Genomic DNA, 70386 nt, shown 5'->3' with positions numbered 1-70386 from the left:
CGCCCTGAGCACTTGCACCTGTGCCCCGACTACCGGCACCTTGAGCACCCCCACCTGAACCTAAGCCCAGCTGCCCTGGACCTCCCAGGACCCAGACCCAGCACAGCCCTGCTCCCCCACTTCCCCTTGGCCCGGATGCCCCTCCTCTGACCCCCACCCAACCACGCATGCGCTCCTCCCTCGGCGCCCTGGCCTCGCCGCTCCCATCACTGCCCCTGCTCAGAGGCTCAGCCGCCCATCCTGGGTGGTGGTGGTGCCACTTTTGTGGCCTCCCTGCCTGGAGTCGCCTTCTGACCCTGTCCCCGTCCTGCAAACTCCACACTCTTCCCATCACCCCCTGCTCCGCTCTCTCCGGGGATACCCCCTAAACTGCGTGGCTCTTCGTGGCGCAGCCCCAGCCTCACGGCACATCCACCCGCACTCCAGAAAGATGCTGCGGGTTCCCGGGCCACACCACGCCCCTCCACAGAGCGTCTTCTGTCCCCTCCTCGGCGCGCTGGCCCCGGGCCGGACCTCGCTCCCGCCGCTGAGCGCGGCTCCGTGTGTGCGGCTCGTGTGCTCTCTATCCATTCCTACTTCTCTCCCGGAGCTGCGCCGCGTGTCTGCACCCAAGCGAGGAGTGAGGGTGGACAGCTCGGGCTTGCGGTCAGCCAGGCGCACGGGCCAGGGGGGACGGCCACGGGGGCACGGCGCTGCCCGGCCAGGCACTCGGCTTCCTTCCGTGGCCGGACAGAGCCTGCATCTGTGAGCCCGAGACCCCGGGCCCCGTTTCCCGCGGCCTCGGTGCAGGCAGGTGTTCCCGGCACCCGACTCCCGGCCTGGGAAGCCACACGACCCCTCGTGAGCACGCCGTGCTAGGACCTCGCACTTGCAGCGGCGGAAGGCAGAGCAGACAGGAGCGCAGTCATGTTAGCTTATGCCCTGGACTAAGATACTGGAAGCTTCCTTCATTAAAACCGCGGTCCCACAAGCGCATCCTGGCGAACACGGGTAACGCGGCTCCTCCCCAGGGACACGCGGCCGTCCTGAGACGGAGGCGCTATCTGCCTTATCAGATCTGATGGTTTTTCCAGGGGCAGGGAAAGCCGCCACTCCTGTCCCGTCCTCCTGTTTTTCCCCCTCCTCCCCTCGCCCCTCCCTCCGTCACCGCGCCCCAGTCTGGCCGCGACTTCCCAAGCGACAGTGAAAGACGTGGCCTTACACGGAATCAGCCACTGCAATTCTGGGGCGAATACTCAATTAGCTCCAGGCCAAGGGCTCCGGATCAATACCGCCTCCTCCAGGCACCACAGCGTGACAGACCCTCTCATTAGGCGGCTCCAAGCCCCGGGTGCCAATGCCCTGCCCGACCGCTCACCTGTGCCATGATTAATACCTGCCCCTGGGTTCCGGAGCTGCAGCCTGTCCCGGGGAGCCTCCCCCTGTCCCCCCGCCACCCCCTCGCGAGGCTGGCAGGAGCGTGGCTGTCGCGTGAGGTTGCCGTGAAGCCGGAAGCCCAGCCTAACCTAGCCGTTTGGTGCCCAGCCCCGGGGCCTCAGCAGTAGAACAACAGGAACACAAGGGCCCGTGCGTCCGGGCACCGCCCCACCCCTGCCCACGTACACTCTCGAGCCACGTCCCTTCTATGTGACCGCTCACCATCCGCTTGCACACCTTCAGTGACGGGGAGCTCACCTCTTGGTGAAAGACCCGGTCTCCTCTCCGGCCGGCTGTGACTGTGAGTGGGCTCCTCCTGAGGTGGGTTCTGCCTGATGGGTCTTTCAGGCCCCGGCCTCCCCCACCCTCAAACACGCCCTGCCCCCCGTGCTTCCAGTGGGTCCCTCGACCGTAAAGCGACCCCACGGTGTTGGCGCTGGAAGGCCTCCGCGGCTACACCAGCAACGTCCACCGTCGTAATCTGCTGGGGGCGCACGACGGGCTGGCCCCGCGCTGGGCGCTGCGAATGTGTTATTTAAATCCTCGGAAGAGCGCCGCGAGGACGACGCTATTGTTATTCCCCGTTTTACGGCTGGGGAAACTGAGGCACTGCAGACTTAAGTGACTCGTACAGGGCCAGGTCACAGGTCTCACAGGGTTGGTCTAATCCTCTTTGAAGACCCAGGTGTTGCCGCCATCCCATCCTGTCCAAACAGAGAGTCCGCCCGCACCCTGGGCTCCGGCCACTCCTCACAGGTGCTCTGTCCCCGCCCTCACTCCCGGGTACTTACTTAACCCTTTGCCCGCCTGCTGCACCCACTCCTCTCCGGCAGGGGCCGGCTGAGCCCCACTGCCTTTGAGACACCCCAGCTCTGAGACTGTCCTTGCTTCTGTGGAAGGAACCAGTGACCCGAACTTCTATGGAGGCTGCTGTGGCCCAGACTGAAATGCCCCCAGCTGAGATATCGATCAAAGGAGAAGCTGAACGTCACAGAGGCTCTGCGAAGACAAGCGCAGGTGTACGTGTGGGAGAGAAGGCAAAGCAGAGGTGGCGGAAAAATCCCCAGACCAGGGGGAGTCGGGAGCCCTAGGTTCTTGTCCCAGCTCTGCCAGACTCCTTGTGCTGTGTGGGGACGAGTCCCTTCCTCTGCTGGGTGTCACTTTCCCATCCACACGCCTAGGCTCCTACGGGCGGCTTCTAGACCCTCGGTACTCCCAGCCCTGAGAACACTTGGTGGGTCCCTCCGAGTGGCGGTCGGGGGGTTCTGGTCAGCAGCCCCCCCAGCACAGCCTGCTTCTGAGCCCCACGATGTCCCCACCTCCTGGCCACAGGTGCCGAGGACAGAGGAGCTGCGGCCAGAACTGAGCCTCAGGGGGCACTGCTGAGCACCAGGGTTAAGAAGGACGAGCCTCTCCCAGTACATCCAGACCAGCACCCATAGGCGGCGCGGCTCAGGGTGGGATGTGAGGCCCGTCGGCCAGCAGGTCGGGCCGCGGGCTCGGGGGGGGGGGGGGGGGGGGGGGGGGTTGGAATACACGTCACAGTTAACTAACTGGAATTTAAATAAAAACTTAAAGAAAAAATGAAAAAAAAAAAAGAATACACGTCACAAACGGACTCAGAGAAGCAGAGTTTCACGGACTTTCTGACGAATCCAGGACCCTCCGTGAAGGACCGTGCGAGGTCTGACCCGACGGCGTCCCGGGGCCCCCGCCACACGGAGTTGTGGGGGGCAGCTTCCGGGAACAGGCCGCTTGGTGCTCCGGCTCCTGCATGCCCTCCCCCCCCCCCCGCCCCCCGCAAATCCCCCAGTCCTGGATCCCATGCAGGTCTCCGGCCACCTTCTGCCGAGAACGACATCGTTTTCAGGGGAAATTAATGCTTATGTTCCCGATTCATCTTACGTGGAAACTATCAAAACATCGCATCTGACGTAAAGTAACCTCCAGGAAAGGCTTTGGGCAGCTTCGCCAGGTTTCTATGTGTCTCTTGTTGGCATCGGGTTCTGGCCTCACAGCCCGCCAGAGTCTCACGGGTCGGTGCTGACACCACCTCCTCCAGGAAGTCCCCCGGCTGCCCCAGCCCCCTGGAGCTGCCTCTCCTCACAGCCCACAGGTCGCAATCCTCGAATCCTTGCCTGCAGACTCCGGCTGCCCCAGGACCCGGGCCAGACCCCCTCCCGCCACCCGGGCTCACCAGGTGCCTGTCGGGAGACCAGGCCCAGCAGAGGGGGCGGAGCTGGGGGGAGGCGAGGAGGGGGCCAGGGCAGGGCGGCGGCTCCCCAGACTCTCCTCTTCCTGGGTCGCACGCGCACAGATGACCCGGCGGCCACGCCCTGTGCCTCCCGCTAGAGGGAAGCAGGGGTGCGGCCCCCACCCCCACTCAGAGCGGGCGGACGCTGGCCAATCACTATGAGCTGACCTCGGTCTTGGATCAGGCCGCCTCCCCATCCGACACAGGCACACGGGGCCCGGCCACCACGTGACACCGAGCTGCATGACGACCCCGGGGGATGGTGTGACACGCCCCCACTCCTGTCCCCAAGTGCTGTGACCGGCCCCTGTTCTGCCAGATCGCACGGGTCACCCCTTCCACTCCGGGGCCACGGGGCAGAACTGCCACCTGACCGGGGACCGCAGCCGGCGGGCCAGAGCCGGGAGGTGGCCCGGGCCAGGGGGCCCCTCTCCCGCAACTCCTCCACATCTCCGGGGGCTTGGCCGGCCATGAGGCCCCTCCTTCCCGTTCTTCCTCTAAAGCAGATAAATGGAGTCACCTCCTTAGTGACAAGGGCCTGTGACAAGTGCCACACCACACCCCACCTCGCGTGTCTGCACAGGGCAACGCCCCTGGCTGGGCGTGGGTGCCTGTTCCCCTGAGCACGTGGGGCCAGCCTTCCATGCTGGAAGGACGGGGTCAGGAGGGTTATGTCCCGCAAGGGACAGTCCCCTCCCGATGTCCTCTCGGGGAACAGAGGCAGGCTGCTTCCACATGCCGCTGCCTGCAGGCGTTCTTGGGAGGAGCCCCAGGATGAGAGGTCAGGGAAAGAACATTCCGGAAGGAAGGCGCTTCCTTGGCCAGCGCCAGGACACGGGGAGGCGGCATCCTGTTTTGAAGACGAAGAAAGGGCCCTTCTGCAGAAAGTCTCGCACTCCCGCCATGAGTCTGGAAACCACGACCAGGGCCGGGACCCCTGGGAGAGTCACGCGGTCTCCTTCCTCCCGTGTGCCTGCGGGCGGGGCCTCAGAAGGAGACAGAGAAGAGCCGGGCCAGGGGCGTCTGTGCACCTGCGGGAGGGAGGCGGGCGGGTGCAGGGTCTCCTGTCCCACACGAGGGCCAGCCAGAGCCCCCTCCCCCCTTCCCCGGGCCCCAGCTGCCTCTCCAGGGGACGCCTGACCCATGGGAGGCCGGGCTGTGGCCTCGTCTGTTTCTCTGCCCTGTTCTCCGAGGGGTGGGGGGGGGGCGGCAGGGTCTGTCCAGGGGCACGGTCAGCTAGAGCAGGGGCTGAAGACCTATCCCTTGGGAGACCCCGCAGAGGCTCTGGAGGCTCTGAGGGCAGCACTGCAGGCAGCAATCCAGGAAGGATTCATGGAGGAGGTGGCACACCAGCCAGGTCTTTGGGGGGGAAGGTCTGGAGCCTGGAGGAAGGTTCGGGAGGAGGGTGTTTGGGGCTCAAACCGCAATTTTTTAATACAAATCTAGATTCGTGTAAGTTCCAGTAGCTTAGCTTGTCTGATTTTTAGGCGGCACACCACCGCACAGGGGCGTGTGCACCCACACCCCACGCCTCCCCCCTGCCTCCGGCTCAGCCTCTGACTCGCTGGCCCGGGGCCCCCGGGGCCCCCGCTCCCCCCGGCCTGGCCTGGAACCGCTCTCTTCCGAGTCATTCTTGTCTCCGTGGCGCCAGGGGCCAGCGTTGTTGGGAACGTCTGTTCTGGGCTCTAACGAGAGCCCCTGCCAAGCCCTCACCCCTCCTTTTGTACTTCACGGTCCTCAAGGGGGGAAATTTATCACGAGCATCATTTGACACAAACCTCCCGGACGTGCTGGGATTCCACGATTCACGAGGCCACAGGCTCGGTTTCGGCTCACCACCCACGAGTCACGAGAGACAGAGACGGCCCCCCCCACACTGCCACCAAATACTGGTCAGCTACCTACCGACTCCCCGTGTGTCCCCCAGCCAGTCACTGCCCCCCTCCGGGCCGCCGGGTCATCATCTGAGCGACCCGCAAGTTGGAGACCGTCTCCGAGGGTCATTTCATCCCAACCGGCCACGATTCTCTGCTTCACGGGAACAACTGGGACCCCCCAGATGTGTGCACCAGGCGTCTCCACTTCCAGTCGTCCTTGCCCCCCACTTCGGGTCGTTCTCACCCCCCCACCACCTCTGGCTCAGGAGGGCAGGGGGCGGGGGATCCCCGTGAACGTGGCTGCAGATCCCAGATGCGCTCCCGCCCAAGTCCCGTCCTCTGATCTAACTCAGCCGAGCTGGAACAGGCCTCTAGCACGTTCTCGTCCAGAGGATGGTTTTGTGCTTGCGCACACGGCTCGTCGCCACGCCACGGGGAAGCGGTAAGGGTCACGCTTCAAGGAGGCAAGACCCAGGACACGCTGGGGCATTGCCTCCTCTGCGCCGACCCCCACGCACCCCCTCACTAGGCGGCACCCCCTTCGTTCAGCAGGCCCGGCTCCAGAGTCTCCCGGGGCCGACGCCTGTAAGGAAGGCCACCGGGACGGCGCACGCGACTCTCCGCGTTTCACCCCTCTGCCCCCCTCCACCTGCATTCACTGAGCGTGGCCAGCCACCGCCTTATTTCGTCTTGCTTGACCGTGAGGTCGGCACCGAGGGTCCTCAGCTTGGGGACGGGGACACGTGGGCTCAGCCCGGATACGGGGCGAGCGGCCGGCAGCCCCGCTGGGCTCCCTTCTCCAGCTTCCTCCCCAACCGCGTCCCGCTTTGGAGCCTGGTGAGTCTCCCTCCGTGATTTCCGAGCATCCTTTCTCCGGCAGAAGCCTCCGGCTCCGTGAGTGGCATCAGAACAGGCACCGCTGGGCTGGAGTCCACGTCTCAAAACGGAGTGACAAGATTGTTCACGCGACAAGTTCTCATCCGCTGGGGAGCCTGCCCGCGTGCAGGAGCGGGAGGCAGAGAAGTGCTCCTGTCCGGGTGCGTCTCACGAGGCTCGTTCGGGTGCTCGGCTCTCCCTCAACTCGCTGTCGGCCTTGCCGATGCCTTCGTTGGCGGGGTTCTGTCACCCGCTCCATCGCTGACCTGCTCCTATCATCGCCTTCGTTGTTTCCTTCCTTCCTGTTTCTCTCGTGCTTCTCGGGGCCTGGAGTCCACGGGTACAGCAGACAAGCGTGGGCAGGTGGCATTCCCCTTATTTGTCGACTCAAAACGCTTGCCAGTGTCTGTTTTGATCGACTTTTCTAACCCAAGGACGATGTCAAAGCGTGTTTTTGGTTTCCAGACACACGCCTGGACGGGGCTCGGCTATTGGCTACCACTTTCGTGTGGGGCGGGAACCCGCTGGTGATTCCTGGGGGAGGCACGGAGACCCCCTGCGGCGGACGGGAGGCAGGCTCGTCTCCCACGCGCGTTCTCTGTGCGCAGCTCAGACATACGTTCACACACACGCACTACCCGCTGTGCCTGCCCACTCGTCACCTTTCCCTGTAACGTGTTCAGGCTTTGTTTTCCCTGTTCTGGGGCTCAGGAGCCCTGAAAGGACCCCTGAGAGTCCCCGCGGACTCCTGAGGGCATGAGTCCCGCCTGCCGAACATGGCCCCGAGCCCCCAGGGACAAGCCCTCTGGACCCATCTGGACCCATCTCCGACCCTCTCAAGGGGGACACCTCGTGGTTCCTGGAAGCGGGGCCTCCCCTCTGTCGTAAGAAGCGAGCGAAGGGGACCTGGTCAAGTGACGCATCTGTTTCCCGTGGTCTCTGGTGGACATTAGCAGGGGCTTAGGATGTGACCCTCGTCTGACTGCAGTGGGAGAGCGAGAATTGTCAGATGCCGACTGCCTGGACGTGAATTCACAAAACGGGCCCTTGGACCGCCTGGCGGAGGCAAAGATGTGATAGGGACCCCTGGGGACCCCACGCCCTCCCAGGCCCGCCCCTGAAGGGCTCCTTACTGGCCGGGAGGGGAGGCCTCGCCAGCCACGGCCGGCGTCCAAAAGGTGAGGCTGGCCCGAGAGCCGCATGGGGCTCCGGCAGGAGACGTGGCCGCCGTGAGCCTCTCAGGCAGGGTCGCCTCCTCCCAGCCCCGAAGGGGGCCGACGGGGCCCCAGGCGAGGACGCAGAACAGTGCGGTCAGCTCGGAGGTGATGGCCTGCCAGCGACTCCCTCCGGCCCTCTCCCGCCTTCCTCGAACACAGGGCGGCTCTCCGTGAGGTGTGTGTGAGTCCAGGGCTCTGGGGCCTGAGCCGCCAGCCACGGGGACGAGCCCTGATGATCCCCGTGACCGTCAGAAACCACCCAGCGCGTGCTGGGCAGAGTGTCCGCCGGCCTGGGAGACGTCAGATTAACTGAGCCCAGAAATACCCATCTGGCTTGTGTCAGAAGATGCATAGCAGGTGTGCTCTGTGGTCGCGCACACACTCTCACAGGCGGGACACATGCACAGACGCGTGCACACGCTCAGTCCTTGCCGGGCGCCTCCTGCCCTCACGGATTGCAGAAGCGCGGTCAGACGCTGGCTTCTTCCCAGAACTGACATGTCTCAGGGCCACGGCCACCCTCCGTTTTTGGGAAACTGCCTGATTTCTCGAGCACGGTTAGTATGATTCGGTCTCAGAGACCCTGAGGGCACGTCGCTGAGCCAGACCAGGCGGTTCCCAGACCCCCAGCCAGGGGACGAGGGAGGAAGGAGGATGCATGGGACATGGAGCCTTGTTCTCTGAGACCAGGTGCCCCGACCCTCCAGGGGGGGTGTCCCGTCTCTGTGGGGGTGCCCTGTCCCTCCCAGGGGTGCGCTGTCCCACCCAGGGGGCATCCCGTCCCTCCCGGAAGTGTCCTGTCCTTCCCAGAGGTGTCCCGTCCCTCCAGGGAGGTGACCTGTCTCTCTGAAGGGTGCTCCGTCCCTCCGGGGGGTGGCCACAGGGTGCCGTCAGCCGGAAGGCCCTGACAAAGCCCGGGGAGGCTCCCACGTCCCAAGTTAAACCAGTGAAAGTCCCTTCCAGGACACTGAATGGTCACTAAGGGACTTGGGGTGGAAAGTGGCCGAGTGGTGATGCTAGGTCTGTCCGTTCTTCCCCGACTACGTCCTGGGAGCTCCTTGCCTGTCGGAGCTCTTCCAAGGCCTGGTGCTGGGGGTCACCCTCAGATTCCACCAGGTCCCCCAGACCCTTCCCACAGACCCCCTGAGCCAGCGAGAGCTCCTTTCTGCCTCTGTCTACCCCTGCGTCCACACACCTACGTGTTCACGTAGGTGAAACCCTCAGAGCACATAGCACACCGGCCAGTGCAAACTCTGTGTTTGCTGAACAGATGAACACGAGGTGACGGTGATCCTGGGGATGCGCACTGGGACTTCTGTGCCTCGATGTCCCCTGGGGAGCTCACTACTAGGAGGGCAATGATTGTGAAGACAGGACTAGGCAGTCCAAGCGGAAAGGGCTGAATCAGTATCCAGGGCAGGAGAACCCACGATCAGAGTCGTAACTGCCACGATTTTCTGATCATCACAGAAGAGGCTTCCATGGCACCGCCTTCCGTGGCCCTGCCCGCCACCCACGTGCTGCCTCCACCACGAGACCCCGTGTGCACCTGTGGCTCATTTGCACAACTCAGGACCAGCCCCCCCGGGAGGCCCTCCTGGGGCTCCGGTCCAGCAGGTCCCAGATGCCTTGTGTGTGTCCCACGGGCTGGGCCCGTCAGGCGGTGGCCCCGGGAACTGTGTGGCCCCGTGTCCCTGGGGTGACGACCAACCAGGACGAGCCCTGGCAGGCTCACTGCTCAGTGAGGGTTCCTGACTTTTTCCTCCAGTGCAGACACTCCTTTCTCTGGAATCCTCGGAAATCGGCACCCCGGCACCTGACGTACGTACAGCAGCGGGCCAGCAGGTGGCTTCACGGGCACTGGTAGCCGGGTGTCGGAGTGTGACTTTATGTTGTCATCAGGGGCAGGTGATGTCACAGCCACTGCAGGAAGTTCACTTTTACCTAAAGCGGGGACTCTGAGCCTCACGCGGATTTGCCGAGTCCACGGGGCCAGTGCCCGGTGGAGCCGGGACACGCATGTGTCACCCTCTCCCCCGTGTCCCACGGGCTGGCGAGGGCGGACCCAGGCAGCGTCCACGGGGGAAGGTGGGGGGGGGTGGAGGGCAGAGGCAGGGCCGCAGGGGCCCCCGGAGGAGGGTGTTAAGAGCCAGAAACAAACCTAAACCGTGTGGAATCCAGTCAGGCTGGGAGGTGGCTCTGGGGGGCAGGTCTTAGGAGAAATTGGGGAGGTCAGCATGGGGCCGGCTGCCGGGTCCTGGGGCGCGGAAGGCTGGTCCCGGGGACCCCCCGGGGCAGCCGGGTCCATGACTAGTTCCAAACCTCCCCAATGTACGGGATGAGGGGTCCTCACCACCCACCCACCCACCCTTCAGTCACCCCCAAGGAAGGATCTGGGGCCCCCGGTCAGCCGGATGCTCCTTCCCGAAGGTTGGGTTCGGGTCAGCGTATGCTGATGGGGTCACAGTGCATTCCAGGCCCTGCGCTCGGCTCTGAGGAAACGTGAACGGTGTGAGGTGTGAGGACAAGAAGGTGACCCGGGACGGTGTAGGTGGTGCACAGACGGCAGGCGGGGAGAGGGGTGCACATCGCCCCCTCCATGCACCTCAGCCCAGCCCACCGGTCACAGGGGACTGACTGTGGGTCGGTGCCCAGCACTGGGCCCTGAGCCGCCCTCTCTGGCCCCTGCCCATCCCTCAGCGTAGGAGTCGGTCTCGCACTGGGACCGGCGCCGGGGCAGGCCCGGCAGGCTCAGGAGCCGGATTCCATCCGGGCAGGGATCAGGATCCGGGGCACGGCGGAAGGCGGCGGAAGGCGGCGGAAGGCAGCGGAGGGCCGCGATCTCTGCCCGCACCCGAGGCCTCCGTGTGCCATCTTGCAGAGACCCCGCAGGACGGCCCCGCCCAAGTGTCCCCAGGCCCCCGGAGAGGAGGCCGTGGGGGGAGAGAGCCAATATAAACCCGTCAGAGCTAACCCGTGCTGATCACTGGCTCCCTAAATCAAGAAGCTGACAGATCTTCGGGGCGAGCATCAATCTTCCTGTCCCCGTGGTAAATACCATAATCCTTTTTCCAGTGTGGTTTAGAGAATGTAACTGTCACGCTCACGATTTATTCGAAAATATTCTGCCAGGTTATGTGAATAAATGGGGGCGTCCGCGTGCTTTTGAGCAGGTCAGAGCACTTTCCAGGGCGCGGGCCGCCTCGTCGCGGTAGCTCTCCCTCGGCCGCCGGCTTCCACGCCCGGCCCTGCCCAGACGGCACCTGCCCAGACGGGGCCTGCGAACGGAGGCGAGCTCGCGGGCACGGAAGGCCGGTTTCCCAGCCGGCAGCCCGGCGACAGGGCGGTTGCGGCCTTCTCTTTCCCGTCTGATCGTTTGTTTTGTCACCCCGTGAATGCAAAAGCACGCTCCTGTCACGCGGGACTCGGACCTTGTGGGGTTCCCACGGACCACGCCCACCTCGTCACCACCTTGGGGACCTCTGCCCCGGTGAACAGCCGCGTGCTATATGCAACGTGCTTCCGCACGTCTGTTATTTCCGCCGCTGTTTAAACCTTCACGTAGAAATGCCGCACAAACTTCCTCGTGGGTCAGGCGTGTCTCGTCGCGTGCGTGAGCCTTCTCTTACTGTGGATTCCGTTGGCGGTCAGAGCTTCCACAGTCCTGCCAAGTGCCCTCCAAACACACTTCACCAACAGGATGTGAGTGTCCCTTCTGCTCCATTGTGCTCGCGTTACTTGCTTTTCGGTTTCGCCAGGCCGATGGGTGGGGAGCCCTGCTCGTCGATTTCCCCGGAACCGGTTCTTGGGAACGTGGGCCACACTCACTGTGTTTGCTGGTCTCGCGTGCCTCCTGCCCTGGGTTCTCTCTGGCCGTGCCTCTGTCCATTTTCCACCAGCGTGTCTTTTTCCTTCTCGTGGAATTTGGGGCTCTTAATTTTTGTCTTTTGTGACTTGCACGGACAGGCTTTCTTTCCCCAGGACTACACTGTACATCTTTCCTGTTTCCCTCTGACGTTACTGTGTCTGTTTCTCGCTGAGTCCTTGCCTCTAGCAGCTGTGGTCCACAGCTTTGTCTTCGGACTCTACGCTCTCTCCGCACGCGATGGGGACGCCAGGCCCGAACTTCACCTTCCCTTCTTGTCCTGGTGGGGGAGGGAGGGTCACCCTTCTTGTCCTGGCCCAGGGGGAGAAGCAAATATTTCCCTCCTGGTGGATTTGCTGAGATTTAAGCCCACACGCTGTGGCTCCAGAAACAGGGTAAAGGAGATGGAAATGGCTGGGAAGGGGTCTCTGAGGAGGTGACAGCTGATCTGAGACGTGGAGCAGGGAAAAGCCCCGGGGCCCAGTCCGGGAGTCTCATGAGGCTGTGAGGCTGGGTCACGAGGAGGAGGAAGAACGCGGTCAACAGCGGACGGTCTGCAGTCCTAGAAGCTGCCCTGGGATGCCGAGGAAGCACGGGATGGAGTCTGTTCGATCCTTTTCAAAGTTCCTGCTAGAACAGCTCAGCCTTCACGCCATCTTCCTGGAAACCTCCGTGCCACGAGAGCCAAGCGGAGAAGAAGCGAGTGTGTGGGCTGAGCAAGAAAGAAGAAGATGAGGCAGAGGTCTAGGTGGACCGCCGTGCACCTGCGACAACACCAGGGCAGAAACAGGGAAAACAGAGGCCGGGCGCTGGCACAAGCCGGACGGCACACCTACCTTCTAGAACTCGCCTGGCGGGTCTAGGACATCCAGCACCCCCGATGGCAGCGGCCACCTCTGAGAGGCCCACCTGCCTCACACCCAAACTGTGCCCTTGGTCCTCTGCCCAGGACCTGTGACTCGTCTGTTCTCTGTCGTGGCCGGGAGTGGCGCACGCACCAGAAACCACGTCTCCCCTTGTCTCGGCTGAAGGCCAAGTTCATGCCGGAGCAGAGCCGGGCCCGGGGCAGGGGCAGCAAGAACGGAAGCAGAGGTGCCTTTTCAGAGGCTCCCATGCCAGCAAGCAGCGGTGGCATCGCCCACGGGGGGCGTCAGCGGGAGTCCTGCTGACAGGGAATGGCCAGGACGAGCCCCAGATGCCCCGCTCCTGCCAGGACGTCCCAGGGTGCAGGCGGCTCTGGCCGAGGAGCCCCCACCACCAGGAAGCCCCTTGGTCCGCGGGGGCCCGGCGCCACCAGCAGGGACCTACGCGAGCAACGGTGGCTCCAGATGAACCAAGCAGACCAAGTGACATCGTCCGAGCTCTTAAATCAGTTGTCACGGGAACGCAGTCCAAAAAGGAACAGGGTGATTGCCTGCCGTGGAGAAACCTCACATACGGCCTGGCGTCTCCTCACGTAAGAGAGGCCACGTCCGGCTCACGGTCAGAAACTGCTCGTCAGGCCAAGAACCAAGAACACGACGATTTTAAAGCGGTGCTCGGAGGAAATGTCACAGCACTAAACACACCAGAAATAAGGAAAGCCTCGTCTCCATCAGCTAAGTCCTTACCTCAAGAACCCGGAAAAGAAAAGCAAAATAAACCCAGAGAAGGAAGAAAACTAGAAAAATCAGAGCAGAAGTCAGTGACACTGAAAATAGAGAAATGGTAGAAAAAATCAGTGAAACAAACATCTGGTTCTTTGGATAAAAGTCGGTAAAATCTACAAACCTCTGGCAAAACTGACAAAAATGAAAAGAAACGCAGTTGTCCGATATCAGGAATTAAATGGGGAACGTGTACCTCATGCAGCCGTTAAGAGGATAACGAGGGACTGTTACAAACAACTCCTAATACAAACAGAAGAAATGGACCAATTTCCAGAAAACTTAACCAAGATTAAAGAAACGATCTAAATGGCCCCTAACCATTACAGAAGCCGAATTCATAATTAAAATCCCTCTTGAAAGAAATCACCAGGCCCAGAGGGTTTTATGGGAGAATTCTACCAAACGCTTAAAAAAAAAAAAAAAAAAAAAATTAACCCCTTTTCACAAAAAGACCCCCAGACGGTGAACAGACTCATAAGAAGGTGCTCGACATCACTGATCCTCAGGGAAATACGCAACCACACTGAGACACCACCTCGCACCCGCCAGAGTGGCTAAAATCAACAACACGACCAACAGCAGGTGCCGGCGAGGATGCGGAGAAAGGGGAACCCCCGTGCACTGTTGGTGGGAGTGCAAACCGGGGCAGCCGCTCTGGAACGGTGTGGAGGGTCCCCCAAAATTAGAAATAGAGCTATCCTATGACCCAGGAATCCCTCTACTGGGTATTTACCCAAAGGAATGAAAACCTGTATCTTGAAGATACCCGCACCCACACGTCCGCCAACAGACGAGTGGGCAACGGAAACGTGGCGCATACACAGGGTGGGACGGCACTCAGCCCCACAGCAGGAGCCCCTGACGTCCGGCACGACGTGGGTGACCCTGCAGGATGCCACGCTGGACGAAACGAGCCGGGCACAAGACTGATCTCACCGACGTGTGGATTCTGAAAGTCGAACCCACAGAGGCGGACAGCAGAGTGGCGGCTGCTAGGGACCAGGGGTAAACGGGCAGATGCCGGGTCAGGGGGACAAGGCTTTAGTTATGCGACACGGAGTTCTGGAAACCCCACGTGCAGCGTGACTGCAGCCCGTCCTAATACAGTGCCCACTGGGGATCTGCCCACAGAAAAATCGTAAATGTTTCAGCACACACAGAAACCACTCCGTCCGCCGGGGGACGTGAGCAGTTCACGGTGTGCGCACACGGGAAAACATCACGCTGCGCACGGCAAACAGAGACGCTCTTTGTCAATCACACGGCATCGGAGCTGGGGGAAAATTAACTCCAACTTTACACAATCTCTTTCAGAAAACACAAAAGGAGGAAGCATTTGCCAGCTCGTTTCATTAAAAAAATTTTTTAAAGTATTTATTTTTGAGGGAGAGACAGAGCATGCGTGGGGGAGGGGCAGAGAGAGAGGGAGACACAGAATCCGAAGCAGGCTCCGGGCTCCGAGCCGTCAGCACAGAGCCCGACGCGGGGCTCGAACCCACGAACCGTGAGATTGTGACCTCAGCCGCAGTCAGACGCTTCACCGACTGAGCCCCCCAAGGCACCCCTTGCCAGCTCATTTTATGAGGTCACTATTTCCCCGATACCAAAGCCAGACAGAGTCCACAGAAAGAAAGATACAGACTAATATCTCTCATGAATTAAGAGGCAAAGATTCTCAACAACGCATGATGGAGGTGAATGCTATTCTGTATCACGATCGAGTGGGATTTATTCCAGGTACCCAGGGTTGGCTGAACATTCAAAAGAATCGATGTAATCCACGGAACCAACAAGCTAAAGAAAATTCCTATGACTGTATCAGTTAATGCAGAAAAAGCACCCAACGAAATCCAATATTCACAATTTGTTTTTAAACCAGGAAGTCAGAGATAGAATGGAATTACCTCGCCGATAAAAAGCAGCTACCAAAGCAGCAACTGTTCACGTTATATTTAATGGTTAAAAACGGTGTTTTCTCCCAAGGACGAGGAACGAGGCACAGATGTCCCCACGTTCTTGTCTGACTCGGTGTTGGAAGTCCCAGCTGCGGCAGCAGGCAAGGGGAACAGACGTACGGTCCGGACAGGTAGGAGTAAACGGTCTCTGTTTGCAGGTGACGTGATTCACTGGGCACAACATCTCGAGAGATCAACAAAACACTCTGATATACGAGCTCAGCGCGTTCTCAGGCTACAAGACCAACTCCCCAAAACCCATTTCATTTCCCTACACTAACAACGAATGTGCCGGAACCGAAATTAAAAGCACAAGGCCGTTGACAACCACCTCGGAGGCGATGAAATCCTTAGGTGCACGTTTAACAAAAGGTGCACGGGGTCGGCATGCTGAAAGTTACGACACGCCGACGGAAGACGTCACGAAGACCCAAAGAAACGGACGGATGAGCCACATTCATCTAACAGAGCTAAACGAGCCCCACGTCGATCTCCGGGTTTAACGACGTTTCTGTCAAAACACCGGCAAGGTTTTCACGGACGTGGACAAACTTATTCTGAAACGCATACGGGGAGTCACAGACCCCAGCATAATTAAAGCGATCTTGGCCGAGAGGAAGAGAGGGGGATCACCGTTCGATAGCACTGTCACGGTAATTAAGGCAATGCCTGTGGCACCCACGGGGGAGACAGATCAGTGGGACGGAACCCAGAACCCAGCCCACAAAAGCACATCACTGACATTTTATGGAGGCACACAGTTCAGTGCAAGAAGGACATTCCCGGGCAGAAACTGTACCGCATCTAAGACCTCATGCCTCGTCCAAAAATTAACTCGGAATGCACCACGGGATTCAATTACAACGCAAAGCCATAACATTTTTTGGGGGGGGGGCGGAAATTGGGGAAAATTTTCGAGACCTGAAGCCAGGCAAAGAGCAGCAGGGCTCAGGGAAGGGAAATCGGGAGGCTGGATAGGCGGGAACACACCAGAATGTGGGAGACTCGTAAAACGGAAGAAAGGGCGAGCTTCGGACTGAGAGGAGGTGTTTGCAAGCCGTGTCTACAATAGAGAAAGAACCTTCCGAACTCAGCAGCAAAGAACAAACGAGCAACCCAGTTAGAAAATGAGCCACCTGGGCTGACGGCTCAGCGCCTGGAGCCTGCTTCCGATTCTGTGTCTCCCTCTCTCTGCCCCTCCCCCGCTCATGCTCTGTCTCTGTCTCAAAAATAAACGTTTAAAAAAAAAAAAAAGAAAAAATGAGCCAAAACACGTAATTTGACGTTTTACTAAAGACGACACATAAATGAGAAACAGCGCGTGAAACGAAGCTGGACGCCATGAGTCGTCGGGAAAACGCACTGAGCGCTCAGCGAGACCGCGCCGCACGCCCACCGGGACGGCCACAGCGGACGCCACCCATGAGACACGCCGGCTCGGGCACGGACTGCCGGCGGGGGTGCAAAGCGGGCCGTGACTCTACAAAACGGCTCGGCGGCTCCTGCTGTTAGGCTCCCCAGCGAGCACACGCTTAGACTTTCGTCCCAGAGAAATGAAAACGGTCCACAGAAACTCTGTGCACACCCGTTCACGGACGCTTGACTCACAGGAGCCACACACTGGGATCGAGCTGGATGTCCTCGGACGGACGCACGGTCAGGGGCACCCCCGGCGCGGGCGCCGCTCGGCCACAACCGGGAGCCGAGGACCGAGGCACGCGGCGCCTAGAGGGCTCCCCGGGGAAGGAGCCGGGCCCCGAGGGCGCGTGCTGTGCGGAACCACTCGTACAACACTCGCAAGTGACAAGACTTCAGAAATCAAGAGCCGGTGGGTGATGGCGCGGGGTCACGAACGGGGGCGAGGGCACGAGGGGGGCGTGTGGCCGGAGCAGCAGGGGGTCGTCTCTGGGACGGACACACCACATCCGGGCTGGCCACCGGGGTGCTGGACGGGCGAGTCTGCACGCGTGACACGCACACGCACAGATCGGTACGGGCAGCCGTGGGAGACCCGACACGCGGACCGAATCCGCGTCGGCGTCCTGACCGCGATGTCACAGTTCAGCTTTACAGAACGTCACCACGGGAGGAAAGTGGGTAAAAACACACAGGATCTCTCCGTTATTTCTTAAAACGGCGTGTGGGCCTATAATCACCTCAGTAAAAACTCCAATTACGAAGAACGTTAAACGTACACCTGCCATAAAATCCCGCCACTCCACTCCCCTCAGTCTGTACCCGAGAAAAATGCAAAACCGTGGCTTTACAATGACTCACAGGTGAATGTTCGCACCTGCTTTATTTGCCATCGCCCCGAACTAGAAACAACCTGAGCGTTCACCAACAGGTGAGTGGATAAACCAGTTGTGTCCACGGGATGGAGTACGATTCGGCCGAGCACGGAGACCGGAGGCCACGCAGGGGGTTCAAGCCAGAGGGAAGGAAGAGAGGGCACGGCAGGATTCCGCTTACAAAACCCCAGAAAACACGGACGATCCGCAAAGAAGGCAGGTCGGCGGTCAGCTGGAGGCGGGGACGAGGCAGCAGGGAGCTTCCCGGCGACCGCGTGTGTTCACTGTCCTAACTGCTGACGGCTTCGTGGGCGAGTGCGCGGCAGGCTGACCGAAACGTACGCCTGCAACGTGCCCCGTTTATCGAGCCCCAGTAGAGCGGGAACAAAAGGACCGAGTGGCTACGAATGAGAGAAGAGATTAGGTGCATGTGTTTAAACGCCCAGGTGAGGGGCGGGCAGGTGTGAGGCCAAGAAGAAGCAGAGGAAGGAAGGAGCAGCGAGCACAGTCTCCACACAGAGGACAGACCCCCACGTCCACTCCTGGCCCGAGTCCGAGTCCAGACGCAGCCGCTGTCCCGGGTTTCTGGGGTTCCTAAATGCCAGACTGGAGCTGGTCTGAATCCCAGACCTTCAAGTCCCCTTCCCTGGGCCCCGGGGTTACCTGGCACTTCTGCGAAATGCGGCCAGGATGCACGGACATATCCTCAGCCACCCACGTCTCCCGGCACAGGACACAGCTCCAGGGCGTGGTGGCCACCGCGTGTGACCGAGAACATCCCCAGGAAGGGCCGCCCCCCCCGCCATGCTACCTGTGTCAGAGGCAGGGGCCACCAGCCGGTGGGCCTGCTCAGGACTCAGGGCCGCGAGGCAGGACGGTCCCAGAACAAGAGAAGAACAGGGAGCGGGGTACCTGACCAGGAAGCAATGTGGGTGACACGTGAGGGCAGGAGCCGTGGGGACAGACTAACTGCAGAGCCCACGATGACCCCAGACACGGTGAGCGGGACACAGGGGCCCTTCCGCAGAGCCATGCAGGCGACAGGCGCCGTGTCACCAAGAAGCACCCGCCAGGCAGGAGGCGGTGTGGGGCTGGCCTGGAGGGGACGGCGGCCTGGCCGGCGGGGGGTAGGGAGCCTGACCCGCTGGAAGATTCTCCTGCCCCCTCGCCAGGCACCGCAGACCCGCGGGAGCCCCGTGAACGTGCAGCTCGCTCTGCGGGGATACCAAGCCTGGACCCCACGTCCCCGTCCCCGTCCTGCACGGGAGAAACACAGCTGCTTGGCGCCACGTGGCGGGCCAGGGTTTCCGCTCGGGACGAGACCCCCGGAGAGCCCCTCCCCGGTGAGGAGAGGCTGTCCCTCAGCCCGAGCGGACGAGGTCCACCCCAGGACACCCGCTCCCGCAGCACTGCCGGCAAAGCACACCCTGCGCACGCGGTCTCTCCCCGCGCGTCCCGCATCTTTGGGAGAACCTACAAAGATCGGGGCGCATTTGGCAGGTGGGGCTTTGCACGGGAAGCAGGGATGGTGTGTTTCCGGGTTAAGATCAGCTTGAGCGGAGACCGTCCCTCTGTGGGAGGGAAGCGCACAGACAAGTGTGTGCAGAGGCATGCCGCACACCGTGAAGCGCCGTCCGGCCGGCGGTGGTTCCTTTGTCTGCAGGACCCCTCCCCCGGGGCCCTCGGGCCCCGTGAACGGTCCTGCGGACGGAGGGACGCGGACAACGAGCTCAGTTAACGGTTGAGGCCCGAGGGCAGGCCCCACAGACGCCAGGACACGGGACACGACCAGGACTGCGTGCGGCACGAAGGGGGAAGGGTAAGAGGAACCCAGGTACACGTGTGCACGCACAAACACGCACATGCACACAAGCACACACGCGTATGCACATGCACACAAGTTGCACACATGTACACACGGGCACCCAAGCACGCAAGCGCACACACGTACGCACAGGCACCCAAGCACACGCATGTGTACACGTGCACAGGAGCACACACGGACACACACGCAAACACACATACACGCACACGTGCACACACGCAGCTCCCGGAATGCAGGAGTGAGGGGGTCTCAGAGCCCAGCCCGGAGCCCCCGGTGCCTGCAGGCATGGGGTAGCTGCTCTGAGGGCGGGGCCCCCCGCTCCTGGCTCCCTGCAGGGGCTCCGTGCACCCATCCCTGCCCGGGGTTTGGAGGGTCTGAGTCTGGCTCTGCGTGGGGCCCGGAGGCTCCTTGCCGACCCCGGGGGTTGAGGGCCCTGACCCCGTGGCTGAGCTGCCCCGGCCAGGTCACCTGGACAGAGCGGGTCGCTTGGGGAACCGCAGCGATAATTTTGTGGGGGGTGATGGCCAGGTTCTGCAGAGGCGGGGGGGCCTGCAGAGGCCTCCGGGGCTCCCGGGAAGCCGCTGGCCCGGCTGTGCACACCCGGGGTGTAGACGCACGCTTGCGTGCAGAAGGAAAGCGGAGCCCGGACCCGAGAACTGGGCGCCCGGGCCGACCCAGGGAGGGGCTGTGGGGGGGGAGGGGCCGCGACGTGGAGCCCACCGGTCTCGGAGGGCATCCGCCGGGGCTTCCGGTGCAAACAACGGTTACTTAGGAATAAACAGAGCATATGCCCGACCTTCGTGAAGAGAATTGCACCCTGTGGGGCGAGGGCAAGGTGAGAGACGAGGTCTTTCCCAAGACGAGCACACAAGCCGTGGGGAGAACGGGTCACTGGTTTAGTTTAGCTTGCAAACACAGCTGCCCTCGGGTCGGTCCCAACTGTATTTTTCTGGACGCAGTGGATTCTGGAGAAGCAAACAGATGACGGTTTCAGAGGACATTTGAGGGCTAAAAAGAGCGAGACAGAAGGCCTCACCTGTTCGACGTTAGAACGCTTTATAAAATAATAATTAAAAAATAATTAAACATGCATGATGTTGGGAAACTGGGTAGCACGGAAGAATTCTAATCTAGTCCCCCCGCCCCCAACGCCAAAGCAGATGCCTCAAAGAGCTAAATCTCTTTTACAAAAGATAGAAAAGTTAGCACCAAATGAAATATTTATCATCCTCGTGAAGAAAGACCGCTCCCAGCTTTGAAGCAAAGCAAGAAACCGCAGAGGGAAACACGGGCGGGTGGCAGCGAGAACAAAGAGAAAACTCCCGCACGACAGGAGGAGACGCGGGGGGTGGGGGTCGCTGCCAGCTGGGGCGGACGGAGGGTCGATGGCTGTGCCAAGCGAGGACTCGTTACCGTTGGTAAGAGGGGGATGCGACGACCCCGCGGACGGTAAGCACGGCGTCCAGGCAGGCTGTCCACGCGCGGGGCCCCCGCTGTGTCAGCGGCGCTGGGAAAACGCGTAGCCCCGCCGGTCATCAGGGCAGTGGACGTCGCGGGGCCGGGCGCCACCTGGGAAACTGGCGGGAAGCACCCTCCCGAGACGCACATGTACAGCAAGCCGCCGTGGCGAGGTCGGGATTGGGGTGTGGGACGTGGGGTGCGGGTGAGCTCGGTTCCTGGCGGGGGCCAAGCAAACATCGCCACGCCGGACGCAAACGGTGTGCGGCAAGGTCAGAAATACTCGTCCCGTTTCTGTTATCAATGGATGTTTTCATTGTATCTTCTAGCTATCGTTTGAACCCAGGAAGACCACTGAAGCTCACGCACAGCCCGCATGCTTCTTAAACCCTCGTTCGTGGATTTTTGCCGATTCCTTTGTCCACAATCTATACCAAGGTTCCCGCATCGTCTCCCTGCCCCCAGTTCATTTTATCTTGCCTGAATGAATTAACCAGAATGTCCAGACGAGATCGAGTTGAACTACCTTAAGTCTGCTTAGGAACCTGCTTGGGTGTTCGTTAATTACCGTTCGTTAATTGTCAGTGAGATGATAAGAGGAATTTATTTTTGTTCCTCGTTTTGAAGCTACTTTACCGGTGCTGATTCGTCTCTTACTTACGTGTCACCCTGTGGAAGAATCCTTCCATCAAGCTCTTCTCTGTTCTAAATGGTTGAATACTACCGCATTATTTTCCAGGTAGCTGTGAGCGTGCTTTCACACCCCTTACTTCATCCTGCCCGTTGAACGAATCACGAGAACTCCCCGCAGCGGCAGAGCAGGGGCCCCACCCCAGGCCTCCGGCCCCCGGCCCCCACGTTGTCTGATCGAGTCTTCACTCTGAGGAGATGCGTCCTGGTTCACAAAGGCTTCAGAGCTGCCCGCAGCTGTGTGATGACCAGTGCAGGGGAGCAAATTCTGCCACCCCAGGGTCTGCCTCTCTGGCATATTGATTATCTTAAGCTGCCGGTTTTTAAGAAAATGCAGACACAAGAGCAGCTCCGAGAGCCCGCACGAAGCTTCCCTTCTGTAAGAGCCATTTCCACGTATGAGGGAATCTCAGTTTGTAAGGGTGTCCCCCTGGCTGTGCTGGGAAGAAGGGGTGACTCCAAACCCCAGGAAACTCTAATCGGGGCAGGAGGCATGGACTCAGATCTGCATGACAGCCTCACCCTTGTTCACTGTGCTTCCCTGGCAACCTGCCATAACCGACTCCCTACCCCCAACCTCTGTCTTTAGCCGAAGATGGTATTTAAGGTGACGGCTTTGGCCATTTCCCGGAGTTACCGTTTTCCTCGGTCTCTCGGGTATAAGCAGGAGGCACACGTGTAATCAAACTTTTGTCCGACTCACTCCTGTCAGTCCGTCTCACGTTGCTCTGACGCTCAGACCAGCTGGAAGAAGCCTGAAGGGCAGAGGAAAATTCTTCCGCCACGACGCCAGCACACACGGGCAGTTGAAGGTGTTTTCGGATAGAACGCTTTCTGCCTCTGAGCATTTCAGGGCAGTGGTGGTTCAGCGGGTCTCAATGACGGTGGTGAAATAGTACCAAGCATCTGCAAGAGTGGCTCTTGATTTAAGAAACTGGCAAAGACCAGAGAATTAATTGCCAACGATCTCTCTTTGAAAGAAAAACAAGATGCGTTTGACTACGATTTCACTGAGGCCCAAGGACAAGTGGGGAAGGAGAACCCCACACTCTGCACCCGGACATTCTTCTTGTTCTCCCTCCTGCGGCCGCCCTGGTGACAGTCGGTGCCTCCCGGGCCTTCCGTGGGCTCCCCTGCAGACAGCCGCCAAGCCTCCTCTGGAACCTGCCCGCCCCCATCCGCTCCCTGGCTGCTCTCTGCCGCGCGGGGGGGGAGGACTTTTGTTCTGCTCCAATTAGCCAGAACAGTTACTCCTCCCTGGGATCCAAGCAGAGCACAGGACGGCTCCTGGGAAGCGCCATTCCCGCTGCCGAGGCAGCTCGGCGCGAGCCGAGTCACCACCTCGCCCCACCATCCCGAGGCCACAGATTTCCGAAACGTTCCCGCAGACACACTAGAATTCACGTCCGACCTGTGGGGCAGACGGACGGGCTACCGCTGATGCCCGCATTTGACAGACGGATGGACGGATACATTGCCTAACATGCTCGTGGCTAAGAAACGGCAGAGTAGAAATTTCCAAATGAGCTCCGATATGATCCCAGACCCGAAGTTCTCTTCACCACATCACACTGCTTTCCTGTAAGAAATCTCCTCTTCTTTCAAGCCCGAACTAGAGATTTCAAACACCTACAACCAAGGGAGTTACGTGTGCATTTGTTTTAAGTAACTTGAAGCTTCTGGGCATGGAGATCGTGGGGGGCTGCCAGGCTGGGTAGGGGACAGGGAATCCTGCGCTGCCCTCACTCCATTTTGGTCTAACTGTCACAAAGCAAGCCGAACCTCCTCATCCCTTCGGTGACCCAAATGCGGAGCGGAGCGGTGGGTGGGCGGGTGCCAGAGGAACGGGGACGGCCCGGACTCTAGCGGGGGGTCCGGCTGCCCTGCCCCCGGGAGCGTCTGCGGCTCTGACCGCTCGCGGGCCCCAGGCCCCGTGGGGCACGTGGAGACTGGTGGAGCCCTGCTCCGGGGGGCCCAGGGGCCCTGCCAGGTGAGGAGAGGCTGAAGAGGGGGAGAAGGCCAGCTGACCCCGTTCTGGATGGGGGGAGGCCCTGGGGGACAGGACCTACACGGGACCAGGAGGGAGGGACAGATGTGGGGGCCGGAGAAGAGTGGGAACACCTGCCCGGAAGGCGGGGCTGTGGGTGGAGTCGAGAGGCTAGTTCACAAACGGGGTGCAGAGACGCTCCGCCCTGGGGGGAAGCTGGTGTCCCCCGGAGCTAGAGAAGTGACCGGCCCAGGGTCCCACAGCCTGCGGTGCAGAAGTGGGGAGAACCCAGCGAGGACCACAGCTCTTCCGATGGGCTGTGGTCACCGGAGCAGCTGTGCCTGCGGGGCCCCCCCAGCAGGTGGGGCAGGTCCGGGGCTCCACAGGTAACCTCACCCCCGGGGGAGAGCCGCCGGCCAGGGCGGTGAGAGGCCCCGGGACCCTGAGAGCAGAAGAAATACACCTGGAAGTGGTCGCAATCGGTAGAAAGGAGCCCACACACGCCCCTGCTCACCAGGGCCCCACTATCTCTGCCGGCAGCGTAGACACGCTCCGTTGATTTCTGTTCTAAAACGGCCTGTCACTTCCCGATCCACCTCCCTCCAGCTACCACCCTGTCTCTGCCCCCAGGACCCTCAACAAGGCTGGTGAGTGCCATCTGCACTCGACACCCTCACCTCCAGGCTCCCGTCCCACCGCCCCTGGACCCAGGTTTGACCTTGACCCAGTGTCCCCTGCTCTCTGCTCTGCCCAGACCACTGCCGGGGCCCCGAACAAATAGCCCAAGATGGGCCAAGGCGGCGTGCAGATCATTTTGAGCTGAAAACAACCAAGGCCCAAAAAACTCGGGAAGAAACGCTGACCTCCCCCGAACTGCCTAAAAGTTTAGAAAAATTCAGGAAGAGCGCTATCTCTGTGGATGACGACGTCATACTCTGAACGAGGCGGGGGGACGGGAGGAGCCCAGCTGGCCCGTCTGATCAGGGTCCCCTGCGCCCCATCATTTCCGGACAGCCCAGCAAACACCTGCTACCAAACATTTGGTCTTTTTCATCTTCCTTTGAATGTCATCCCTTCCCTTTGACCTCCCGGAGCCCCGCCCCTTCTCCTCAGTTCCCACGGAGGTGCGCCTCATGGCACATTCACGCGACCCCGTGTCCTCACCCCAGTCCTTCCCAGGCTCCCTGAAGGCTCCCTCCTCCCTGCACAGATTGGCAGATGGGGACACAGAGAGGGGGGACTCCAGGGAAGAGCTTCCGAGGGACAAGCCCCACTCGTCCCTCCGCAACCCCCCCCGCCTTGCTTAATTCCGCATTTAGCCATTCTAATTAATGAGCAAACATTCTTTGCAAAACAATGTTTAAACACCTTAGGATTAATTTGATCAGATATTTAATTACCCTATAATTAATCATCTAAGCTTAATAAATTGAGCCCGGATCTCTGGGAGTTGGGTTTGTCCCAATGACTTCTAAAATAAATACGTGTTGGAGGCGCAGACTTCCTGCTCCCACTCAGAGCCCGGGGGGAGGAGGGACCGGTGGCCCAGGCGCCCTGCTGCCCCCGCCCCCAGCAAGCGCCCTGAGCTCAGCCTCTGTGGGGAGCGGCCAGTGGGCCGAGGGGCAGGGCCGGGAGCACAGCGCTTGAGGCCGGGGAGGCCGGATAAGCTGGCAGCTGCGAGACGGTCCCGCCGCCCTAACCGCGTGCGTCCGTGCACACCGAGTCTGCCCTGCAAGCCGCACCGGCTTCCCCGGTGGTGTGGGGAGGGCTCCCCCCGCCGGTCTCCCCGGGCCCTGAAACAGGCTCAACGGGGTCTCAAGGAGGGGCCAGGGAGCTTGTAGACTGTGAATCGGACACCAGCGAGGAGGGCCCTGTGCCCCCGGGCGCCTGGACCCTCTCTCCACTGGCCGTCAGGGTGCCCCCAGCACTGGGCTTAGCAGACACTTGACAGGTGACCCAATCTAGCAGCAAGGCGGGTGGGAGGGGGGGGGCCACCATCCGGGAGCATCTGAGGAGCTGAGGGCTGACACCTGCAAGGACCCGGAGAACCCCAGGTGGAGCCGCAGTCCTGACAGGCCTGAGTCCCGCCCCTGGGGTACTGGGTGGGAGGCCAGGGCACCATGGATGGGTGCTTCCCAAGCACGGGGACAGATGAGGTCCCCAAGGGCAGGACCACTTCCGACGGGCCAGGCCCCGGTCTAAGACTCACTCGTGCTCACGCCTGGAGCCCTTTGAAGAAGCCCCGTGGCTGGGCAGGGCCAGGCCCCCCAGCGATGTGGAAACTAAGAATCAGAGCCAGCGAGAGGCGGGGACAAGAGTCGACACAGGGGCGAAAGACAGGGGGCAAGAATTGACGCAGGGGTGAGAGACAGAGGTCAAGAGCTGCCGCAGGGGTGAGAGACGGGGGTCAAGAGCTGACACAGGGGTGAGAGAGGGGGGTCAAGAGTTGACACAGGGGTCAAGAGTTGACGCAGGGGTGAGAGACAGGGGGCAAGAGCTGCCACAGGGGTGAGAGACAGGGGTAAAGACTTGACGCAGGGATGAGAGACAGGGGGCAAGAGTTGACACAGGGGCAAGAGACGGGGGTCAAGAGTTGACACAGGGGCGAGAGACGGGGGTCAAGAGTTGATGCAGGAGTGAAAGACAGGGGTTAAGAGTTGACACAAGGGTGAGAGACGGGGCAAGAGTTGACACAGGGGTGAGAGACGGGGGCAAGAGTTGACGCAAGGGCGAGAGACAGGGACAACAACTGGCCGCAGGGGTGAGAGACGGGGGGCAAGCTGCTGGTGGGGACCCCCTCTCAGGCTGAGGGAGGGTGGCTGGGGTCCTGGAGGGAGGGTTGGGGCGGCCCCAGCTCACCCGGGGAGCCGGCTGAACTTCCGTCTCTCTCTGGGTCACAGGGGATATCAGGCCAGAGCCCTAACTTCCCGGGCCGCCTCCCTCTGACCAGAGGGCAGCAGGCTCTCTGCAGCGGCCTCTGCTCCGATGGCATTAGCCCCAAACGGACACAACCCCTGACCAGCGACGCGTCGGCCGAGGATTGATTAACTCCGGCCGGACTTGGGGGCTGCCCAGTGACTGCGTCGCCCGGAGTTATTTATGCTGCCCCATTAGCTCGGGAAAGGCAGGATTCATGGAGCATCATGGCCTGAGAACCCAGTGAAATTAATATCCCTGTGACTGAAATACACGCCAAGCCGGGGCCTCCGCCAGTGAATCGGGAAGGAAGGGGGTTCCAGGCTCCCTGGTTCGAGAAGAGAAGCTTTGGCCGGCGAGGAGAAGGCACATCCACAGCCCATCCCTCTGTCCATCCACACAGCTGGCATCTGTCCCGTTCGTGTCACCCCGTGAAGCCACGGCAGCAGCGCCCTGCTGGGGTCCCAGCCCCTGGGCTCCACACCCCCAGCTGCCCTCCATGCAGCTCCCGCACGTGGCCTGGGGCACAGAACCAGGAGCAGCGGAGGCTCCTGAAGGGTGGGGAGCCCCCCCCCCGCTTCTGGCTTCCGTCTGTTCCGGGAGGAGCTGAGACCCTTTCCCCCCAGGGTCTGCCAGAGCCGGGGCTGGAGAAGCAGGTGGCACTGCGCTGGGTCCCAGCGGAGGGGTACCACCTGCACAGCTGCTGCATGGTCTCCAGGCTAAAAGCTACAGGACAAGAAGGAGAGCGCGAGGCGTCAGGCTAAAGACGGTCACGGGGTGGGAAAAGTACAGTGGTTTACAGCAGGAAGAAGGTGAAAACACACAGCCGTTTGCTGGGATGAAGTGGAAACGGAGGGACAACTGAAGGAGTTCAGTCGGCCACCTTGAATACAGCCCGTCTGTTGTTTTCCCGTCGGAAGCACGCATTTTGCATAACCACAGAGAAAAATGGTAAAACCCGAGTCGGCCGCGTGCCCCGAGAGAACGCGGCCCCGTGACTCCGTGGCGGGGTTTGCCCACCGGCCGAGTCCGGCGGGATGTGCCCTGTGGACTGAGAAAAGCAGACACACAACAGGCACAAACAGCCCTGTTCCGTGATCACGGTGCCGGTGGCCTCGCTACCCGGAGCCTGCCGTGCGTGTGCGTCAGGATGAACGCGACGGGAACCTGTGCTCCGTGCTGGACACGCAGCCAAGGCCCCCTGCCGGTCCTCAATCGCGTGGTGCCCAGAACCCGGAGGGCACCTCTCCACACGCTCCGTCCTCCTGTGACTGGCTCCGGACGGGTCGGTCTACCTGCCGTTTCCTCCTGGCCGGGAGCCGGGGACGGGCGCCAGGTTTTCCCTTTTCCGAAGCGGTAACACGTGCGCGTGAGCAGCCACGGACCACGCCACGCAGCCGGGGACACCGGAAACAGGGCGCGGGAGGAAGGGGAGCCCCGTCTGGGCTCCGTGTCGGGGTGCAGGACCCCAGGGCTGTCGGAACAGCTCCGCGGACTGCACGGCTGCAGAGCGGTGGCATCTCCCTGTCTCGGGTTCCGGAGGCTGGAGGGGGCGGGTCTGCTCCAGGCCCCTCCCCCTGCCCCTCCCCCGGCTCCTCCCCCAGCTTGTAGGCACCGTCCCCATCCCCTCCCAGGAGCCTCTTCCCTCTGCACCTTCTGTCCCCGTTTCCTCTTTATTATTACTTTTTTTTTTTTTTTTTTTTTAAAGGAGGCTGGTCATATTGGATCAGGCTCCAGCCTGAAAGCCTCATTTTAACGCGATTATCTGTCAAGACCTCTTTCCAAATCGGGTCACGGGCTGAGAGACTGAGGTCAGGACCCCAGCACGTAGGTTATTGGGAGCAGGGACACGACTGGACCCACACAGGCTAAGATTCCCCTGCTACTTGTGTGCCTGCCTGTCCGGCTCCTTCTGGAGTGCTGGGATAGGAGGGGCGGGTGTGTCAGGCCAGGGTCCCTCTCCCGGTCCCTGGCCGATGTGTCCATATGGCACAGGGGCCTCCTCGTCCCTCCACAACCCGGGGAACAGGTGCTTTGGGCAAAGGCGTTTTCAGCAGCAGACCTGATGATTTTCCGTCCCCAGGTGTCACCTCTGCACGGCCCCCCCTCTTCCATCCAGAAGGTTGGCCCCTGGCTCCAGGCTCCTGACGCCCCAGCCAGGACTCACACATCTGGCCGTTCCCTCAACAGCCCCTTACTGAGCACGTTTGCGGCACAAGGCCCCACCTGGGTCACAGCAGCAACAGGGGAGGGCTGCCTTCCAGGGGCCCCAGCCCGGCACTGGGGACAAACGGGAAATGGGAGGCTCCCAGCCAGGGGGACAAGGTCTAAGAGGAGAGGCACAGGGGCCAGCGGGCTGCAGACACAGGAGCCCCATCCTGTTGCCCGCACCAACCTCCTTGTCGCCGGCCAGGCACACACACACGGAAAGCATGCCACGGAATAAAGGAACCGTCGAGGGGCACGGCCCGGCACTTTACAGATCGACTCTGGACCTCGTGGCAGAGCCCCCTCACCCCTGACTGGCCAGTCACCGTCCTGTCGGGGGCTTTTTGGCAAAAGGAGGGATTTTCAGATGCTCCACGGACAGCAGATGAGATCCTGGAAAAAACGTCACCTTTACACAAGGGGCAGGCAAACCGTGGCCTGCAGACCCAATCCGGCCCCCCCCCCCCACCTCCGCCCCGGCCTCCAGAAGTAAAGCTTTGTTGGAATAGCCACGCCCATCTACCTACATTTTGTCTGCGGACCGCAAGGGCGGAGGTGAGCGGCTGCGACCAGGATCTCACGGCCTGAAGAGCCTGGGGTACTCACTCCACCCCTTACAGAAAACCCGCGCCCGCCCTGCCTTCACCCGTGAGGACCGCAAAGCGGAAGTCACCCCAGGGGTGGTACACGACAGCCTACTAGCGATGAGTTGGGCGGTGCGTCCCGGGCGAGTGCCGGTCTGACCCCTGCCGCCCCTGCCGCCGCTGACTTTTCTCAAGCCGCTCCCTGCCCTGAGCCTTCCCCACGTGGGAAGGGAAACGACTGGGCCAGGCGACCCCACGCTGCTCACCAGGTCCGAGCCGCCGTGTTTGAGTTCAAGCAGCGCTTCAACCCGTTGGCGGCCCCGTGGCCCCTCGGGTGAGCTCTGCGGTCGCAGGGACGCCCTGTAATTACTCGTGAGAATTATTAGGGCACCCGAGGCCCCGGGCACGCTGAATTACGTCCGGAAGATGGTGCCCTTGGGTGTGGAATTTAGCTCCAGAAATGAAGCCGCGTGGAGCCAGCAGCAAAGCATCTGCGGGAAACGTGAAAAGCCAGCAGGTGCCTAACGCCCAGGGGTTTCCAAGCAAGCGGGCGCTATCGCCAGTTCGGGAGAGAGGCTCGCGGGGCAGGGAGGGCAGGCGGTGACCCCGGAGACCCGGCTCGGCGGCTCCGTCGGGGGCTTGGTCGCGCCTTAACCGCTCCGGGTCTCGGTTTTCTCGACTCGGGGGGACCTTCTGTCCTGCCCCGGGATCACCGGCAGGACTCCACGAGGGGCAACGAGACAGGTAGGACCGCGTGCACGTGCACAGCACAGAAAACTCTCTGGAGTATCACCACCAGCTCGCCCGGACCCTCCCCAGAGACTCAGCGTGTGCACGGTTTTCACAAGAGCGACTCGGTGGACAGAGCGGGAGCCCGCGGTGACCCACCCAGGGACACACGGATGCTGGGGGACCCCGCTGGGACCCCAACCCAGAGCTCGGCCCCCACAGCTTGCGGCCCTTCAGCTGCTGGTTCTGCGTGCCTGTCCCGCCCTCCTCAGCGACGGGACACAGCAGTGCTCACGGAGCCCACGCAGAGTCTCCCCGGTCCTCCGTGGGGAGGGTCCCCTCGGCCCGCCAGCCCCCTAGAGCCCGGCACCCTAATCTCGTCTCTACCTTCCAGGCCCTGTGACCCCCCCCAAGCTCCACCCTCCACCCCGAGGGCTGCCCTCTGGGGGCAGTGGGGGAGGGGCTCACAGGACGGTGTTCCTGCGGAGTCACCCCCAGACGCTCAGGTGACGGACACTCGGGCGTTACGACGTGGTGCAAAGACACGAGATCCCCGTGAGACGTGACCCCCTCCCTGCCAGCTGCGGCCCCCGCCTCGGTGTGCCCCCTCCACGCGGCCCAGACGGGGAGGCGGAGGCAGAGGAGGGTCACAGGACAGCCGCGGGCTGGGGACACGGCGCACAGAGCAGGCAGTGCTCACGCCGCAGAGCCCGGGGACGCCCCGTGGACAGGCCGCCGTCCCTGCGCTCAGAAACAGAGGGCCACCGCGGGGTCTGGAGCCACGTGCCGGTGTTCCGCTCCCCGTGTGCCCCGAGCCCGGAGATTCACAGGACAGGGGGGCCAAGCGCCGCCACCCGCGGGAGGCAGACACGAGACCAGAGCTCGCCATGGCACGGAGCGCGGAGCCGCTCCCACACGGGCCCCGCACACCTCCACCGCCCCGCGTCTCCTCTGAGAAAGCTTCCTGAGGAGGCACTTGGGCAAAATGAGGGAAGAACGAAGAAGAAAAGGGAAGACGCGGTGACGACAAACCCAGCGCTCACACGGGACAAAGAATCGCTCGCGAGCCTCCAGGGCTCCGTGGCTTTCCGTGGTCAGGCCAGACGCGCACGGAGGGCCGGCCGGCCGGTGTGGGCTCAGGGCACGGCTCCCTGAACCCGTGGCGGCCTCTCCACGGCGCGGGCCCCCCGGGGGGCAGCCCCGATGCTCAACGAGACCGCAGGTGTCCCTGCAGTGGCCCCCGCAGCCGGACGCCGGGCGCGGGGAAGCCGGGGTCGGCCCCGCCACGCACAGCAGGGCAAGCTTGGGCACAGGTGCCACGGCGCACGGCCAGCGACGAGCCCGTCGTCCCCACCGGCGCTTAGGTCCGCACACAGTCGAGCTGCTGAGCACCCGTCTAGCGGGTGAACGTATAAGCGGTGTACCGCCTTCCTGGTGATGGACACGCAGACCGGCTTCCAGCCCCACGGCGACAGCTCGCGCCTGCACGACCCCCACGTACGCGTCCCTCCTCGGACGCAGGCCCCAGCTCACTTCCGGCTGGAGGAGTCGGAAGGGGAGAGGGAGGCCGAGCGCGTGCTTCCCCTCGGGCTCCGGCCTGCAGGCGGCCCTGCCTCCCGGGTCCCTGCAGCCACTGCCCTGGGTCACCTCACCTTCCCGCTGCCGTCTCAGGGACTCGGGCTCCTTCCGTGCGGTGAGGCCCCAGGGAACATCCCTCCGGCACAGGTTCTGTGTTCCCGGCTGAGCCGTGATCACACCGCAGGCCGGGGCAGGGGCTCGGGCCTCCGTCTCAGCGCCCAGAGCAGAACACAGGGGAGGGTCAGTGTAGGGTCTGGCCTGAGACCCCCAAGTGGCCACCGTGCGGAGGTCGACTTGGAGGAGGCAGAGCTGGAAACGTGTGCCGCGTCAGGGCGCTGACCGCTGGCGGCCTGAGCCGCAGGGAGGGGGCGCCTCTGCCAAGCCCACAGGGCTGTTCCTACAGGGAGCGGGGAGCCCGGCGAGGGCACTTCTGCGGTGGCCCCCCCCTGCCCTGCCACTGCAGGGCCAGGACGCCTGACGCCAGCCGGCTCGGCGAACGAGCCATCGCAGGCGGCCCGGCGCGCACCCGTGCGTCGGCCCCACGGCGCACTCCCTCCCATCTTCTCAAGTGGGAACCAACAATCCCACGTGTTTCCAGAGCCGGGACCTGGGCACGCCCGCTCTGGCCTCACACGGCGCCGGACGTGCATTTCTGAAGGCCCACGCCACGTGGGACATCACACCATTCTGACAACACGAGTGACACCGCTGTGGGACGACACCGTTACGAGCGCCGTACCGCTTACTCGCTGGTGCGGCCGCCCGCTGAACGCGTGCGTGACAGACGGCCCCCCGCCTCCGCCCAGGGCCAGCCTGGCACCAACCCGGATCACAGGAAACGCCGCGCTGCGGGCCACGGGCCGGTCGCTGGCTGTGCCCGGGAGGTGGTGGAGCCCAGCCAGCCCCGCGGACACACATCCCCCGGCCTTGGGTCCCAGGGCCCCCGCCCCCGGTGCCCCGTGCAGAAGCCACTGACAGACGAGGGAAGGGACACCCACCCGCACGCCGAGTTCTCTGACCAGCTGTGACCTCGAGAAGCCACTTCTTCTCCCTGAGCCCCCGTTTCCTCGTGTGGAAAAGAGAATTAGAATTACTGAAGTTATGCCCAGACTGGGTGAGCCAACGCCCACGGAAGCACCTTGCATCAGTCGGGCCCCACTGCGTAACAACCTGCCAGAAACCTCTCGGGGGTCCTGTCCGCATATCTGCAGGTCAGCTGGGGCTGCCCGGGCCGGGCCGCTCTGCCCAGAACTGGGTCCTCGCCACCGAGCTGGGCTCTGGTCCATTCCTTCTGTGTTTATTTCCGAGCCCGGGGTGCAGGGGAAGCGTCTCGTGGCGAGAGAGCAGACCGAACGTGTTTCCAGAGTCCCTGCTCGTGCGCAGTCTGTCAACACCCCAGGAAGGCATGTGGCCAGCCCAGAGCTGAGGGGAGGTGGGAGGGGAGTGTCTTCACCACTTGTCTCACCTGCCACACGGGGCCGCCCAGGGGTCAGAAACCCCGTTTCTATCGCCGTTTCCTCGGCCTCACAAGGGCAGGGCCGCCAAAGCTTGTGTGTTTCACCTACGGCTTCGGCATCCCAGCAACCAGCCCGACCGACCGTGGACCCCGTGGATTAAGTGGCTGTGTGGCCGCGTCCAGTGGAGCCTATCTTCAGAGGGGCCCTGGGTGCCCAGAGGTGCCTTTGCGAAAGGCAGGTGCCGGGGGACGGCTTCTTTTCTCATTCCCGAGTCACCATAATTCTTCTTCCCGGGCTGGTCCGGCCCAGCCCCCTCAGGCGGGGGCTGGCCAACACCCACCTGCACCTTCGCAGGGAACCAAACGCTTCCATGGACACCACCCACGGGCCCGTTTCACACATGGGGAGACTGAGGCTGGGGGGCACAGGTGACACGCCCCGGGCCTCCCTGACAGGGAGCGGGAAAGCTGGAGATTGAGCGGTGACCTTCCTGATTCCAGAGCGGGGGCCCCCCGCCCCCCACGCGCGGCACCCTGGCTCCGCCTGACTCCGTGGCGCGGCCCTGACGCGTCATCGGCCCGGGTGACAGCCTGCCCAGCACGGGCACAGAGGTTTAATTTCGGCCGTTTGTGTGAACAGAAATTACTCACTAAAGTGTCATTTGGTAAATTCCGGTCTTTGCAAGCAGTTAATTTGATGAAGACACGGCCCGGCCAGGAAGCAGCCGCCCCGCCATCCCCTCGCGGCCAGCGCCCCCACATAACAGAGAACACTCCTTGAGTCCCAGGCTGCTTTAAATTCACAGCCCTTCACCATTATGTCAAGGACGGTCGTTATGTGACCGGAGAAAATGTTCCCCGTCTAGAAAAATAAAACACCACCTTGTGTGCTGGATTAGCGTTTTCTACCGCACGTTAAATGGAGAGTCTTTAAGGAGCGTGATCTCTGAATTATGTGGTTTGACGACTCTTTAGCCACGCTGGCCGGGGACAACTGTTTATCAGCCCAGAGAAGCGCAGCCCAGCAGACCCCACCTTATGTCTCCCGGGTCCCCTCAGAGGCTTCTGCCCAAGCCGGGGAACCCCACCCCGAGTGCCCCGGGGCCGGGCAGGGGCTGGTGTGGGGGAGCCGGTCTCAGGTCAGCACTGAGACCGGACCAGGCACCCACCTCCCTGGAAACTGTCGTGTGACAGAGAGTCAGGATTAGAGGTCCTTTTGTTTTCCCCCGTCAGCCTTCTCCACTGGCCTCTGGCTCTCTCCAAGTCATGGACCCTGCCAGCAAAGACTTGGCCACCGGACAAAAGCTCTCCTCTCGGGCGAGTGGCCCCAAGGTCTGGCCTGGGGCTGGGGCCTCACAAGCCCTCTCGAGACGCAGCTAAGCCAGGAGCCCCTCTGCTGGCCTCCGTCAGCCTCGTCCGACGGTCCTGCCCCACCCTGTCCCCTCCCTTCCGGGCCTGAGCTCGGCTGAGGGACAGAGGAGCCACGTACCAGACATGGTCTCAGAAACCCCAGCTCAGCCCCGTGTCCCAGGGATTTCTGGCGAGCGTCCCGGTGCCAGGACCGAGAAGTCGAGAATAGGACGTGACGGGTCCCCATCCTCCAGGACAGAGCAGAGCAGCAGGGATATGAAGCAGCGTGTCCTCACTCAGGACGAGCCCAGGCGGCGGACGCAGCCCCGCCTGGAGGAGGATCCTGGGGGACAATCAGGGGTCTCCCGTGCGCACGAGACTTAAGGCTGCCGACAGCGGTGCAGACGTGGGGCGGCACGCGCAGCACCTGGGACGCAGGGACGGGGCAGAGGTCAGCGGCGGGCGGCAGCGAGAGGTTGGTCCCAGAACAAAGGCGTCTCTGTTGCCGGGACTGGGGACCCAGAGCTTGCCCTGCATGTGGCGGGGACCAGGACGGCTCTGTGACTTAGGAGGACGCTGCCTTCTCGGGCCCTGACCCGGAGCCCCGGCAATGTCCCTGCGTGTCTGGGCTCCTCCTGCCACACCAGGGAGAGGAAAGCAGGGGGGTCGCGGGAGGCTGGAGGCCGTGGGCAGCCGTCCCGGGGACCGCGACGTTCTCCTAGGTCCCCCTCGGCTGCGGGATGACTCATCCTTCTGCAGCCGTGACACGGGGTCTCACGGAAGCACAGAGAGGCCACGTACGCCTCCTGGGCCACGGAGGTGCGCGCGATCTGGGGGGCGCAGCATAGATGTCCGAGGGAACACGGCCTCGCTGGCTCCAGGGCGCTGCCCCTCGGCCACTTCAGGGAAGCCACGGCCCCCACTGAAATGATCCAAAAGGCGCCCGGGTGCCCGGTGTGCGAGGATGCTGGCCTCAAAGCAGGGAGGGAGGAGAGGGGAAGAAGGCCTCCACCCCAGCACCCGGGAGCGCCCTGGAGCATGAACCGTCAGCCCCACGCAAAGGGAAGCTCCTCCCGGGATGTCAGGGCCCGGCCCTGGGGAACCAGGGACAGAGGGGGAAGACCAGGCTCTCCGTCCGGGTCCTGTCGGCCTGCCAGAGGAGAGAAGGGGCCGAAGACAGCGTCCTCGTCCCCGGGGACGCAGGGTCTCCGCAGCGAGAAAACAGAAAGGCAGACGTGCTACGGGAGCAGCCCAGCCCGTGGCACTGAAGCCACCGGACAACAGTGTCCCCCCCGTCCTCCTGCGCCGAGTGGGAAAGCCCGGGTCCTGCCCAGGAACCAGAGCCGGCGTCCCCCTCTGTGACACACCTGTCTGCGTGGCTCCCGCGGCCCGCCTTCTTTCTCCACGCGACGGCCTCCTTGAAGGCCGTGCCGGTGCCAAGCCCCAGGCCTGGCATACAGGAAGTGCTCAATACTGAGCACCGAGCCGTGGAACCGTGTGCGATCAGGCCCACGTGGGAGCTCACGCGGCAGTGCCCCAGCCCTTCCCCCTTGGCTCACCTTATGCCCAAGATCACCTTCTGCTCCGATTCCGGAGACGCCGCCTGGACGAGCCAGAGGACCACAGTCCCAAGAACGTCACCGGCAGGTCCTCGCCGCCACGGCCGCCTACCGGACGCGCTTTCCCCGGAGCGCACACTGAGCGCGGGTGACCGCAGCAGGCGGGAGGCCCAAGAGCCAGAGCGGGCCTCTGGGAGCCGGGACTCCGGCGCGGGGGGCACACGGGCGGTTAACGCAGAAGGGCCGCCCTCGGGTCCAGGCCGGGGCAGACCCCGAGAGCATTTCCCCCGGTGATCACGGAAATTCTGTCCAAGAGGGAAAGGGCCGCATCAGACCCGTCTGGACGACAGGCCAATGAGAGTTGTCAGGCGCCGGGGGACGCGGTTGTTTGTTTAATTTTCTTATCTGCTTCTCATTCCAAGAGACCGAATCTGGATACGCACGGTGGGAAGATATTTTTAAATAGTCAGACTGAACGGTGGCATTCGAATGAAAACTTTTGCTTGGAGATTTTTCAAGTTCCCTTATGTGCCAAAAGAGACACTTAATTTTTTTTTTTTTAGCTGTTTTTATTCTTTAACTTATTGATTGATTTGGTTACCCAAAAAGTATAGGAGCCCATCTTTTGGGCACCGAGAAAACTGCTACGTGCACCTGCAGCCTGAAGAGCCCAGGTCACCGTCACCATCACCACCGGACCCACCGCATAAGGCCCCCGGTCCCCCTCACGCTCAGAGCTGGGGTTTGTACCTCGTGCTGTCTCCTGCGGCTGCCACAACACGTCACCCGCCCGGTGACCAGAAGCAACAGCAACTTCTCACCCGGTTTGGAGCCACAGGGTCTGAGATCAGGCCGTCAGCTGCTGTGCTCCTTCCGGGGGCCCAGACGCACCCGCGCCCTTGGCCCCAGGCCGCCTCTGCCATCGCGGCGGCCGCGGAGAATCTCCACGTCTCATTCCCTCTCTCCTGGTCTCAGTCTTACTCATGTGTCTGCGCACACACACAGGTGCACACGTACACACACATGCACATGGGCGTGCACACACACACACACCTCTGCTTCCCTTATCACACCTTCTCTGACACACACCCTCAGGCCCCCAGTCGGGAAGATCCTTGGGATAACCTGGGGCCCGTCCAAACAATTCCGGATAATCTCCCCGCATCAAGAACCTCAATTCAACCGCAGCTGAGGTCACAGATTCACAGGTTTAGGGCATCAGGACGCAGCGTCTGGGAGGCCGGGATCCCATCTGACACCGGCCCCAGTCCAGCCCCCGGGCCTCGCGGTGCCCCGCAGACATTTACTCTCCAGAGCACACCCCCCCACCGGACAGATGCCCCATCCAGACGGCCCTGCACCGGGGGCCGCCCCTCCCTGGCCCTCAGTCTCCCTCTTATGCCAGGAAGGCTGTGGGCTCCGACGGGTTTCAGGATGCTTCCCGCCCCAAGGCCACCCAGTCTACAGGCTGACCAGGGAGGGCCCAGCCTGGCAGTGGTTGGCAGATGGTGAGCAGACAGCCGTTTCCAGAGAGAGGCCGTTTGCCCAGGACCCCGAACTGGGAACGGCGTACAAGTCCCCGGCTTACAAACCCCAGCTGAATCAGCACGCACCCAACCTGGGCGCAAGCCCTGCTCCACGGAGCCTCCTGAGGAGAGCCACCCTTGGGGGCCAAGGAAAGGCCTGCTCCCGCCATGACCGGCAGGCTCCTCGCGGAGACCGGGCGGGGCCAGAGGGGTGCCTGGGCTCTGTGACAGGTCACCTGCGGGGTGACACAGAGGCAGAGGAAGGAAAGGGGCGGTGGTCGGCCGGGGCTGCGGGGACGGTGACCGATCCGGAGGTTGGCAGGCCGTCCAGCCACGGGCAGCGGGCGGGTCCTGACCCTCCTGAGCCTCAGGCGTCCTGGCTCCGAGACCGTGGTGGCAGAACAGCCCTCGCTTCGCTCAGCCAGGGACGACCTGGGGTGACGTCTCCCCTGACCTCTTGACCCGGTCTGACCAGTCTTCACCAAACCTCAGAACACACTCCTACTGGCTCGTACGTTGCTAGAGTAAAGGGCAACCCCTCACAGTAAAAGTTGCTGGCCGACGACAGGAGTCTCTACCGGGGGGATTTGTGTGCGCGTTCCACCCATAAAGCTGAGAACAAGTTTTCTTTTCTACGAGGATCTCTGCCGCACTCAGCCCCGGGAAGGAGAGCTGACGGACCGGCCATCCCGGGGACCGGGGGTGCTGTCGACCAGCGTGAAGACCCACAGGGACAGAAATTCGAGATGGAGACCGTGACAGTCAAACGTTCTGATGGGAAACTGGATTTTGCTACAGAAGCCAGGGCGGTCACTGCTGGGAGTGTGAAGGTCGCACCTGCAGGCACCGAGGTCACCCTTGGCCCTGATGCTGGAAAAGGCCACTTCTGAGGGCCCGGTCGTCCCGGGTTCCTCTCTAGGCGGCTTTTACCTGCAAACACCTGTGTCCCCAAGTGAAGGGTCAGTGTCACAGGGACGGACGGGGACAAGGCTGACGCACACAGGGGGCGAGTGGGAGTGGGGAGGACGCAGTTGAGCCTGCACGTGGCGCCAGGCAGGTCCCGGCAGACTTCCCGGAGGAGGAGTTTGGAGAAACCGCCACCCCTGGGGCGCAGACAGGGCAGTTGAGCCCCGTGTCCCGTTTTTTGCCTCTCCCCAGGTCCCGGGCTCTCAACCCCCGAAGGCTAGCTGGGTTCCGTCTCGTTCATCCCCGTATACCCAAGGCGTAGCAAAGTGCCCAGCACACGGCAGGTCCTCAACACGCACCAGCTGGTTGAAGGAAGCAAGGAATGGATCAATTCCGGAGCACGCCATCTGGGCTCTCAGCAGGCTCTCAGCAGGAGATCCCACAACCCAGCCCTCCTCCAGCAGCCCCAGCCCGACGCCTTCGCGTGCGGACTCTTCTGGTCGGTCTGGGCACGCTTTACTCCCCGCTGTTCTGATGGCAAGCCGCCCTGGGGGTGAGAGCCACACCACCAGGTGACTGCTGCTGGGGCTCTCTGGACGGCTCCCTCTCGGCCCACGGCCCCCATCAGCCACCGAGCACTCTGCATTCCACCTTCCTGCGCCCTTCTGGGGCCTTACACCAAACCCCTCCCCCTGCGCCTCAGCCCGCCCTGACTCCAGACCTGCCCCCACCCCAGCCAGCCCTGCCTCCAGACCCTAACCCTTAGACCAAACCCCGCCCCCCCACCTCAGCCGGCCCCGCCTCCAGCCCTGCCCCCTTAGACCAGACCCCGCCCCACCCCACCCCAGCCCTGCCCCCTTAGACCAAACCCCGCCTCACCCTCAGCCGGCCCCGCCTCCAGACCTGCCCCCTTAGACCAAATCCCGCCCCTACCTCAGCCGGCCCCGCCTCCAGACCTGCCCCCTTAGACCAAATCCCGCCCCCACCTCAGCCTGTCCCGCCTCCAGACCTGCCCCCTTAGAACAGACCCCGCCCCACCCCACCCCAGCCCTGCCCCCTTAGACCAAACCCCGCCTCACCCTCAGCCGGCCCCGCCTCCAGACCTGCCCCCTTAGACCAAATCCCGCCCCTACCTCAGCCGGCCCCGCCTCCAGACCTGCCCCCTTAGACCAAATCCCGCCCCCACCTCAGCCTGTCCCGCCTCCAGACCTGCCCCCTTAGAACAGACCCCGCCCCACCCCACCCCAGCCCTGCCCCCTTAGACCAAACCCCGCCTCACCCTCAGCCGGCCCCGCCTCCAGACCGGCCCCCTTAGACCAAATCCCGCCCCCACCTCAGCCGGCCCCGCCTCCAGACCTGCCCCCGTGCGGCAGGCAGTTCCCACCACCTATGCTGCAGGAACCAGCAGGCCGATTTCAGAATCGGACAGTGCCTGTCACGGTTGCCCTTGACAACCACAGCACACACCGCCACCCACCCCCCCACCCCCCACCACCAAAGGGTCTGGCGTCCAGGGAGGGGATCAGTCCTGAGACACAGAGTTTTCCCAGCAGAAGGAGAAGCTGAGAGAGTGGCAGAAACTCCCAGTGCCTCGGTGATGGGTGCAAAATCCACCCACAAAAGTTGTGACGCCCCTGCCTCTGAGAGGCGGGGCTCACCGCCCCTGCTGAGTGTGGCTGGACTTGGTGGCCGGCTGCAACCAACAGAACGTGGCCACGGCACGCGCGCCCTCCAGGGCGGCTCTGCCCTCTCGGGGGAGCCCGCGGCCGCCTCCGGAGGACACTCAGCATCTCCGCCGAGAAGCCTCCGCGCTGTGGACGGACAGATGACTGCGGTCCTGCACACCCTGACCAGAACTCCAAGGGAGACTGAGCCAAGCCAGGCGGGAGAGCGGCCCCCAGGCCCCCTCCCGCGGAAACCGCGTGGGAAGACACCCGTTTATTGTTTAGGCCGCTAACTTCTGGAGTAATTCGGCTGGATGGATGGGTGGACAGGTATACTGCCGGATGGATATGTGGTTGCGTGGATGGGCGGATGGATATACAGACGGATAGGTTACGGACGGGTGGATATACGGAGGGATGATGGGTGGGTGGGTGGTTGAATGGATATATAGATGGATGGATATATGGGATATATGGACGGGTGGATGGACGGGTGGGTGGGTAACTGAAAGGCCACCTAAGGTCCTGACAGCTAAGGCCCCCCCAGAACTCTGCCATCAGGTAACCCCTGGAGAGGAATAACGGGGCCCTTCCTCTCTCCAGGGCAGCAGTCACGGACCCTCAAGGGCCACGGGACACCAGCACACACAGAGCTCCACGTTATGAGTGGCACATGGCCTGCCTACCCGCCCACAGGGGTGGGCTCTCAGCGGCCGTGTCTCTGCAAGTCTCTGCCACCTGGCCAGAGCTGTGTGGTCCTGACATGAACACCTGACCCAAGGTGCGCCTCTACGCTGAACAGACACGGAGACTCAGCATTTTGGAACCAAGTCGAATCAAAGGTCGGGCGCTCTGGAGGTTCCACACGCTCCTGCTGATTCGACCAAGTTGCCGTGCTGCCACGCTCGTCGGAGACAGTTTTGGTCAGCTGCAGCTATGGGGTCCTTTGGGCCGCACGACAAACCCACGAGAAAGGTTTTATTACGCCCATTTCACAGACACAGAAGCCAAGGAGCGGAGGGGAGAACCGACCTGTCCAAGTCCCGCGGCTACTCAGTAAGGAGAACTCTAACGCCTCGCCTGTGCCAGTACCCCCCCGGTCCTCACGAGAGCCTGCTGGACCACCCGAGCAGGGATGTTCACCCCCAATCTGCGGATGAGGAAACCGAGGCTCCGCGAAGAGAAGGGACTCTCCAAGGTCATGCAGGAAGTCAGAGACGGAGCTGGGGCTCAAGCCAAGGTCTTCAGACCCTCAGGCAGGGATCCTCGGCCCCGTCCGCCCCTCCGTGCCTGGCCCTATTCCCGGGGCCCCCGCAGCTGCTTCCGCAAAGTGCTGGATGGTGTCCCTTGAATCTACCCAAGGACCCAGGGAGACAACTCATCAGGCCCCTGAGCCGCTTCCTGAACAAGCAGAGGCAGAGCTGCTGGCCCCAGACCAGGGGGAGGGCTCGGCGGCATCCACGGCACCCACCCTGGTCCAGCCAAGTCCCACCCCGCTTACGATACTCCCAGGGTGGCACGCCTGTCCCTTCCGCGCCTGGAGGCCTCGGTTATGACCATCCGGTGTGGGGCTGGAAAGCTGGGTGCCCTCTGGGTGATGCAGGCACTCACCCCAGAACAACGGGGCATGGGGGGTGACAGGATTCCGTCAGAGTCTGCGGGGTGGACGGTGGGAAGCCAGGGCTCAGGGGACCGGGGAAGCAGGGAACTGCCATCGGGGGCCCAGGAGAGAAAGGACCAGCCTGGACGTAGCCCCCGTCGAGGCACCAGCCCCAGGCAGCGACTCCCCCCCACCCCCAGCAGTGGACAGGAGGTGGCCCTGACCTCTGGTCCCTGTGCCAGCTGTCCCAGCCCAAGGGACATCCCAGCTAGAAGGTGACGGGAAAGATGAAGTTGTTTGGAACTGAGCAGGAGATGAAAACCGACAATACAGAGAAGAGACTTTTTATTAACGGGGCGGGCAGGACACCTACTAATCCCTAAGAGTGCACCCAGAAGCTGAGGGCCTGCCGGAGACCTCATCCTGGAACGAGAGAATCTTCCAGGAGCGTGAACCAGCCGGCAGAGCTGGATGTCATGCCACCGTCTGCCTACAGCCACCCCAGCCACCCCATCCAGCTCACTCTGGGCGTGGGACCCTGTTCGAGAACCACCCGTCTGGGCGGCGGCATCAGTGTGGGTTTCCGACCTGGGCTGATCCAAGTTCAAACCCTGACCAAGCCCTTTTCCAGGGAAACTTGGGTAAGTCCTGGAACTTTCTGCTCTGTGGGCATCTTAGAGATAAGACAAGGGTCACGATCTCACCCTGGAGGTTATGGTCAGGGTCAAAGAGGACAAAGCGTTAAGGGGTTTCTACACGTGGGGCACCGCCCAAGGTTGTTGGGGGTCACGCCTGCTCTGTGCGGCCCCCGCAGACAGGGCCACCCTCCGCGATGCCCTCAGCTGGAAGGACTTCCACGCGTCCGGGGCGACGGGACAGGGGCACGCTGACATCTGCACCAGCGCAGCCTGGGTCCCGGCACGCTGAAGCTGCCGTTAGGACAGGAAGCCTGCAGAGGGAGGTGGCTGCACCCGCTCCCGCCCCCTAGCCACACCCCAACCCCGGGCTGGCCCTGCCCGCCCACGGCTGCAGGGCTCCTGACAGCCCCAGAAAGGCGGTGGGCTCCTGGGTGAGGCCCTCTTTGGTGGGTCGGCCCTAGAAGGGCAGGGCCAGGAGCGCTCTGTCTGCAGGCTGCCCAGCAGCCGGGGACGAGCCCTCCGTGCCCCACAGCGTCCACCGCAGCAGCCACGCAGGATGCTAGGGGCCCTGTGGCCCCCGCTGTGGAGACAGTGACACTCACTGCAAATGGGTCACGAACCACCCCAGGGAAAGACTGTAAAGCACACCCACGGCAAAGCTGTCCCGAGTGGCTACAACTTACCGGTGACATTTCAAGGGGGCATGCCCTCGGGGGCACGGGACGCAGAGAAGCCACCGCCATCTGTTGGCGCCGGCTGCTTTCAAGCCGCTGGGGGCAGGAGGGGGGTGCCTGGGGCCTCCGGCAGGGTAGCCGGCCCCGCAGTCCCCCGGCACCCCCATTTAGGTGTGAGAACTGCGGGGACCGCTGAGGCACGGTTTCCCTCTGGGCTCCTGAGATGGAGACAGGGCGTGAGCACTGAAAGGGGGTAAACGCGGGCAGCATGACCCACCGGCCGTCCACCCGCACCCGATCCAGGTGGGAAGGCTCCCACCCCGGGAGGGACGGCAGAGGGAAGAGGGGCCTCGGGGTCCCCGCCCCTGCCCTGGGCCCAGAGAAGGAGTGACAGGGAACAGGGGGTCTGCGGCTGGGACTGCAGGCCCAGGGAGGCGTGGGCAAGGGTCCTGGGGGGAGCCAGGTTCTCAGCGTGCCCGGGTTGAAGAGTCAGGCGGAGGCTGGGCAGCGGCCCCTGTGAGCAGACAGGCAGGGAAACCCGCCGTTAGAAATGAGCTCACTCCTCGGCCTGGCGCCCGGACTCAGAAACCAAACCCAGTTCCAGAGACCAAGAGCATCACGCTTTTCCCCCACCAACGTGGTGACCGTACAATCCCATCCCCACCACGCAGACAAACGCCAAGCATCCTCTCGGTTCCCGGCCCCGGGCCGCTCGGGCAGGCGCTGACCTGGGCACCGCAGCCCGGCTGGCTGGCCGCGCCTGGGTCTCGTCCTGCGTGTACACAAGCTGGTCTAGTCTCAACTGTGAGCCAAACGGGACGACATCCCCAAACGGCCCCCGTAAAAGTAACGGTCTTACAGTTGGGAACATCTATGCCGCCGGGTCCGACATCTCACCCAGCACAGGAAGCCCCGCTGAACCACCCTCCCGGGCAAAACGCGTCCTGTGCCCGAGTGACCCCGGGGGAGCAGGACCGCATCCTCCTGAGCCCCCCTCCCTTGCTGTACGAGGTCAGACTGTGGGACACAAGGGCTCTGGCCCAGATTGCAACGCCTCCCGGCCCGTGATCACAGCCACCAGCCCGGGTTCTGCTTCAGAAGCCACACCGGAAAACAAAACCCCAGCTGACACCTGCTGTCTGTGAGAGGCAGAACGATACCACCACCCGCCCCCAGAGGCCCGCGGCCTAATCCCCTGGTGCCCAAGAGTGTGGCCTTCTACTTAGCTGGTGTGATTACACTTGGAAGCTGGCGGTGCGGAGACCGTCTGACTGTCCGGGAGGGCCCAGCGTCGCCACGCGGGAAGCGAGGGCTGGAGGACAGGGGCCCACCCAGGCCGAGGTCAGCGGGGAGGGGGCCGCCCCGCAGGCAGAACGGGGCCGGGAGCCCGAGAGAGCCCGCGAGAGCCCCTGCGAGAGCCCACGAGAGCCCCCGCGAGCCGGAAAACACTGGGGCCACCCTGCCCACACCTTGATTTTGGCCTGCCGACACGTGGGGCCTCTGGAACCACAAGGCGAGTTCACATGGTTCCAGACCACAAGCTGTGTGGTCACCTGTTAGGGCGGCACGAGGAGGGGAACGTCCACCCTCACGGGCCCCCGACAAGGCGGAGCCAGATCCCGGCCCACCCCCGGCTTCTTCAACCGCTGCCCGCAAAACGTCATCCCCAGGCTCTCGCTGACCCCGTCGTCCCCTCGGTAAACTCTGGTGCCCACGTTCGCACGCCTCGTCACATGGCGACCTCACGCCGTGGACGTGTGACCCCGTCAGGCCGGCTCAAGTCCAGGAAGGACTGGGGGTCTTGGCCTCCCTTGGTCCGAACGGCCCTCCTCTCACCTGCGTCCACCCCGTGACAGCCCCGTCACGCCGACAGCCACATGCCCCTCATCCCGCATGCGTGTGCTTGGGATTTAAGAGCCAAACGTAGGGGGCTCACGTTTCTTCTCCTCAACCTCAAACTTACTTTTCCTCCTCAATTCTGACCCATCTAAGTCACCTTGGAGCCTGACTTCCAGGGTGAGAAACCAAGCAGGCTCCCCTGCAGGGCCCCACACCCGCTGTGTCCCTTCAGACCACCCCCGTCCCCACCGGCCCGCTGAGGCTGGAGGCATGGCCCACACGGCCACCCCTTTCCTAATCCCCCCCAAAAACAAGCACAGCCCGAAGACAAAAAATAGGGGGTTTTCTGATGATACCTAGGAAGAAATACGGAGGAAGTAACCAGTACTAAACTTGAGGACGTGGAAGTGTTCCCAGAATCCCACAGGCCCACGCAGCGTGGCCCCTCTGAGACCATCGTGAGATGCCTGCGGGCGTCTCCTGGACTTTAAGCCCTGAAGATGCACGGAAGAGCCCCCCTCCGCCCCCGACGCCCCCACAACCCCGAGTCAGCCACTTTCCCTGAGCGAAGATGCCGCCTTACAAAGGAGGTCGGGGCCCCCCCGCCTCTGGCGGGCAGCTCGCACCCGCGTCCCCCGCACCGTGAGAGCCTGAGGTCACTAAGGTTCTGGTTAGTACAGGACGAGCCCTCTGCAAATCCCTTCACAGGCACTAAGCGCTCAGACACTTGGCATGACCCAAACCGCGGCTGGGATCGCCCTCGACTGACTAACACAAGTGCTCCCAGAACTGCCCAGAGCCAGATGAAGCCCTGCAGAACTTCATCCTGCTTCACCCCGTCCAGTCTGGCCGCTGAGGTTCAGCTCAGCCCAGGACGAGCCCCTCCTTCCCAGAGGATGGGGGAGGGGGCGGGCAGAGCGCAAAACCACGTCCCTATAACAACTACAAGACAACTCCACCTTCCCAGGGGCTCACGTCTTCAGTAGACACTTCTCCCAAGACACCCAGACGCACGAAAAGACGCTCAGCGCCGCTGATCCTCAGGGAGATACACGTCACAACCACGAACCACCATGCGACGACGCCCACGCCCGCCAGAGTGGCTAACATCAACACTGCGACCAACAGCAGGCGCCGGCGAGGATGCGGAGAAAGGGGAACCCCTGCGCACGGCTGGCCGGGGTGCAAACTGGGGCAGCCGCTCTGGAACGGGGTGGAGGGTCCTCAGAAAGGTGAAAACGGAACTACCCTACGACCCAGGAATCCCTCCCCTGGGTGTCTACTCCCCAAAATGAAAACATTAATTCAAAGATCCACGCACCCGATGTTTACAGCAGCACTATCTACAACGGCCGACACACACGCATGCACGCACACACGCACGTGCACAGCCAGAAGGCTACTCGGCCATAGAAAGGATGAAGTCTTGCTGTGCCTTGCAAAGACGTGGATGGGCCTAGAGAATATGCTAAGTGAGATAAAGCAAACACAAACACCACGTGATTTCACTCAAACGTGGAATTTAAGAAACAAAACCAACGAGCACAGGAGAAGGGAGAGCGCGGCCAAGCAAGAAACAGACGCTTGCCTGTGGGGACCACGCCGGCGGTTACCAGGGAGGGTGGTGGATGGAGCAGGGGACGGGGGCTGAGGACGCCCTCGTGGCGGGCGCCCGGTGCTGTTCGGAACCCCTGTGTCGCCCGCCTGAAACTAACATAACACCGTATGTTAATTACGCCGGAACGAATAAATAAACACAAAACCCCTCTGAGTTTAAACACGCAAAAGACACACTCGCACATGATTTTTAAGCATCTTCGCCGCGAATTAAGAGAAGACACGCTAAGTGCAGGAAGCCAGACACCAGCGGTCAGACGTGGGGGGGCTCCGTTTACATGAACTATTCACAACAGCTACGTCCTGGACCCGGAAAGCAGACTGGCGGTTGCTGGGGGCTGGCGGAGGGAGAGGACGGAAGAATCAGTGGGTCCAGGATGTCCTTCTGGGGGAGACGGAACGTCTTGGAACCAGAGAGAGGTGACGGCTGCGTGACACCGTACGTTCACTGAATGCCATCGAATTGTTTGCTTTAAAACAGTTCATATTATGTAATGTCACTTTTTAAAAAAAATTTTTAACATTCATTTTTGAGAGAGAGAGAGACAGAGCATGAGTGGGGGAGGGGCAGAGAGAGAGGGAGACACAGAGTCTGAAACAGGCTCCAGGCTCCGAGCCGTCAGCCCAGAGCCCGACACGGGGCTCAAACCCACGAACCGTGAGATCGTGGCCTGAGCCGAAGTCGGATGCCCAACTGACTGTGAGCCCTGTGGGCACCCCTGGAACTTTAATTTTTTTATATATTTTACTTTTAAATAATCTCTATTCCCAACGTGGGGCTCAAACTTAAAACCCTGAGGTCAGGAGTCACGTGCTCTATTGACTGAGCCCCCCCGGGCGCCCCTACGCAACGTGACTTTTCACACAATATTTAAAAGTCTCGTCTCCACTTGGAACCCAACGACTCACCTTCATCTTTCCGACGCCACGCTGAAATGGGCAAAGCGGCAGGAGGCCGCGAGCTGGCGTCAGTGGGCCCGGCTCTGCCGCAGCAAATGCCCAGACTGGGGGCCCCGACGTACACCACAGAAGTCCACTTGTCACACTTCCGGATGCTAGAGGCCCACGATCAAGGTGCCAGGTTTGGAGCCTCCCGGCTGGCCATGCCACCGTGTGCCCACGTGGCGCCAGGCGGGAGGCGGGAGGCGGCCGTCTGGGGTCTCTCTCCTAGGGCACTAGGCCCATTACGGGGCCACGCCCTCGTGGCCCAATCACCTCCCCAAGGTCCCGCCTCCAAATGCCACCACGCTGGGGTCAGGCTTCCACAGGGGAAGCGGGTGGGGGCACGGACTCAGTCCCGGCAGAGCGTGAGGCAGACACGTGCACACGGAGCCCCCTCCTGGGACAGACGGACGGAGTGTGCAGTGAAAGGAATGAACGTGTATGTGCGAACACACCTACTAAAAGCTCACGGTCCACCCGGGCAGCGGGCGGGGAGGCTTCTCAGGAGAGCCCAGGAAAGTCTCCAAGCTCAAGGCCGCAGGGCCCTGGAGCCGGGAAGGGCGGGGCCCGAGCAGGAGGCAGCGATCTGGGCCTCGGGCGAGGCGGTGGCAAGAGGCGCGGCAGACCGGCCGCTGGGGCTGAAGCGCAGGGGCCCACGGGGTCGGATCCGGGGACGCCGAGGGGGACTCGGAGGGGACGGCCGAAACAGGCAGCAGGCGCGGCCGCGAGACCAGAGAGAGAATCCGAGCACGGGTCACCCCGACCACCGCGGTGGGGACAGGCAGAGCCCCGCGCCCCGGGCCCGCCGCCAGGGCCCGAACTCGCTGGGCTTGAGCGGTGTTCACGGGACGCAGCGTCAGGGGCACGCTTAGGCAAGACCAGGCGTGCGCACGGACACCCGCCGCGGGGAAACAACACTCGTACTCGCGCTTTCTGGTGCTTCCCGCTCTGGCGTCGTCTGTGTCGTTAAAAAGAGAAAAAGACGCCACAGCCCACCGGCACGGTTGCACGCAGCCTGTGCCTCCACGGTGACTGCCCCACTCTCCACAGACGCCCCTCAGGGGCCCCCGGAGGCTGGGGGAGCGGGTAGGGGCGGGCAGGCGGCAGAAGCAGGGTTCGAGAGCCCCCGGGAACTCCCGCTCCCCCCAGTGGTGGACGCACGCCCGGGACGGGGGTCCGTCACCCATCTGGCGCGAGGGGCCCACTCCACCTGTTCCCAGCAGACAGGGACGCACCTTGTGCAAATCGGAGACTAACGTCACGGCAGGAAAAAGGGCCAAAGGCTCCAAGCGGCGACTCCCAGAAAGACAAAGAATGTGCCAAGGACGCAGCTTGTTAACCTGAGCCCGTGCCCAACCCCCAGCCCAGCGCCCCGGAGCCGCCCGCCTGCAGGGGTGGGAGGACGAGGGAGGAGAGGAGACTCTGAGAAAAGACTTCTTAAATTATGAACGAGCGCCCCGGTAATCATCTTTGAGAGACACAAGAGGGCCTGATTCCTTTTTAATTACTTTGGGCGCTCGCCTGCCTCTCTGATGAAGTCCCCCAGCAGGGCCAGCGCCGCGGGGCACCCGGGGGTGTGCACACGAAGACATGCTCAGCCCCCCCCCCCCCCCCCCCCCCCCCCGCCGAGAGCAGAGGGACGCGGGGTAACGTGACAGTGCGGACTCACAGGGACGAGGATGCCAGTGTTTGGAGGGCGGGAAGGGGCACCTGTGGACACGCGTCAAGACTGAACTGCTCGCGCTCTGACCCGCCATTTCCACACGTGCATATTTCCTGAAGGAAACACCTGGAAAGTGTGCCGGAAGGGGAAAGGCCGACAAGCGGGTCGCGGCCGCCACGATCACTCACCTCCGCTCGCGGGGTACCGGGCGTGGACGCAGCAGGTGAGGGCCTGGCTCTGGTCACCGCCGGCGTCCCCCGTGCGGGATGCGTGTCGTCCCTGCTGGGGGGGGAAGGGACGATGCCTCAGGCCCTTCCCACGGCGCCACAGGCCTGCGCTTAGGACAGCGCGTGACCCCGCGACTGCCTCCCGCAGACACGTCTGGAAGCGTTCACGGAAGCAGTGAGTGCCTGTTGGGTTTCTACCGTGCGCCAGGCACCGTGCCAGGCGCCGGACGCAGAGCTGATTAAAACAGACAAAAGCCTTTGTCCTTGAGGCGCCGGCGACCCGGGAAGCGGGACCGCAGGACGAGCGGGCTGGACGGCAGCAGCGTCAGGCACGATGACGGCTCTGCACCCACCCTTGCCAACGCAGGGCAGGGCACCCGCTGGGCCCTCCTGCGGCCTGTGCGGCCCGGGGGGCCGGGCTCCCGGTTTGCGGGCCAGCCCCCCGGGGCCGGTGCACAGCCGCCCGGCAGAAATGTCTGCTGACCACGCGGACGGGCACCAGAAAGTAAAAAGACGAGGCCACGGAACGACACGCTTCCTCCTCCCCTAGGGTGCAAGTGTCCTGTATGTTTTTATGACACAAGTGACGTCCTTGAAACCCCGCAACAATTTAGAGGCACCACTGCTGAGACTCCCCCCCCCCCCGCCACCGCGAGGTCCCACCCTTGAGAAGGGGTTCTTGACCCGTGCTCGGGCTGCTTCCCCTCGACAGGCGTCCCCAGTCGCTCTGCCGCGACTCCTCCACTCGCTCTACACGCTCCTCAAAGGCACAAGTGCTCCGTCTTCCCTCTGATCGCCGTCCGATGCCCGCGTCAGCCCCCCGAGGACACGACCTTCACAGCTGAGCTTCCCTGCGCACAGCTGACGCTAAGTCTGGGCACGGAGATGAGGACCGTTTTCCCACCAAGGAGTGACCACAGATACGCCCGGCTCCCCCTCCCGCGTGCCCACCCTGCCACCCTCCTCCCCCGAGTCGGCCCCTTTTGTGCCCTTGGCATTCTAGAGCTCTGGTCCAGAAGACCCGTTTCCGTATCTCACGGGTCTGGGGGCCAGGACTCGGGAGGATGGTCTAGGCCTCGCAAGAGGACCCATCAAAGCTGAGGTCCTCGCCCGGCCACACCCCCGGCCGAGACTGGGGCCTCCGGGCCCCGAGGGTGCCGGAGTCCCTGCGAGTCCACGAGACGCGGGACACGCGCTTGCTGAAGGTAAGACAGCACGAGCAAATCAAGGAGGCACTGGTTGTGCCTTTGTGTCCACTCGCGTTCTTAAAGTTACTGCTTCATTAAGACTCCCAGCCTTCAGCAACGGTTTGTCACCTGGAAACACTGACATACCTGACTCGTGGGAGGAGGCAGGAGGCTTAGCAAGAGCCACCTGGGCCTCCCCTCTGCGCGGGTCGACGTGGGGTGAGGGGGGTGGACGCGGGTAAGGGGGGCGGGTGGACGTGGGGTAAGAGGGGGGTGGATGCCAGATAACTGCGGTAAGAGGGGCGGGTAGACCTGGGGTAAGGGGGGAGGGAGGCAGGTGGACGTGGGATAACTCGGGGCGGGGGGGGGCGGATGGATGTGGAGTAAGGGGGGCAGGTGGACACAGGATAACGGGGTGGGGGGAGGTGGGTGGACACGGGGTAACAGGAGGCAGCACGGCGGACACCACACCTGAGGCTGTACGTGGAGACAGGTGCAGCCCAGGAATCAGAGCTCCCCTCACGGCCCTAGGCGGGGCCTCAGAAACTTCACCCAGAAGTGGAAATGGGACACAGCGCTGAGAGCAGGGTGGCCGTGATGACACCCAGAATACGTGGCCCGACCGCTGGACGAAAACCTCGCAGCCAGGTACACGGATCTGGGTGAAACTTGGGCGAGTCAACCCCAAGGAAAGTTCACAGCCCCTGCGCTGTTACCTATGGCTGCATACACGTTACACGCGCTGCCCCGAAACAGAGCCACTCACGACAACGAAAACTCGTTATCTTCCAGCCCGTGCAGGCTAGGGATCCAACCGCAGCTTACTGGGGGGTCCCGGCCCGGGTCTCTCACGAGGGCACAGCCAAGACGGGCCCCAGAGCTGCATCATCTGAAGCCTCGCCTGGGGCCGGAGGGTCGGCATCCTGGACGGCTCCCTCACCGCCCGGGCTCTCCGGAGGCTGCCTGGGTGTCGTCGCAACGCGAGAACAACGAGGAAACTGCAATGCCTCGTAGGACCTAATATCGGAAGTCGTGCACGGTCACGCTCGCCGTATTCTGTTCGTTAGAACGAAGTCACTAAGCCCAACCCGCGCTCAAGGGAAGTGGAATTAAGTGCAAGGTGGTACGCCCAAACATCGGTAGGTAGACTATAAATCCGCCCCGTTCCAGAAAAACAGACCTCCACGTCTGGGGCCCAGGGGTCCCGCGGCTCTAAAAGCAACTCTTTGTGACCGGTCTAGTGCAAATTCCGCCATTAACAAGCACTCCTCATACTCGCAGAGCACAAGTGCAACTGTGCACGGCTTACTCTGAATACAAATACAAATCACCTCGATATAACTGTCAACCAGAACACCAGATAAGGGGGCAAAACCCTGCAACGTAAAAGAGAAGGAATCAGATCGTTAAAGAGAAAAGCTGACTCCTAAGGGATTAGAAATAATTCTGAAAACAGGAGATGAAAAACCACCACCAACAACCCTAATTAGTATCTTCAGGGAGAATCCAGGAGACATAGCATCTTGTATAAAATAAAACGATTCTACAATATTTAAGCACTCAGAACATGAAGGAACCCTTAGAGGTTAAAAATATATGGCCAAAAGTATTTTTAAAACATGCAAAAAGGCTGTTAAAAAGTCAAATCCAATAGCCCGGAAAACATTACCAAAAGAAAAGAGACAGCGGGGCGCCTGGCGGGCTCAGTCAGTGGAGCGTGTGACTCTTGATCTCGGGGCCGTGGGCTCGAGCCCCACGCTGGGTGTCGAGATCACTTAAAGTTAGATAAAAATTAACAAGAGAAAGTGACAGAAAGGTGAGAGGAGAAAATAAGAGGCAAACCAAAGAAGTCTGGGAGGCCCTGCAAACGCGGGGTAACCAGCAGGGCTCCGAGAAGACGGAGGGAGAAGATACCTTTTCAAGAAAGCTAGGGCATTTATCAGATTTGGACGACACGACTCTACTGAAAGTTCACCAGGTTTTCAAGCGTAATCGATGAAAACAAGAACACTCCATAAACGGTTCGCTGGGAGGTCTCAAAGCACCAAGGACAGGGGGCGTCTGGCGGGCTCAGCGGGTGAAGCATCTGGCTCTTGGTTTCGCCTCAGGTCATGATCTCACCGCTTGCGAGTTCAATCCCTGCGCCGGGCTCTGTGCGGACGACGCGGAGCCTGCTTGGGATCCTCTCTCCTCTCTCTCTCTGCCCCTCCCCCACCCGTGCTGTCTCTGTCTCTCTCAAAATAAATAATAAACTTAAAAAGAAAATCAAGGGTAAAGAGAACGCCCTTTGACATAAAGCAGAAGTTGGCAAACCATCTGTTTTTGTGAATGAAGTCGTCAGGCTTTTGTGAGAGGGAACGCTTCACCAATCTGCACGTCATCCTTGCACGGGGCCATGCTAACCTTCTCTGCGGCCTTCTGATTCTATTACACGTGCTGCCCAAGCATGCACTTTGTCAATAAAGTTTTACTGGAACACAGCCACGCCCGTCCGTGCCTTGTCCACGGCTGCTTTCGTGCTACCACAGCAGAATTAAGCAGTCACAACAGAAGCCATTCAGCCCACAAAGTCTAAAATATTTCTCATCTGGCCCTTGACAGAAAAAAATTGCCGGCCTTTGCTCCGGAGAGAAAGCTTCCAGAAAAAGACTGCAAAACAGACAACAATTCACTCACAATAGAACAAATCAAGCCGGCACCAGGAACGTTTTGCAGCCTCGCCGAAGGCCAGAAGACAATGGGAAGATACCATCAAGGCACAGAAGGGAAAATCGCGTTTGTCCTAAAACTCTACGCTCATCTGGGCTATCCACACCGCCCGGCCCGTCCACACCATCCACGCTATCGAATGCTAGGAGAACGTCAGGGCACCTTCGAGTGCTAATGGATGCCAAAGGCTCCCCTCCCGTGTACCTTCTTAGGGAGCCGATTGAGGACGTGCTCCGGACAAACGAGGGAGTAAATCACTCAACAGAAGACAGTCCCTGCACAAAGCAGCGTGACGTGCCTGGAAAGCACTCAGTGAAGACTGGAGCCAGAAGGCGGACACGTGGAGAGGGGAGAACCCGGGAGATGTGCCTCTAGCCTGGAGAATCTGGAAACGTCGAGGAGGGGATGGGGTGCTGGGGGGTGGGGGATGGGACAAAACAGGCAACACAACGGCCGTCGGTGGAGCTTCTCGAGACACAAGGGGCCTCGACCCTAAGCTCGTCTGCTGCCAGAGGGACTTGACCGCAGGATAAGTCCACTTCCCTGGGAGGGAGGACGCTTCACTGATGTTTGGTCCAAAGTCCACTTACTCTAGAGACAAGTTTCAGAGCCACCAAGACAGGTTTCATGACAGTTGTTTTAAATAACAATTTTCCTTGTTATCAAACTTCCATTTTCCAAGTGAGGAAATGGGAATCAGAGAGGTTAAGTCACACGGTCAAGGTCACAAGATCGGGATCAGACTCAAGATTCAGAGCCAGGATTCGAACCCAGAAACGTCAGGCTTCAAAGCGTGGCTCCAAATTTTCCCTCCTCCCCCTTCTTTCCCAGGGAGGAAGGGCCGGTTGCGGGCAGGTGTTCACCAAGTGGGCCAAGGCCCCCAGCTCCTGCTGGGTTCCCGAGTCCCCGCTTCCAGTGGACAGACTTGACTGGCCCAGCACAGACCGACTCCGCCCCAGATGGCCAAGCGGCTCTCGCCGGGGGCAGCAGAGGCTGCGGGGTGCCACCGAGTCAGGAGGGCAGTTCCTGGGGAGACAGAGGGCGTACGGGCAGGAAGGCCGTCCCGAGAGGGCCTGTCACGAGGGTAAAGGTGCATCAGGCAGGATTGGTCGACTTCATACGGCCGTGTTCACCAGCGTCTACGGCCGAGCAGAGCTTCACGACTTTTCAGCGGACGGGCTCTGGCTCCCCACCCCGAGCAAGGTCCCGCAGCTCAAGAGCAGAAAACAGAAACGCATTTCCTTCTTCCCGGGCTCGGGCGTGGGGTGATTACTTGGCAAACGGCCCCGTCACATTTGGTCATCTCGGACATTTCTCCTACCCACCAGCTCCTCTTCCCGAACGGATCCAGAGACATTCCTCAAAATGTTCTGCTCAAACAAGCGTGTGACAAGACAGCTTGTCAGGTTGTCTCTTTCTTGCCAAAACAAGGCCACGACGCTCAGGTCCAGTCCTTCCTTCGTTTAGAAACGATGTGATGGGGCACCTGGGTGGCGCAGTCGGTTAAGCGTCCGACTTCAGCCAGGTCACGATCTCGCGGTCCGTGAGTTCGAGCCCCGCGTCAGGCTCTGGGCTGATGGCTCGGAGCCTGGAGCCTGTTTCCGATTCTGTGTCTCCCTCTCTCTCTGCCCCTCCCCCGTTCATGCTCTGTCTCTCTCTGTCCCAAAAATAAATTAAAAACGTTGAAAAAAAAAAAAAAATTTAGAAACGATGTGATAATGGCGTGCTGGCTTAATTTTCCGAGAAATGAGATGCTCCTTGGCTGGCGACGCTCCCGCAGCCCCACGAGGACGCATCATTATCTCCTTCGAGTCGTTCCCGTGGGAGTCCCCTCATTCATTTAAGATATAGATGAGGGCTGTTCAAACAGGGAGCTTATGAGGTCAAATCCTGCCGTGTCACCGAAGCGTAGTCGTGGCACTGGGGCCGAAGACCAGCTCCAGCAACCAGGGGTTCCCGAAGGAAGAACGGCGTCGGTGAAACTAAAACAAAACTAAAATAAAAAACTAACACTAAAATACAAATGGACACAGACAACAGAAGTGGGTTGAACTGACCCATTTACTGTTGTAAACGTGGCATTACGTTTGCTAGTGATTTCCTTGTAACGTACGTCATCTATGTTTTTCTAACATTACCTAGCTTTGAAAACGTTCCTACGTGTAATCAACCTTTAAGAAGTAACGTGGCGATTTTCCCCTAGTTCTCCCGCATACCCTTTGATTGTTGATTAATTTCTTACATTATTCCATGACGCATCTGCGTTTATCTATAATCTACGCAGCATTTGCTTTGCTGTTCTCGTGAAAGGCCCTCCGTTTCTCAACACCTCAAGTGGAACAGTGACAGGGACGTGACCTCCTAACCACATGAGGCCAGAAGAACAATGTGTCTGCCTCGGTCCGAGGTGCCAGGAAGGGGCCAAAAAAGCCTTAGAAACCCACGCCTCATACGTTCTCAGAGAGACAACGCACCTAGGAACCAATGAACCATTCTGTAGCTTAACCGACTGGGTTCAGTCATCCTCTGGAATGCCTCCGGGGGGCCAGGTGGGCCTAGGGGCTGAAGTCACCTGTGCCCAGAGGTACACTCCTTAGTTGCCGGAGTGGGGCTTTCAAATCCATATGTCTCTCCTTTACAGCCCCTCTTGCTGGCAAAGGCGCGAGGCTATCCTTCCTGTAAGTAGAGGAGTCTCCGTAGAGGATGGCGAGGGCGAAACGTAAGGCCGCGCAATCTTGCGGAGCCTTATCTTCTTCCCTAGTGGTTCTTTTCCCAGGGGGCCTGCCGAGGGCAATTCCCCAACAGACAATACCCCCGGTAGTTTTAAGGCCAAATTACCTAAAAGCGAGAGGACAAGAAGCTTCCCTGCCGGCAGGCCGCCCTGCAGTCACCAACCCGTCCACAGCCCGGGCCCTGCCACTCAGGCCGGGACAGCTCGGCTTCCAGCACACTGGGGCAGTTTTGCCGGGCGCGTCCCACACACTCACTGCCAAGTGCCCCTCCACGGGGAGCGCGAGCGGCCAGCAGTGCCTGGCAGGCTGGTTTTCCAGGGACACTGGCATTAAGGGAGATCAGCTCCGTCCGTGACGGGCCCCTGGCCAAAATGACTACCTATCCGCTCCGACACCGGCAAGTCCCGGCACACCCGATCACACGTGCATGGAAGCACCACGCACGCCTGCACTCCCCCCTGCATCCCCGCACGCACACCTGCACTCGCGCCTGCACCCCTGCACGCACACTCACGCACACCTGCACCCCTGCACGCGCACTCACGTCCCTGCACACGAATCACACACACGCACGTGTTACACAAAGGGCGTTACGTAAAGCACGGGGTCTCAACTAATCATCAGATGTTGTACCTCCAAGATGCCACGAACCTTCCAGAACAAAAGAACACCGGACAAGAGCTTCTTTTCCTTCCTTTCCTCACAGAGACCCTAACAGCTCCATGGGAAGGGGGGTCGCTACGGATGGGCTCTAATTAAATCCCGTGGGTCAGGGTACAGGAGGGGCACCTCCACGCCCTTCCCCCAGGTCCCTGACTGCACGCTGACTTCCGGCCGTCCCCACGCGGAGGTGCTGGCCGGCTGCAGGCAGCACGGCCGCGGGCCCCACGGCCCCTTCCCTTCCAGCCTCAGACCGCGGGACCAGCAGGAGGGTGACCATGCCCCGCAAGGCGCGCCGGGAGCCAGACAGGTACAGATGGGACTCCGTGAGACTACTGCAGCAGGGAGAGCGGTCGCTCCGTCCCCGACGTCCAGGAGACTCTCCAGCTGGACGCTGCAGGGAGAGCCGACGCCCCAGAGAAAGGAGAGGCCGCTGCAGACAGACCGGAGAGCGAGAAGTGTGGGAGCAAGGAAGGCGGGGCGTGTCGGGGCCGCTGGGCTGGACAGGTACGAGGGCTCGGTGTCAGGTGAGGAATTCGGGCTTCGTGGCCCGGCAGTGGGAGGTTTTCGCACAAACGAGGGACAGTTTTCATCCTGGGGGAAGCTCAGACTGGTAGCAAAGTACGGACGCTGAGGCGGCAGTCAGGAGCAATGGTGTCCTGCTCTAAGGCAGGGACAGCGGGAGCAGGGACAGGAGGTGGTGCAGGGACTCAAGGAACAGGGCTCCGATGCTCCGGGGCTCAGTGCGGACCGGCTCTCCTCGAGGGGAGGCGAGGGGCTGGGAGGGTCCTGGGGTTGGACCGCTGAGGCCCGGCTGATGGCGCACCTCCAGGAGAGGGGCAGGCACACAGGTGTGCACCGGGCACACGCACTCCTCAGCCAGCAGGCATCGGGCCCCACTCTGCTCCTCCCCTTACACCCCGTCCACGACTTAGACAACAGCAGTAGTGAAATGGGGCCCACGTGATTTGTGAGCAGCACCCCGCATCTGATAAGAAATTTCCATACCCAGACGGCTCTGTGAGTTGGTCAGTGGAGGCTCAGAGAGGGCGAGCAACGTGGCTACTGTCACACAGCCAGGAAGTGAGAGCGTGGCCCTCGCCCCCTGAGCTGTGCGTGGTGGGCTGGAACGCAGCCGGGAGACCAGCCTGTTCGGCGCCTCGTCACCCTCCGTCCCGACAGCCCGTGCCGAAGCCACTGTCATATTTCTTTCCTCCAGAAAGCGGCACAGCCAGAGAGATTATTTTGACATATTTCCTGAAGACGCTGTTTCTAGAGCACTTACCTGATAAAAATGATATATTTATTCGGGACCGCCAAGAGCTTGCTGAAATGAGGAATTTATCTGCATAGCTTTTGTTATTAAAGTGATTCTTCTTGTTTATTTCCTCCTAAGCTACTGATTCCATCTATAATACATGAGTTTCAGGTAATAGAAATTTTTCATGCAAGTAAATATTTTAATAACAACCTCACGGCCTCGACTCAGAGCGTTCCTGGCAACAGCCTGCACACGAGAAAGCTGTGCCCTGGGGCCCAGGGGCCTGGGTTCTGGTCTCCTCTCTGCATCTGTGACCTGGGACAGAACCCAGCTGTCTCTGGGCCTCAGTTTCCTTATGGGCAAAGCACGGTAGCTACCACGAGCCCCCGACTCACAGGGGCCACCGTCAAGATCAGACGTGAGGACGGCTCCGAAGGGAGGCTGCAGGCTTGGCGACACGCGGGCCTCGCAAGCTTGGGGTATCGGCTGTGGCTTGACCGAAACAACGCGCTCCTCTCCGAAGGCAGTGGGGTCTAGCAAGGCTGAGCAGTGGGGAAGCAAAGGCAGTGAGGCTGACCCTCCGAGGCTGTCAGGGACAAGGCCGGGCGGCCAGGGCCGCCGTCCCCGACGCGGGCCTGCCAGCTCGGTATACGGGGCTGGCCTTACGGGTCAGGGCCTGGAAGGGCACACAGCACTCGCACTCACACCCTACTGCCCACAACTGGCCACAGGGGCACCCGGCTCTGCCGGTCATGGCAAGGCCGGGAAACATAGCTTCTAGCCTGGGGGGCCACAGCCCAGCTAGCGCTTGGGAGGGGGGAACAGACGCCGGGGGACACTCAGCATCACGGGGCGGATGACCGCTCGGGACAGTGGCCACAGAGACACAAGGGTCCCCGAGGTCTCCGGGAGAAGCAGGCAACCGATCAGGTGCGTTCAGGCCCGCGCCCATGCTGCCGCTCACACCTGCACGCCTGCAAACAGACTGGCTCGGCCAGGCAAGTACGAGGGCGATGGGGCCCGACCCTGACTTTCGGGGCAGAGCTGACGGTGACGTGATCCGGGGCACAGTGGCGAGGCCGGGGAGGCAGGGCAGGTCCCGTACCAGCTTCGCCTCCCGGCCCTGGACGGCGGCAACGGGAGGGCGGTCTGAGGCCCACGAGGTGGGCGCGGTCCCAGCAGGCCGGGCCTGGGAGATCACGCCGCCAGGACCCGGCTCCCGTCGAGCCCGGGGCGGCCGTTGGCGGCTCCTTCCCCAAACCGGGCTGCTCCCCTCCTTGACCCCCACCCAAGGGTGCCAGCCCCTTCCCCGCCTGAAGGCCACGCCCTCCCGCAACAGCGTTCTGTCTGAACCGTGCCCGTGTCCCGGACAGGCTGACCCTCCGCGGCGACCACGTCCCGAGCCGTGACCCCACCACGTGTCTCCCAAACCCACGGCGGCGTCTGGGCCCCGACCCGGGAGAGCCCGCAGGAGCACCCCCAGGGCGGCGGGAAAGCGGAGTGTGAAGTGACAGCAGGGGAGCAGGTTCACGAGGCTGAGCATCACAGCGGCCGAGGCCACGTCCCCGCAGACGGGCGACCACGGAAGGGCCCCCGCCTCCCTCCTCACCCTCCACGCGCCGCCCACCACACGTTAGCACTCACGCGTGGTCCCGTCAACTCGTTCACTATTATTTGTCCAAACCACTTTTCCCCTCGTTACTTCCTGCCCAGAGCGCCAGATTATACGAATTCGGGGCGCGGATGTCACGGAACCCAGCGGTGCCCGGAAGGGAGAGAGCCGGCCTACTCACTAGGACGCGTCCGTTCAGCCCTAGGAGGAGCCAACGGCCCACATCGATGTGTTCCAGCTGCCTCGCGACACTGGGCTGCTGGGGTCACACCACAGTGCCCCCCCCCCCCCCCAGTTCTGACTGCAGGAAACCAGCACTCGTCAAGGTGTCAGGACAACCCACTGACCAAACTGCTCACCGGGACCCACACATCTGCAGCCTGGGAGGCCTGGGTCCCCCGGGAAGGAAAGTCACCCTGGTCGGGCACTTCCGGGCGACAGGCTGTGCTCGGTGTCGTCCTCACCTGGATGGTGCCCTGCCCTACCCATCTGTGTTTCCCGGCACACCCAGAGCCATCCTTCCAAACCCTCCTCTCCCGCCACAGGGCCTTTGCACAAGCTCTTGTCTGCCTGGAAGCCCCTTCCTACCCCTGTTCATCTTGCTGCCCCTCCTTCAGCCGAAGCCCCAGTTCACTCTGAGAAAAACCCCAAGTCCTACAAGGCTTCCGGGTGGAACCACCCCACAACATGCACGTCCTACCGGGGACACCCTGACATCCACGATTAGGACAGACCCACAGGTATAAACGGCACAAAGTGGGGGGGAGCGGGACGCGGTCCCTCCCCGCGCGGCTCTGCCCCAGCACCCCCGCCCCCAACGTCCCCCGGCCCACCTCCGGGCTCGGTGCTGGCGCTTCCCGCTGGCTTCACCGGAGTCGGCCAAACTCCTCCTGCTGCTGCTGCTGCTGCTGCTGCTGCTGCCGCGGCGCCAACGTCACCGGCTCCGAGAGGCCCTGACGGTGCGGCGGCCGGCCTCCGTCACCGGCTGTCCCAGCCCGCGACCACAGAGGTCACCGGCCCCGGCACCGCACACAGCCCCGCACGTGCACACGGACCTCCTGCCGCCCCGACCGGCACGTCCAGGTCCGGGGTGACCGGCCGGACGCCTGGCCGGCCCGGAGGACTCCCGCTGCTGCTCTGCGCCAGCGCCAGGCTCCTCTCCCCCCCACACACGGGAGGGACCCACGGAGAGACGACACGACCGCCGTTTCCGCGTCTCCTGCCATAACCTGACAGGCCTCTCGCTCGGATTGGCCGGCTCGGGTCACGTGTCCCTGCCCACCCAGAAGTCCGGGGCAGGGAATTCTCGGATTGGCCGGCTAGGGTCACGTGTCCCCGTCCGCCCAATCACTAAGGTCCTGGTGAGAAACACTCAGATTGGCCGGCTTGGGTCACATGCTCAGCCCGACTGAGCGCGTGCTGCCGCAGAGCCGTGTGGAGCAGTCGAAGGTTAGATGCTTGTTCGGGATCCGAGGGCGGCCGGGGGGCGCCGTGGCGGGGGTGGGGGGGACGCCGGCCTCTGGAGCGGCGAGGGAGGAGCTGCAAGTCCGTCTTGCGGCGGACAGGACGCGTGGTGCCGGGTGTGTGGGGGCCCCGGCGGGGGCGCAGGGGACTGGGCTGGGGTCCACCGTGGGGAAAGGACGGAGGGGGTGGGGCGGAGGCCGCAGTCCGTGGGGAAGGGGGTACAGGCAGGGGAAGGGGCGAGGGCGCTGGGCAAGGGGACAGGGCTGTGGTCCCTGAGGGAGGTGAAGGAGTGGACATGGGGAGGGAAAGGGGCCAGAGCGGTGGGCGCGAGGACCTGGCAGGGAATGGGGTAGAGCCAGCGTGTGCCTGAGACTCACCTCTGTGCCACCTGGGGAGGGGCGGAAGGGTGCACGCACTCCTCCCCCTGCCCACCCTCCCCCACTCCTCCCTCCTGCCCACCCCTCCCCACCCTCCCCCACTCCTCCCCCTGCCCACCCCTCCCCACCCTCCCCCACTCCTCCCCTTGTCCACCCCTCCCCCACTCCTCCCCTTGCCTACCCCTCCCCACCCTCCCCCACTCCTCCCCCTGCCCACCCCTCCCCACCCTCCCCCACTCCTCCCCTTGTCCACCCCTCCCCCACTCCTCCCCCTGCCCACCCCTCCCCACCCTCCCCCACTCCTCCCCCTGCCCACTGCCCTCCTCCCCCTGCCCACCTGTCTCCCAGAGGAGGAGCACCCACTCCCCCTGCTCACTTGATATGTACAAGCCTCCTGCCCCCAGCACGTCCACCCTTAGCCCGGGGGAGACAGGATCCGTCACTCCCATGCAGGGTTCACGCAGGGCAGCCGTGACCCCGGCAACACAGCCGCAATTAGCCAACGTGGAGCTGTGTTCAGGAGAAAATGAAGCATGAAATATGCAAAAATAATGAGCCCTTCACTGAAATTCCGGGAGCTGCTACGGGGTATGACCAGTGTGAGCGGCAGAGTCGCAATTCCTGGGGAGGAAACCCATTAATAAGGACAATGGCGAAATCGTTATGGAAGGACCCCGGAACTCACTCAATAATTGATTCGGTCGATAAACATAGTATTAATCCTCCCACAGTGTGTGACTTAAATGAGGCTTTTATTGACATATTGGGTCTAGTTTCAGATTTTGCAGCTGAAGCAAGCGGGGACGTTGGCAGTGGTGGGGAGGCCAGTGCCAGAGCCAGGTGGGATAACAAGTCACAGAGGAGAGAGCCTGCCTGGTGGCCCAGAGAAGACAGCTGCCATCAGGGCCCTCACTGTAACAAATCCCAGTGTCGGACTTCTGCTCAGATCAAGTCCCAGTGTCAGACCTCTGCTCACATGTTTGGGGCCAGCTGTGTGCCAAGCTTCCAGATAGTTCTGAGAGGTCACAGCGCTGAGTCCTGCTCTTCCCAAACTGCCCGCGGGCAGGTGATGGCAGCTGTCAGAGCCCACCCAGTCTCTTCCCTCCCGGTTCCCTGGGACCTGCTCACAGGAAGCAGAGCGACATTGAAAGCACGGCTGCTGCCGTCAGACTCACGTCCAATGTGGGCTCAGTCACCTGCCAGCCTTTGACCCTCAGTGGACAGAGGTCCTTTTTCTAGTCTGTGAACAATAAAAACACCTACTTTGCAGGGGGTTTCAAAAAATAAATAGCATAACGTGTTGGGTGTTAAGTATTCAGCCCTGGGTCTAGCTCAGAACGGGGGCTCTCTCAATGGGACCGACAATTCTCTATTTCTTTTCCTTTTTTTTAACGTTCATTTATTTTTGAGAGAAAGAGACAGAGCGTGAGCAAGGGAGGGACAGAGAGAGGGAGACACAGACGCCGAAGCAGGCTCCAGGCTCCGAGCTGTCAGCCCAGAGCCCGACGCGGGGCTCGAACCCACAGACCGCGAGATCATGACCTGAGCCGAAGTGGGACGCTTAATGGATGGAGCCACCCAGGCGCCCCCAACAATTCTCTCTTTCTTTCATCAAGCCTGGACGCCCCCCCACCCTCCAGTCTCAGAGACGTGCCTCCTATGCAGGCAGCCAGTTCCTCTACGTAGAAGTCGGTTTCTAGTGCATTCCTAAGCATCCAGGCTGGGCTTTGCTCCTGATACTGAGGTGGGAGGCATGGATCCCAGGAATTGTTAAGCTCCTGAGACACCACCCCCATGGCATTCAGGTTACACTCAAAGATCCTTCTTAGGAGATGCTGCCTTTGCGTTGACTACCGTTGAAGACTTTTTTTTACGACCTCTATGAACTGGGTTGAATTGGGTTTCCGAGTTCCGCAGTGAGGGATGACGGCGTCAGGCTCACAGAGTGGCACCCCTGTGTCCTGCTGAGGTCTTCTGGCCTAAGGCGCCAGGGCCTTCTCAGGGACGCCTAGATCCCTGTTGTGGCGGCAGCCAGATCAAAGGTGGGTGTCCTTTAGGAAACCCAGACCTCCTTTTTTTTTTTTTTTTTATTTTTTTTTTAACGTTTATTTATTTTTGAGACAGAGAGAGACAGAGCATGAACGGGGGAGGGTCAGAGAGAGAGGGAGACCCAGAATCTGAAACAGGCTCCAGGCTCTGAGCCGTCAGCACAGAGCCCGATGCGGGGCTTGAACTCACAGACCACGAGATCATGACCTGAGCCGAAGTCGGACGCTTAACCGACTGAGCCACCCAGGTGCCCCGACCTCCTCCTTTTTTAAAGAGCCCAAGGAACAGGACGTTGCGGCTCAGTATCTTGGTCGAAGGAAACGGATTATCGACCGTGACAGCTGAAATATAATGAGGCTCTAATTGGCACCTTTCCTACCCGTTCCGTGCCCTGATCACGTGCAGAGTAGGAGGTATCATTAGGAAGAGAACTGCAGTTTCCTGCTTTTCAACTTGGTACTTTCCCCACCATAACCCGGCAACCGTTACATCAACCAGCATAATAACAGCCACAGAACAGCAGCAGCTGACGTCCATTAGGACTCCCTCTCCGCCCTGACCCCTGCTAAGCTTTCTGACGCTCTCCCTTCTGCGCGCGTGCGTGAAATAAAAGTCACATAAATAAAAATATTTTGAGGAAGGTAATAATCGTCCTCGCTTTACGCATGAGGAGACAGGACGAGAGCCACCGGCTAACCTGCCTAAGGCCACGCTGCCCAGGGGCGCTGGGGCTGGGAGTCATCCCGGGCTCTCCTGTCTGCTTCCTCAGGTGCCCGACCGCTGTTTGGGAGACCGTGGTCCGACGACCCTCACCGTCAGGCATTTCGGTTCTTTCAGTTTTTTTTTACTCTCACAAATGCTGCCGCACTGGACACCCCCACCAGGCGTTTGCTTTCGCACCTGCCTTACACTGTTCAGATACACAAACTGCTTGAGATCAGCGGCTTTTTGCCCATTTTGTTTACTTCTGTATGTCCAGCGCCTAGAACAGACTAGCTCAAGTAGGCGCAATAAATATTTGTCGACCAGATGGAAGGAAGCAAGGAAGGGAGGTGGAAAGAAGGAAGGGAGACGGGAGGGGAGAAGGATGGAAGGAAGGAAGGATGGCTGGATGGATGAAGGGATGCACAAGTGGATGGGTAGGGGTGGGAGTCCTGCTCTCGCACAGACACCCGGAAGTCTCTGGCTCCCGCCCCTGTTGAGGACAGTGGTTCTCGACGTTGGCACACGTGAGACCTTCCTGGAGGCCTTGTGAAGAATACCGATGCCCGAATTCCACCAGCACGTACTCAGGTTCTGTCGGCCTGCAGGGTGGCCTGGGCATTGAAACGTTGAAAAGCTCTCCGGGTAACTCGAACATGGACAAGCACGAGTTCACTAGTTCAGGCACTGTGAGGACCACCCTCATCAGAACCGCAGAAGGCACTTGTTACGGACGCGGAGTATCGTGTCCCGCCCACCAAGACTTCCCAATCGACACGAGCCCATTTGTGCTGATTTACGCCCAAGGGAAGTGTTCTTCCTTCCGCACTTACACCAAATTTAAAGGCAGGTGGCTTTCCTTACAGTGAGCATCAAGGGTTATTTTTGGTTCCCTAATGAGGAGAACGAGGGTTTCCTGGTAGACTCCGCACCTGGCCCCAGGTCTTAGCCTGTTATTCCAAATCAAATTTCAAGTTCAGCAAAGGCCCTTGGGGCAAAAATCCAAAGACTGGGAGGGATGCCTGCCTTCACTAGGTTTTTGACCTCATTGTTCCTTTCTTTCCAATGTATTAGTGCATTTAAGGGGAAAACATGGGGCGCCTGGGTGGCTCGGTCGGTTGAGCGTCCGACTTCGGCTCAGGTCATGATCTCACAGTCTGTGAGTTCGAGCCCCGCGTCGGGCTCTGTGTTGACGGCTCAGAGCCTGGAGCCTGTTTCAGATTCTGGGTCTCCCTCTCTCTCTGCTCCTCCCCTGTTCATGCTCTGTCTCTCTCTGTCTCAAAAATAAATAAACGTTAAAAAAAAAAAAGGGGGGGAAACATGACGTCCAGCACCGTTTCAGAGGGAAGGGTGGTCACAGGACGTGGTATGCCATACTGGACGGGCAGAAGTCTGAGCTGTGCAATTCCTACCTATCGGAATTCGTTGAGATTTCCGCTGTAACCTAATACGTGTCGGTTTGTGTAAATGTTTGTTTCGTGTGTGCTTGAAAATAACGTGTACTGTCTGACTAAAATGTCACATGCATATATGCAGAAATATATGTGACCAGCTAGTGACTGTGAATAATCTCCCTGATGTGTGGGTTTCAGAGAGAGTCCCGTGCTGATTGTAGATCAATGTTTTCCTATACTTCTTCACCCATCAGATTTTGCATCCGTGGTTTGAAGCCACGGTCTCGGGTCACAAGGTTGCCGATTGCTGATCCTTGTCAGTGGATTGGACCTCCCGCCGACATCCGTCATCCCTCTTTATCCCTTTAATACTTCCTGTCGTGAAACCCGTGTTAGCTAATGTCAGCAGAGCACCATGAGCTGCGCGGGTGTTGGGGTCTTGCTCAGCACGGCTCGCGCTCTCTCTCTGACTTCCACATCCCCGTGTGATTCCTGGTCTGGACGTGCCCCTTGGAAATAGCACAGAGGTAAATGTTTAGACCTGACCTGAGGTTTGTCCCAGTAGGTGCATGTAAGTTACGGTCACTGTGCCCCAGCTCTTGCCGTTGTATTTTGTGTTTCCTATTTACTCTGCTTTTTTCTTCCTCCACACCCCACGTCCTACCTATCACTGAATGGACCGAGTATTTTTATCGCACACTTCTTCTGTAATGTCGAATATTTCCTGTTCCGTTGCCTTCTCCGTTGTTTTGGAGAAAACCCCTAAATACTCCACATCCGTACTTAAAGCTACATCACCGTCAACATCTAGAAGGAATCAGTCTCTATGTCTTTCCCTCAAACAAAACAAAACTCTGAATTCCTTTGCTTTCTTCCTCCCCTCTCCAGCCCTTCATGTCTCTCCCACATTTGTGTCCTCTGGGATCCTGATTCCAGATCGCCGTTGTTTTTAGCCATCAGACACGATTTATCTTTAGGCTGTACTAGCGTTTTGCATCTCCCCTCTTCTTTGATTGATCTCTCATTTCCGTATTAATTTAGTCAGATGGATTGTGAGAAGGGGGGGGTAGACAGAATGGGTGGAGGGGAGGTGGGAGGTCCAGCCTTCCGGTTCTGGATTGAAGAGGACATGGGGATGGGAGGTTCCACGTGGGGATCATAGTCCCTGGTATTGTCATCCCGTCACGTGGTGGCAGGCGGCCGTATGGAGCCGTGGGGCCGTGTCCCATCACCGTGCTGTGCACCTGACATATCCTGGAACGTTTGTGTCGACTACACTGAGTTCTTCTTTAAAAAATTACTGAAAAAGACCAAAAGAAGATGAATTGAACACACATAATCCAAACCACAAGGGAGAGAGAGAGATTCACCCAGTATGACTTCTTCTGATCTGAATTCGGGGGAGGGATAGCTAGCTGTTCAGTCGCTGCGCAGTCACTGATTCACCAGTCGTGAGTCAGTTAAAAGATTACTGATTTCAATTCTGTCAAAGCGTCGGCCGCTCTTCAAACGACATGATCATTTTTAAGGCTTATTCTTGGAAGGAAGAGGTGAAGCCATAACACACAGATGGGTAATGAGAAGGCAGTGCTCTTAAGTCGTTGCCCGTCCAAACGTGCCTTTCCCTTTCCCTCCGGGGCACTCGAGGCCGCGGAGGAAATCGTGCTTTAAGCTGTTTTTCCTCAGAGCCTGGAACGTGCCGCTGCCTGCGCGCCTGCATCAGCGTCGGTCCGACTTGCTGTTCCGGGGACCGTCTGCTTCTCGGTGTCTCTTTTGATCCGTTGCTCTTTCTGAAAGGTTTTTGGCATATTTCTCTTTGCCCGTGGTGTTACGAAATGCCTCCCTGATCGTCTGGGGCTTTGTGCGTTTTTTACCCCACACCTCGGCCCCGGGCACCTCCCAATAACGGCGATTCCCATGAGGCGGGCCCCCGACGTCAAGCTTTCCCGCGTGGCCGGCCTGGATGCCTCCCACAACCCCACGCTGGAGACCATCATTGTCCTCCTCGTACAGGGGAGGAAACTGAGCCAGTCGCCCACGGAGTAGCCTTTCCTCAGCCCTGGGAGTTACTTTACTGTCACTTCTCTGAGAATTCCCTGCATTTCGTTCTGTGCCGCGTCCGTTTATCAGGTGCCGGGACCCGGAGCTCCCTCCGCGGGCACAGGGTCTGGGAGGTCCCCTCGGCGGCATCACCGAGCCCCCCACCCCCGCTGGCCCTGGACCCACCTGCAGAGGCCCTGCTGCTCAAGTTCACGCGGCCACGCCGTCGCTCCCAGCTGGAGACCGGGATGGGGCAGCGGCCCCCCCGCACACCCGACGGTCGCCGTGCCGGCCGCCCCGCCAGCCTGTTGTGGCGGAGGCACCCTAGACGTGGCACCCACACTTGGTGCTTCCTTTGGTTCCGCTCCCCTTGCCTTCTGTCTTCTGAAGACTTCTTACCATAGTATCTGGTCCGAGAGCCTGCTTGGAGTTTCCCACGGCTGTCGTGAACTGTGATGCCTTTTCGGTCACATGTGGAGACTTGGAGCAGAAAAGCAGGTGCTGAGTTCTCCAGACCCAGCCCCCTACTGCAGCCACGGGAGACTCGCCGAGGGACACGTGTGGCAACAAGGCGGCGGGCGTGGACGACGCAGAGCCCCCTGGGAGAACAGGCGTCGCGCCTGTCTGCGGCCCAGAGAGCCCGAGAAGCTGTTTACGAACTGGAAGGCCGTTCAGGAATCAGGAGCCTCTAACGCGATCCCATCGACGCCTCGGCTGCAGAGGGGAAGACGGCCGCTCTGACCCCCTCTCGCTAGCCCCCTGCTCTGTCCTGCTGATGAATCCCTCTGCGTCTGGAATATAAATTTCTGAGGGAAAAGACCCGACTGTGATTGCTGAGGCAGTAACCCCTCGGCGACCGCCACTGGCTGCGGACCGACCACCCCGAGGCCGGAGCTCCCCCAGACCGCCGGGCCGGGGCCTGCGGTCAGGCGGCCCCACACGCAGCCCCCTGACCCGGACTGTGGTTGTGGCCACACTAAGACCCACCTGGCCTTGGACCGACCACCGCTCTGGAAGGAGGGAGTGTCCCCCGACAGGTCGGTACCTCCAGGCCAGACTGGTAACTCCGGGGTGAGGACTCTGTCCGATGACGATGACACAAGGCAGGTTTGGGGTCAGAAACGCCAGGGGCAGCCCCCCCCCCCCCAGGGGGGACATCCTGATGCTTCTGAAAATGCGCACGACTGAAAGGGCAGCCTGGCTGCCGCTGGTGCCTCCTCTCTGAATTGCCCCCACACGGTGCAGGTCCCCTCGGCCTGGAGGGACCCCTACTCTCCCGTTGGCCACCGACGATCGACTCGTGGAGGGGGGCCGCCTCCCTCAGGGTGCCCCAAGCTGGGCCAGCCCAGCTGTCTCTCCTCCCAGGAATCAGACACTCGAAGGAATTCGCTTGAGTGATACGTGCTCCGGAGCAAAGCAGAAACCGTGCGGCTCAGCCTCCACTTGACCCCAGCCCCCACCTGAGCCTCGTCCCGGCCAGATGTCGACCTCTGGCCACGGGACTGAGCCCTGGCAGACGGTCTCCCTCCACGGCTGGGGTCCCATCCCGTTTCCTCCCCTGCACTGAGCACAGCTGGCTCCACAGCTGAGCCCGCCCACTGCAGGTGCACCCTGGGCACGCATTCTCGCGGGGGACCCGGTGCCCAGAACGAGCGCCACGCATCTGTGACCCGGAGGGGCCCGGCGGGAGCAGGCACAGCTCCGACCCCATCTCTCTGCAAGAACGTCTAAGCAGCCGGCCAGAAGCCCCAAGAGGACCTGAAGGTCTGGGGGCAGCGGGGAGCCCCTGGGCCATCCTCAGAGTCCCCACGCTAGGGCGTCATCCACACTTGCGGGCCCGGCCCCCTCTGTGCCCCCTGGGACCCCCTCCCCCGCAAGCCTGTGCCCACAGCCCCTCCCGGGCCGGGGTCCCTGCCTGCATCCCCACGGCTCCCACCCCGCCCCAGGCAGCACTGGCAACCGGGAGCACACAGGACCAAATATGACCCCATCGCCCTGCTCACGACTCACCCGCACCCCAGGTGAAGGCCCCCTGCTGGCGCCCAGAGCACCAGGCTGCACCCGTGGGGCAAGACGGTTTGTTTCTTCCACAAACCTTTCCCAAGTTCCCGGGGGCCTCCATTCACACCCTGCCTCGGGGGAAACCGCGGCGCTATTCTTCAGAGCTGGCCACTCTACACGGTGGAGAGTGGGGGGCTATAATTATATGTTGCAGACTGAGGCCGTTATTAATCAAAGCGCCCCTGAAAATATCAAACGCACCATGCGACCTCTCCGAGATCCTCTCCCGCTGGCTCCCATGCGCATCCAACAGGAAGCTGACCTTTTCCGCAGCCGCATTATAAATGTCAGAATTGTGTGGAGCCATCCTCAATTACTGTCACCTTGAAAGGGGAGAGCGCCAGGGGCCTCACACTTAAGTGTTTTCAATCACAGATGCATTTCAAACACGCCGGCTCCTTGAGAGAGGAGGGCCGGCTTCTGAGAAGCTGGGGCGGCCCCACCGTGGGTCCTGCTCCTCGTGCCGTGACCCAGAAAGCCAGACGCTTAAAAGATGGTTTGGGGACTGATCACAACCACCCATCTGACCTCCTCTGCTCCAACAAACTAAAGATTTAATTCTTCGTCAACTGCTATTTCCAGGAGCAGCACGGGACCAACAGGCCTCTGTTGCACATCCCCTAAATGTGGATAATTGTAGATCGCTTTCCATGTTTTCATGCAGACTGCTAAGTCGTGCTTTCATTAGCGGCTTTAAGAAAGAAAAAGGAGCTGTTCCTTCCTTCTGGTCATATTTCTCCTCTCCACTCAAAGTCTCCGGTCAACAAGGAAGCAGGGCGGGTTGAGTCCAAGGAGCTGGGGAAAGACGACTGCTCAGTTCTGGGCTGATGTGACGCTGTGGTATTTATAGCTGGGAGTGTGGAATTAGCGTCTCGCTTGTTACACGGTAATTTCTTCCTGTGTCTCCTGTAACCTGTATTTGCAGGGCTGACTTGTCTTCTCTTCTGCACTAAATTAACAAGGTATATTATTGGATTTTAGTTTTCACCCAACTTGGGCAATCAATAGTCTCTGTGTCTGCTTTTCGCGGAACGCCCTGGGTCTGATTTGAGCGGAGATGTCTGGCCCCCTCACGGAGAGGAGAGTTCTAAATTCAGCCGGC

At 61.1% G+C, this 70386-nt stretch overlaps 1 long non-coding RNA gene across 1 annotated transcript; it reads right to left on the bottom strand.

The window, feature by feature from the left end:
* Nucleotides 1-16847: 16847 nt before the first annotated feature.
* Nucleotides 16848-60404, bottom strand: LOC144614246 (uncharacterized). The gene is made up of 3 exons (XR_013551866.2): nucleotides 60031-60404; nucleotides 20022-20190; nucleotides 16848-17801 (listed from the first exon to the last, which is right to left on the bottom strand). It is a non-coding gene; the product is annotated as an uncharacterized LOC144614246 (long non-coding RNA).
* Nucleotides 60405-70386: the final 9982 nt, after the last annotated feature.

This window comes from Panthera onca, chromosome E1 (genome assembly GCF_046562875.1).
Source record: "Panthera onca isolate mPanOnc1 chromosome E1, mPanOnc1 haplotype 2, whole genome shotgun sequence".
NCBI lineage: Eukaryota > Metazoa > Chordata > Mammalia > Carnivora > Felidae > Panthera > Panthera onca.
Note: the sequence above shows the minus strand (reverse complement) of the source record. Positions and strands in the feature narration are given on the sequence as shown.